Source organism: Aegilops tauschii, chromosome 4 (genome assembly GCF_002575655.3).
Source record: "Aegilops tauschii subsp. strangulata cultivar AL8/78 chromosome 4, Aet v6.0, whole genome shotgun sequence".
NCBI classification, from domain to species: Eukaryota; Viridiplantae; Streptophyta; class Magnoliopsida; order Poales; family Poaceae; genus Aegilops; species Aegilops tauschii.
The window spans coordinates 514,674,404-514,735,351 of record NC_053038.3 but is presented as its reverse complement, the minus strand read 5'-3'; the positions used below and the strand labels follow the sequence as shown (position 1 = coordinate 514,735,351).

General features: G+C 42.9%; 7 protein-coding genes across 8 annotated transcripts; 3 read left to right on the top strand and 4 right to left on the bottom strand.

The window, feature by feature from the left end:
- Positions 1 to 704: 704 nt before the first annotated feature.
- On the bottom strand, positions 705 to 1,939 carry LOC109776476 (BTB/POZ and MATH domain-containing protein 1-like). Its single transcript, XM_020335124.2, has one exon. It carries the CDS (start codon positions 1,937 to 1,939, stop codon positions 887 to 889), a length of 1,053 nt encoding a protein of 350 aa, XP_020190713.1. The 3' UTR covers positions 705 to 886.
- A 693-nt stretch (positions 1,940 to 2,632) lies between these two features.
- On the top strand, positions 2,633 to 7,007 carry LOC123493567 (uncharacterized). 2 transcript variants are annotated; one of them, XR_012182899.1, is made up of 7 exons: positions 2,633 to 2,828; positions 3,484 to 4,382; positions 4,610 to 4,673; positions 4,837 to 5,171; positions 5,432 to 5,560; positions 5,744 to 5,831; positions 6,655 to 7,007. XR_012182899.1 is itself a non-coding variant. In XM_073497407.1 (7 exons), the coding sequence occupies exons 4-7, from the start codon at positions 5,085 to 5,087 to the stop codon at positions 6,670 to 6,672; spliced, it is 327 nt and encodes a 108-aa protein (XP_073353508.1). In that variant the 5' UTR covers positions 2,633 to 2,828; positions 3,484 to 4,382; positions 4,610 to 4,673; positions 4,837 to 5,084; the 3' UTR covers positions 6,673 to 7,007. The 2 variants fall into 2 exon arrangements, 1 of the variants encoding a protein (XP_073353508.1); XM_073497407.1 differs by having other exon boundaries at positions 5,744 to 5,836.
- Positions 7,008 to 14,605: 7,598 nt separating this feature from the next.
- On the bottom strand, positions 14,606 to 15,658 carry LOC109761043 (BTB/POZ and MATH domain-containing protein 1-like). Its single transcript, XM_020319835.2, has one exon. The coding sequence runs from the start codon at positions 15,656 to 15,658 to the stop codon at positions 14,606 to 14,608; it is 1,053 nt and encodes a 350-aa protein (XP_020175424.2).
- Positions 15,659 to 27,989: 12,331 nt separating this feature from the next.
- On the top strand, positions 27,990 to 29,213 carry LOC120963579 (uncharacterized). The gene is made up of 2 exons (XM_040388259.1): positions 27,990 to 28,750; positions 29,081 to 29,213. Exons 1-2 carry the CDS (start codon positions 27,990 to 27,992, stop codon positions 29,211 to 29,213), a joined length of 894 nt encoding a protein of 297 aa, XP_040244193.1.
- On the top strand, positions 29,210 to 30,751 carry LOC141022056 (uncharacterized). The gene has a single exon (XM_073497938.1). The coding sequence runs from the start codon at positions 29,210 to 29,212 to the stop codon at positions 30,749 to 30,751; it is 1,542 nt and encodes a 513-aa protein (XP_073354039.1).
- A 9,411-nt stretch (positions 30,752 to 40,162) lies between these two features.
- On the bottom strand, positions 40,163 to 43,881 carry LOC120961915 (uncharacterized). The gene is made up of 10 exons (XM_073497937.1): positions 43,814 to 43,881; positions 43,523 to 43,603; positions 43,329 to 43,436; positions 42,984 to 43,237; positions 42,686 to 42,895; positions 42,472 to 42,555; positions 42,289 to 42,390; positions 41,733 to 42,179; positions 41,519 to 41,653; positions 40,163 to 40,504 (listed from the first exon to the last, which is right to left on the bottom strand). The coding sequence occupies exons 3-10, from the start codon at positions 43,426 to 43,428 to the stop codon at positions 40,490 to 40,492; spliced, it is 1,347 nt and encodes a 448-aa protein (XP_073354038.1). The 5' UTR covers positions 43,429 to 43,436; positions 43,523 to 43,603; positions 43,814 to 43,881; the 3' UTR covers positions 40,163 to 40,489.
- Positions 43,882 to 43,961: 80 nt separating this feature from the next.
- Positions 43,962 to 46,630, bottom strand: LOC109737606 (uncharacterized). The gene is made up of 2 exons (XM_045227274.2): positions 45,475 to 46,630; positions 43,962 to 45,394 (listed from the first exon to the last, which is right to left on the bottom strand). Exons 1-2 carry the CDS (start codon positions 46,380 to 46,382, stop codon positions 45,295 to 45,297), a joined length of 1,008 nt encoding a protein of 335 aa, XP_045083209.2. The 5' UTR covers positions 46,383 to 46,630; the 3' UTR covers positions 43,962 to 45,294.
- Positions 46,631 to 60,948: the final 14,318 nt, after the last annotated feature.

Sequence of the window (60,948 nt, the reverse complement as noted above, 5' to 3'; positions counted from 1 at the left end):
CCCTGAAGGCGAATATTGTGAGTTTGACCATTTCCTGGAAGAAAAAGCCACCTCCATCTGTAAGCCTCACTATGTTAATCCTGATATAACCATCGATTATGCAATTCCATGTGTTTCTTCATCCAGTATACCGGCCTGTTTCTCAATTGATCGGGAGGGTGATCATTATTTGTTCATATGGTTACTCAGATCACCCACCATTTACATGGGGATTTACATGATTACATGCAAAGTCCACTTTAACTGTTGATAAATGTAGTTCTTCATATTTTTTGTGAAGCGAGCTTGAAGAGGTTAAGCCAGTAGTACATTCACTATACTCTCCTACATTATTCTAATTCAATGTGTACAATATCAAGGGGTCAACTGCTTAATTATTTTCTATTTTCATCGCAAATCTTTAAACTTCTTATTGCTTTTGTAAGATCATCTCCAAGCCTGGTATGGATACATTTTACCATGTCGTGGCCTTAAGGATTACTATTTACTTAAAGAGCTGAAGGATCCAAGACAAGCGTCTGGTGGCAGCTTCATGGTTGAGCTGGTGCCTTCATTAACTCAAGCTAGTAGCATGACTACAAAGCATAACTGCGGCGATGCAGCTTCTAGGGGGCCGTATATAACTATAATTATATAGTTGTATATCATATAAAGAAATCATAAGCATTATTGTCATATAGCAAATGTATACAACTATAATTCCAATATAGACAGAAGTACATCAGTATATTAGAATGGTGCATAGTCAATTATCAGTAGTTGTGTAACAATAGTTTAACATCACTGAAGCACAAATAATTTCATTCTTACATCAACAAACACTGCATTTACAATAGAAGAACCATAGCACGATCACCCTTACGACTGTATCCTTTGCTTGCTTCTCTCAGGCCACTTTTGCCCTTCCTATGAGGTCCATGAGAACAGAGGGGCAACTCCTCTGTAAATGCTTAAAACCACCATTTTCCAAGATGACTTTCATATTGTTCGGAGAGATGAGGAAGTCGATGCACGCCGCCTTGAGCCTCTGGCGGTGCTGCTGCTCCGCTAACACCAGCGTGGTTATCACCGTGCCTGTGGAGACATGTTTGCATAGCATGTCCTCACAGATCAGCTTCAGCCTCTCCATCTTGTACCTATCCGCTGCTTCAAGCAATCCGTGCGCCATTGCTGTCGCCGCCTCATCTCCCTTATCCATCTCATCAGGCAATGCATCGGTGCATATGTAGTGGAGCAAAGCCTTGAACATTTTTGCCTCCATGCCGTCGATCCTTACAGTGGCCATGGGTGCCTTCTTCTCCCTTTCCGACATGCCAAGGAGCTCAGCTTCCGCTGCTGCCTTCAAGATTGGAGACCGGGCAGCCAACACCCATCGATGGGCGACGATTGTCTCGCCGCCCACATGGAAGGCCACATGTGCCCCCTCCTTCTTCCACAGGAGATCGGTGAAATCATGATCCTCTGTTTCCTCGGCGCACAGCTCTGTGACAGTGATATCGCACCTGAGAGTGAAGCAGTCGTCCTTGAGGCAACCTGAGTTCTCTAATTCCGATCTTGTGATGAATTTGTGCCAGCCCCACTCTCCTTGAGGGGTTGTGAAACTTCTATCGAAGGTGAAGGTATATGATGGCACAGGCTTCCCAGCCCGGTCCAGTAAACTGAGCACACATTGAGCTGAGATGCCCTTGTCAGGCTTGAACGACAAGTCCGTGCTAACACTGGCAAGCTGAATGAAGACAGATATGTAGTTGGCATTATCTGAACCTTGGCCGTTGGGGTAGTACTTGATGCGCCAGGCGTGGCCGCCAACATGGAAAGTGCAGGATTTGATGTCGCTACTATTGGTGACCACCTTGGTTTGCGAGTGCCCGTCGATCTTGAGCAAGTGGTGCCCGCTCACCGCCCTGGCGATGATGGCGGAGGTAGAGCGGGACGACATCTTAGATGCACTAACCCGTGCAGACCATGCGTCTGCACGGTTGCCGACGGTTTGATTGCTAGCTCAGAGAGGGGGAGCATCTGGGAATAACAATGGGATGGAAATTGCAGCTGTGGCTGCAGCAATGACAATCCATGGTGCGAATATATACAAGCAAAATTAGGTAATGAATGAATATATTTTATGGAGTAGCCCATAGATAATAGCCAGAAACCCATGCATGCACTAGCTCGTAATAGTACTGCTAAGACTACCCACAGTGGGAGTAACATAGATGGTAACATCACACTTATCTAGACAAAATAGATGATGTGGCATGTAATTAATGAAGAAAGAGAGGCATGTGGTAACATAGCTAGTTACTGTAACATCACACATTGAACCTATAAAGCCTGGAGAACCGCTAGGCAGGCGGAAGGTGGCCACGTCGCCTTTAAATCGCGAATGCCACCGTGTGTTAATTCGGTGCCACGCTGGGGGCATTTTCATCATTTCACACGTTGGAGTATAAATGGGAGCCGCTCTAGTGGAGAAGACCTAGCCGCTGCTCCTCCCGCACTCGCGCCGCCCCCTCTCCCCTTCCTCCGCCCCTCCTCCTCCTCCTCCTCCCATCGCCGCCCCTCCTCCTCCTCCCACGGTCGTCCCCTCCTCCTCCTCCGCCCCCCTCGCATGTCGTCCGCCCCGGGTGCGGAGGCGAGCTGCTGCACCCACGCCCCTCCTCCAACTCCCCCACCCCTCCTCCAATGGCGCTCCCTTCTCGGCTCGAGCCCTAGGGCCGCTGCCACCTGACACCACCTACGGCCGCGGTCGCTGTTGGCAGCACCTTCGCCCGTCTTCGCCTACGCTGCCGCCACCTCTGGTGGCCATCGGCCCCTCCGCCCCACCCACGGTCAGCACCGCCCCCCCTCTCTGTTCTTTTTTTGTTTCATGTATAGATTTGGGAATTGATGGATCTATGGATGGATGGTTAGATCGATGGATGTGTGCTTCAGAATCTGGCAAAGCACCTCTTGTAGTTTTAAGAGTAAAAAGAATGAGAGAGTAACTAAGAAATTAGAATAGAGAGAAGAATTGCAGAGTTAAAAGAGTATGAATCCTACACTTTCTAGCTGAGAATAGATAGAGAGAAAGCAAGACACAATCAGTTCTAGACACCATAAAACCATAAGTTGTAGCCTTTTACAGACAAGCAGAAGTACAAGAACATGAGATGATGTAGAGAAGAGAGTGATATAGTGAGAATACATAAGTAAATCTCGTCCGTACCTAATTTGGGGGAAAAGAGAGATGAATTTGGGAGTCTTCTTCAGTCCATGATTCTTAAGGGCTGTAGATTTTTTTGGTAGTGTACGTGTTGTGTCGTACCCACAAATATCTGTTCTGCACCATGATAGCATGAGCTTGCTGCAGCCATATGGTTCTTAAGAGTATGGTTCTTGTTAAAAAAGAGTTTGATAGTCTGATTTGGTTCTCATGGTGGTATGTTTCCTATCATCTCCTTTTTTAGTTTCTAACTTTATGCTTTCATTTTTTCTCTTGGCCAGCAAGAGCAGTAGGAGGCGGCGGGGAGGATGAGCAAGGAGATGGCGGGAGGAAGAGAGATTCTTGGCGGCACGCTTGCCTTATTGGACATGTTGTGCAACTCACTGTTTTTTCTCTTGCCATCATCTCCAATAGTGTCGAGTCCCCTTCCTGGCGCCAATTGCAACACATATCTCCTTTGACTAATTAGCCATTGTTTCCCGCAACCGGTTTAGTTTTGTCTCGAACATCCGTTTTCTTTGAGATTTGTTTTTGTCGTGTGCTGATTATTTAGACATCCTCTCTGCCACCACAACCTATCCAAGCAAGCAACAGATCGAGGAGGACGGAGGCACGGCGCGACGACGACCGTGGCATAGATCAAGAGCATGGTCATGGGCTCATGGCCTGGGAGCGAATCAGGCATCCTGGATCACGACGGAAGCTGGAAGCCGCGAGAGCTGCCCGAAGAAGAGGGCGATGACATGGGCTGGAGGCCGAGGAAGAGGGCGACGAAGCGGGGGTGGAAGAGGGTGTGTCTGTGGTTATCGCCTTCCGAGACGACGTGACTTGATGATTTAGATTCGCCTTCTGAGATGATGCGACGCGGCAATTCAGATTTCTCTCCTTTCTCGCCTCAACGACATGCTCTGCTTCTCTAGCTTGTAGGTTGTGGCCTTTCTCTTCTCCTCTTGTTTCCTTGCATTCTGATCAAGCCATGGTGCATATTGCCTCTGGTTTGCTTATGTGAGTGTGCTTCTATACAGAAAATTTGATTTGCTTGTTTTTCATTTCTTTACGGGTATGAGGAGAGAGCTCTATTGTTTGCAGCGGCTGCATCATTTCGACAAGTGATATGATTGATCTTTGCTATGTGGACCAATGGCATGATGTGTACCTAAGGTTGGAGGTGCTGAATTGGGTAAGAAAAAGATGACAACCATTTGCTTGTTTTTCACTTCTTTAGGGATATGAGGACAAAGATCTATTGTTAGTTAGCTACTTCCATTTTGGATGATTAATTATTTGCATGAAGGTTCAGAGAATGGCCTTTATTGCCTTACAGTCCAACTGGTAAACAGAACAGTGCCTTACATAAGCACTAATGGCGATCTTATATACTTATATGTATATGTTTTCTTTATGCAGAACACGTGAGAAATCACTGATGCGCATGGCTGGCAGCTTTCACACGATGAAGTAAAATTGGCAGGTGCTTTTCTCTACTTTCTAATATTATCCATATATCACAGGGCAAAGATAGGTAGTTTTAGCAGGGATTAGTGGTTCATCGCAATTTTTCTAGCTTCTTTTGTCCTCCAAATGATACAGAAGGCAGTCAAGTTCCATCCTCTAATTTCTTGTGATCTTTGTAGGACCAATTAGGATGCATACCTGAAGGAGTGAATCTACTGGTTCAGCTGAAAATTGATCTCTATTTGGTTTCTGTTTTTGCGTTTGGTTTTGCCGGCCGCTCGTCCTTGGTATGCTCATCCATCTTGGCTGCTCTGTTTGCCTGCTTCTCCTCTCTAACTCAGGTAAATGGACCGTTCTTTAATTTGTCTGGGGAACGAATCTTCTTTTACCTGTCTATTCCATAGCATGCCGGTGCACTGACCACTTCATGTCCATTTATTTATTAGGTTCTGCGATCTCTTGTGTTGCTGCGTCCCGATCTTCTGCTTTGTTGCATCGCTGTTCTGTCATCGAAGTTTGCTTGTTTTCTGTCTAGCTAAAATGCATATTTCCTTTCCTGTACGTGTTGTCATGGTGTTTAAATTGCTGATCATTTTAAGTTTCTGGATCTGGCACGCCATCGTGTATTGTTCGGCCTCGTCCCGCTTATATGTCATGCTTGTGTGTGAGCAGAATGTGTCCGCTTATTTCAGTCGTTATACATGTTTTGGAGGTTGTGGTGGCAGAGTAGTGTGGTGTGCTTTATGACGCTTTCGTATCTGTGTGAGGTTGTAGAGGACGTGTCTGTACTTGCTGGGGTGGAATTCAAATTGTGAGGGATGGTTGTGCTCAGATTTGGTCGCTGCTGGTCGGTTCTTGACTTTAGCGCATGAAAACCTGCAACTGCTATCAAGCGAACCACAGGTAACTAAACTTCTGATTTGGTGATGTAGACATAGATCTACCTGATCCCAATTACTGGAGTATTTTAGTTCTATTAATTTGTAGCATCTATATTATTAGATATACACTTACGGATGTGCTTCTTTAGTGTGCCTTCTCTCATCTCACAGTAAATTGTTTTGTTGTTCTAAATAATTGCTGCAGGAGGGAGCAGCAGGCATAGAAGAAATCCCAAGCCATTTTTGCTCAGCTGTAGCATCTTCCACTGACAATAAGTCTGCACAGCAGCTTGGTGAGGTTTGTTCTTGCATTTAAAAACATAAGTCTTTCAGTTGCTCTCTACTCGCTGGTAAAAACGCATAGTGTGAATTTCCTTTATAAATACCCAGCCGAAGCATACCTTAGTTAAATCAATCAATAGTGACTTGTATTACTAGAGAGTAGAGACGTAAGAAAACGCCCTTAGGTGTGACACTCTACGTGGTTACCTTCTTAGTCCCAGCTATTGACATCATACTGAGATCACACTCTGCCAAGCGGAATATTTGTTTCTATGTACTTCTGGATGCTAATTGACCGTTCTTGATTTTCATGGGGATATTCCTTCATTATTTGGTTACCGGTCAATGCTTGGTCCTATTTCCCACCTTGTGCTTTGACTTCTTGCATTTTTTCCGTCTAAGTTATTAGGCTACTGCCGCCTAGTTTGCCCATGATGAACCACTAATTGTGATGCACTTCTGGCTGGTCTGCCTTTTTTATGCTTTTTTAGTGACAACATTCAGACTTAATGTTTATTACTTCATTTCAGAGTTTTAAATTAAGACATCGCGGTCAATTTATATGGTCTTCTGAAGTTTCACCTTCCCTTTGTCATATTGGTTTGATCAAATCAATGGGAAGCCGGCATGACTTTGATGTACTGGCTTACAGTCTCATTAAGTACTCCCTCTTCAAACTAATACAAGACCTTTTAGATCACTACTTACCTTTTAGATCACTAAAATAGTGATCTGAAAGGTCTTACATCTTAGCGCACATTTAACTACTTTATTTGTTGTACTATTGTGGATGCACCACAGAATTAAGCAGTCCTCCATTTTTCTTCTCTGCAGGCTGATGTTCTTGCTTAGTATAAGCCAACAATGGAGAAACTGACCAAGCTATCTTTCATGATCAGTTACACACCAAGCCTATATTTTTGCTGCTTCTACATGTTGCTATGATGGTCATTCAGCCCATTTTCTTGAACCTGCACTACAACGAGAGATCTGGGCTGCTTCTTTGTGGCTTCCAAACTTGAAATGTTTGTTTCGAAGTTAGTTTAGTTTTTTGTTGTGGATTCACAGCTTCTCGCATGTACCATCCTCTTAGACCTTTAGATTTCCAAAGAAACTAAATGAAGACATGGTGGTATGGTCTCAATAGTACAACTTAAAGCCTTCCATGCTTTATATTTTCTCTGAAATTTGCTCTTGAAGAATAATGTATCTATGTTAGATCCGGTGAGAAAAGGCGGCTTCCAAGCAGAGGATGCGGGAGTGTTGCCACATTTGGTTTTCGAATTGGGTGTCCAAATATTCTCACAATACTTGGCTCCCTCTCGGCCTTTGCGCCATTGACGCAACGAGTCATCTAGTATCAAGAAAAGATGAGTCTACAACGTAATAAATGAAGTGATGCATGACACAACACATATGTTACTACCCACTGTGGAGGTAGTAACATAGACTAGTAACATACTAGTCTAAGTTACTACCCATTGTGACTAGTCTTAATCTACTAGCCCATCACATATTCCGAGAATCAGAGCTACGAACCAAAGCACCAGATAACGCAACCCCTACGCATATGCTTGATTGGCAACTAGTGCAGTGCCTAGGCGCTAGCCGTTACACTGTATAGTGTAGCGCCTAGCTCTCAGGCGTTGCACACTGACTTAGCAATTTTCAGACAGTTCGGTATGCGACGCTGGTCAGGCGTGTAGCACGTGTCAGTTAGGCGCTGCATAGTGTAGTGTAACGCCTTGCTGTCGGGCGCTACACAAAAGGGTCAGCTATGTGAAATTTTTTCATCAACAGTTCAGTTTGTGAATTCTTTTTGTCTACAGGTTAAATTTGTTGTTTTTGCCATGTGCCGCATAGCTCAACATCTCCACCCATACCCCAAGTACTACCCGCCGCACCTCCTGTGGGCCCCCCCGTATCTCCCCCTCTAGCAGCCTAAGAGCAAGGTCCGCTCCACGGGCCAAGGCAGGTGAAGGAAAAGGTTCCACACGCAGCTCATCGCTTCTTTTGTCCAGCTTCTCCACGCCTGTCATTATTCTCTTCAGCTCCTCCACGTTCTTCCTTGCCTTAGAACTTCTTTCTCCAGCTCCTCCCTTTTTTCGTCCAGCTCCTTGCATCTATTGGCTAGCCATCTATTGCCCACCTGCTCCTCCCTTGTTATGTCCATACCCTCCCTTATTATGTCCAACTTATCTCGTGATCCTTTGTACAGCTCGTCCCCGTCTCTTCTTGTGTGTAGATCCCACATTCTTCTTTTTCTGTCCAGCCCCCACCTTCCGCTGATGCGTTCCACGCCAGGAAGATCAAGCCCCACCACATATGCTGCTTCAGTATTGGCATACAATCCGGGCCGAACAGGGCTAGGAAGCATGTAGGGACGTTAAACAAGGAGGAATAGCATGTAGTTAGACACTGCCCTAATTGCCTCCCCAACATAAACATACTCTTCCCCTAGAGGCGACACTGAGAAGAACATTTTGGTGACAAAGTATCAGGAAAGGATTTTGTCATCGAAATCAATTCCAGCATGCGAGGTGGGATCCTCGAAGAATTCGCTCCATGGCTTCCGTGCACACTGACCACTGTAACTCCTCCTCATCTCCTCATTGCCTTTACATGCCACCACCATTCTATCTATTTCTTTCAACACCAACTTCTTAGTATCATCTGAAATGACAACTAAGGAGTGGTGCAACTTCTATTTCTTTCTACAGCCTCGACACACCGCCGGACACACCGCCGGATACATAGAACTATCTTGTGAACCCGATGCCATCTCCTAGCACACAACAATGCGCATGTCCATGTTGATCCCATTAGCTTCAGCAACGAGGTCGTCTCTATGAGGACAACCCAACTATTAAGATGCATCTGACGATGACATCAACTCTGTTGAAGTCATTTTTGCCAATTGTTGACTGAAACAGGAAGAAAGTGGTGATGCTGGCAACCAATGAAATGGCACGAATAAAGCATCCATACCATGTGAAGACCACTGCTACCTTGGTATATAGGAAATCATACATCAAGGAGAGCTGCATCTCAACCAACTCGAACATTTGACCCTTGTTAGTGAATAGCTCTATGGCTTGACTCTGCAATGTGGATGGCCAGAACTTATAGTCCACCAACTGAGCCGTGCAAATGGGGAGCAGGTCATGAGCTCCCTATAGAACCTCTTCAAGATCCAACTTCTCCCCTTGGCCCTCACTAGTAGAAAAAGGACCTAATGTGAGACACATTAGTCCCGGTTTGATTTTGGCCCGGTACTAATGGTACCATTAGTGCCGGTTCGAACGGCTATGCGTTAATGCCGGTTCGTGTTGAACCTTTAGTACCGGTTCGTGCCACGAACCGGTACTAAAGGGGTGGTGGCAGGCTGGCGTCAGGCCGGGGCCCCATGATCACCTTTAGTACCGGTTCGTGGCCCAAACCGGTACTAAAGGGCTAACCTTTAGTACCGGTTCGTGCCATTAACCGGGACTAAAGGGGTCTGACCTATAGTCCCGGTTGGAGACACAAACCGGGACTATATGGCAATTTTCAAACTCTACCCCCCGTGTATCGCCATTTCAGTTTTGAAAAAATCAAAAGAAAATGATAAAAACTTCAAAAAATAAAATCCTTCGAGAGGTAGTTATATTACTACATCTACTAGTTAGGAAAATTTGAAAACTTCAATTTGGACATGTTTTGCAAAAAGTGTAGGAAAATGTAAAACGGCTATAACTTTTGCATACGATGTCAGAAAAAACGTATAATATATCAAAAATTCAGCACAAAAATCCGCATACGATTTTGACTGGCTTGAGAGATTGGCCATACTGTAGAGATATGATAACAGTACGAAAATCCGCATACGATTGCAGTATGTTCTTAGCTCTCTCCCTATATTAACTGCTGCTTCATATGAACTGGGATCATGTGAGTTGACTAACTGTGACTTGACACATCGCAGATGGAGAATTGGTTTTTAAGCTTAATGCCATGTTTTGAAGCCAGTTTGCACATTGGCAAATAGCAGAATCTCGAAGTCTATTGGTTACCACTGTTTGTGAAAAACATTTCATTTTACTGGCTTGAGAGATTTTGCCCATACTGTAGATATATGATAACAGATTGTACAACTGCTAGCAATTTTTTTAAGGGAAAACTATAGGGGAGGCCACCACATCGTAATAAAACAATCTTTTATAGCTGATTTGTTAATTTTCAGTTGTCTATATTCAAAGGATCAGAAAATTCACATCTTTACAAGTTTCTTCCTTGTACAGTCCTGTTTCCGAGGAGCAATCTGCTGGTGGGGACAGGATTTTGCAACTGGAAGGAGATCTAAGAGACATGAAGGAGCGTTTACTCAACATGAGCTTAGAGTATGCAGAGGTAGAGGCCCAGCGGGAACGGTTAGTGATGGAGCTGAAATCTGTCAAGAAAGGGGGGCGATGGTTCTAGCGTGATGGAGACCTTTTGCCTGCCATAAACATAAGACTGACAACACAGGTATATGGATGCTATTTTCTTGCCAATAATTGCTATTTATGATAATTTGAATGGGTAGAGCAACATTTCTTGGTAAACTGTTAAGTTTGTTATCAGTGGGATCCCATCATGTACTTTTTGGGTACAAGATACTTTTGGTCGAGTTCTTATCGATAGAATAAAGCCTTCTGCTTTTGTAGATGACCCACCATCAATCAGCGTCATGTCTGCGCCATGACAATACAAGCCATGACAATAGGACTGATGTCAGGTTATCATGATATGAGAACAAGCGAACGCAGAACCACAGGTCACGTGCCACACTCACTAGTTGGCATGGTGGATTGTGAATCTGACTATTTCCCGAAAGAAAAGAAAAGGTCACCTCCAAGAGAGGTCTCCCTGAAGGCGAATATTGTGAGTTTGACCATTTCCTAGAAGAAAAAGCCACCTCCATCTGTAAGCCTCACTATGATAATCCTGATATAACCATCGATTATGCAATGCCATGTGTTTCTTCATCCAGTATACCGGCCTGTTTCTCAATTGATTGGGAGGGTGATCGTTATTTGTTCATATGGTTACTCAGATCACCCACCATTTACATGGGGATTTACATGATTACATGCAAAGTCCACTTTAACTGTTGATAAATGTAGTTCTTCGTCTTGTTTGTGAAGCCACTTTGAAGAGGTTAAGCCAGTAGTACATTCACTACACTCTCCTACATTATTGTAATTCGATGTGTACAATATCAAGGGGTCAACTGCTTAATTATTTTCTATTTTCATCGCAAATCTTTAAACTGCTTATTGCTTTTGTAAGATCATCTCCAAGCCTGGTATGGATACATTTTACCATGTCGTGGCCTTAAGGATTACTATTTACTTAAAGAGCTGAAGGATCCAAGACAAGCGTCTGGTGGCAGCTTCATGGTTGAGCTGGTGCCTTCATTAACTCAAGCTAGTAGCATGACTACAAAGCATAACTACGGCGACGCGGCTTCTAGGGGGGGCGTATACAACTATAATTATATAGTTGCATATCATATATGAAGGAAATATGCCCTAGAGGCAGTAATAAAGTTATTATTTATTTCCTTATATCATGATAAATGTTTATTATTCATGCTAGAATTGTATTAACCGGAAACATGATACATGTGTGAATACATAGACAAACAGAGTGTCGCTAGTATGCCTCTACTTGACTAGCTCGTTGATCAAAGATGGTTATGTTTCCTAGCCATAGACATGAGTTGTCATTTGATTAACGGGATCATATCATTAGGAGAATGATGTGATTGACTTGACCCATCCGTTAGCTTAGCACACGATCGTTTAGTATGTTGCTATTGCTTTCTTCATGACTTATACATGTTCCTATGACTATGAGATTATGCAAGTCCTGTTTACCGGAGGAACACTTTGTGTGCTACCAAACGTCACAACGTAACTGGGTGATTATAAAGGTGCTCTACAGGTGTCTTCGAAGGTACTTGTTGGGTTGGCGTATTTCAAGATTAGGATTTGTCACTCCGATTGTCGGAGAGGTATCTCTGGGCCCACTCGGTAATGCACATCACTATAAGCCTTGCAAGCATTGCAACTAATGAGCTAGTTGCGAGATGATGTATTACGGAACGAGTAAATAGACTTGCCGGTAACGAGATTGAACTAGGTATTGAGATACCGACGATCGAATCTCGGGCAAGTAACATACCGATGACAAAGGGAACAACGTATGTTGTTATGCGGTCTGACCGATAAAGATCTTCGTAGAATATGTGGGAGCCAATATGAGCATCCAGGTTCCGCTATTGGTTATTGACCGGAGACGTGTCTCGGTCATGTCTACATAGTTCTCGAACCCGTAGGGTCCGCACGCTTAAAGTTCGATGACGGTTATATTATGAGTTTAGGTGTTTTGATGTACCGAAGGTTGTTCGGAGTCCCGGATGTGATCACGGACATGACGAGGAGTCTAGAAATGGTCAAGACATAAAGATTGAAATATTGGAAGCCTATGTTTGGATATCGGAAGTGTTCCGGGTGAAATCGGGATTTTACCGGAGTACCGGGAGGTTACCGGATCCCCCCGGCAACATAATGGGCCTTAGTGGGCCTAGGTGGAAGAGAGGAGAGGCGGCTAGGGCTGGGCCACGCGCCCCTCCCCCTAGTCCGAATAGGACAAGGAGAAGGGGGCGGCGCCCCCCTTCCTTCTTCTCCCTCTCGTCTTTCCCCCCTCCCAAGTCCTAATCCAACCAGGAAAAGGGGGGGAGTCCTACTCCCGGTGGGAGTAGGACTCCTCCTGGCGCGCCCCAAGGCTGGCCGCACCTCTCCCTCTTTGCTCCTTTATATACGGGGGCAGGGGGGCACCCCATAGACACAACAATTGATCATTGATCTCTTAGCCGTGTGCGGTGCCCCCCTCCACCATATTACACCTCGATAATATCGTAGCGGTGCTTAGGCGAAGCCCTGCGTCGGTAGAACATCGTCATCGTCACCACGCCGTCGTGCTGACAAAACTCTCCCTCAACACTCGGCTGGATCGGAGTTCGAGGGACGTCATCGAGCTGAACGTGTGCTGAACTCGGAGGTGCCGTGCGTTCGGTACTTGATCGGTCGGATCGTGAAGACGTACGACTACATCAATCGCGTTGTGCTAACGCTTCCGCTTTCGGTCTACGAGGGTACGTGGACACACTCTCCCCTCTCATTGCTATGCATCACCATGATCTTGCGTGTGCGTAGATTTTTTTTGAAATTACTACGTTCCCCAACAATATAAAGAAATCATAAGCATTATTGTCATATAGCAAATGTATACTGCTATAATTTCAATATATACAGAAGTACATCAGTATATTAGAATGGTGCATAGTCAATTATCAGTAGTTGTTTAACAATAGTTTACAATCACTGAAGCACTAATAATTTCATACTTACATCGACAAACACTGCATTTACAATAGAAGAACCATAGTCAATTATCGCCATTTCAGTTTTGAAAAAATCAAAAGAAAATGATAAAAACTTCAAAACATAAAATCCTTCGAGAGGTAGTTATATTACTACATCTAGTTTTTAGGAAAATTTGAAAACTTCAATTTGGACATGTTTTGCAAAAAGTGTAGGGAAAATGTAAAACGGCTATAACTTTTGCATACGATGTCAGAAAAAACGTATAATATATCAAAAAATTCAGCACGAAAATCCGCATACGATTTTACCATGCCGTGGCCTTAAGGATTACTATTTACTTAAAGAGCTGAAGGATCCAAGACAAGCGTATGGTGGCAGCTTCATGGTTGAGCTGGTGCCTTCATTAACTCAAGTTAGTAGCATGACTACAAAGCATAACTGCGGCGACGCAGCTTCTAGGGGGGCGTATACAACTATAATTATATAGTTGTATATCATATAAAGAAATCATAAGCATTATTGTCATATAGCAAATGTATACAGCTATAATTCCAATATAGACAGAAGTACATCAGTATATTAGAATGGTGCATAGTCAATTATCAGTAGTTGTGTAACAATAGTTTAACATCACTGAAGCACAAATAATTTCATTCTTACATCGACAAACACTGCATTTACAATAGAAGAACCATAGTCAATTATCGCCATTTCAGTTTTGAAAAAATCAAAAGAAAATGATAAAAACTTCAAAAAATAAAATCCTTCGAGAGGTAGTTATATTACTACATGTACTAGTTAGGAAAATTTGAAAACTTCAATTTGGACATGTTTTGCAGAAAGTGTAGGGAAAATGTAAAACGGCTATAACTTTTGCATACGATGTGAGAAAAAAACGTATAATATATCAAAAAATTCAGCACGAAAATTCGCATACGATTTTACCATGTCGTGGCCTTAAGGATTACTATTTACTTAAAGAGCTGAAGGATCCAAGACAAGCGTCTGGTGGCAGCTTCATGGTTGAGCTGGTGCCTTCATTAACTCAAGCTAGTAGCATGACTACAAAGCATAACTGCGGCGACGCGGCTTCTAGGGGGGCTTATACAACTATAATTATATAGTTGTATATCATATAAAGAAATCATAAGCATTATTGTCATATAGCAAATGTATACAGCTATAATTCCAATATAGACAGAAGTACATCAGTATATTAGAATGGTGCATAGTCAATTATCAGTAGTTGTCTAACAATAGTTTAACATCACTGAAGCACAAATAATTTCATTCTTACATCGACAAACACTGCATTTACAATAGAAGAACCATAGCACTGTCACCCTTACGACTGTATCCTTTGCTTGCTTCTCTCAGGCCACTTTTGCCCTTCCTATGAGGTCCATGAGAACAGAGGGGCAACTCCTCTGTAAATGCTTAAAACCACCATTTTCCAAGATGACTTTCATATTGTTCGGAGAGATGAGGAAGTCGATGCATGCCGCCTTGAGCCTCTGGCGGTGCTGCTGCTCCGCTAACACCAGCGTGGTTATCGCCGTGCCTGTGGAGACACCCTTGCATAGCATGTCCTCACAGATCAGCTTCAGCCTCTCCATCTTGTACCTATCCGCCGCTTCAAGCAATCCGTGCGCCATTGTTGTCGCCGCCTCATCTCCCTTATCCATCTCATCAGGCAAAGCATCGGTGCATATGTAGTGGAGCAAAGCCTTGAACATTTTTGCCTCCATGTCGTCGATCCTTACAGTGGCCATGGGTGCCTTCTTCTCCCTTTCCGACATGCCAAGGAGCTCTGCTTCCGCTGCTGCCTTCAAGATTGGAGACCGGGCAGCCAGCACCCATCGATGGGCGACGATTGTCTCGCCGCCCACATGGAAGGCCACATCTGCCCCCTCCTTCTTCCACAGGAGATCGGTGAAATCACGATCCTCTGTTTCCTCGGCGCGCAGCTCTGTGACAGTGATGTCGCACCTGAGAGTGAAGCAGTCGTCCTTGAGGCAACCTGAGTTCTCTAATTCCGACCTTGTGATGAATTTATGCCAGCCCCACTCTCCTTGAGGGGTTGTGAAACTTCTATCGAAGGTGAAGGTATATGATGGCACAGGCTTCCCAGCCCGATCCAGTAAACTGAGCACACATTGAGCTGAGATGCCCTTGTCAGGCTTGAACGGCAAGTCCCTGCTAACACTGGCAAGCTGAATGAAGACAGATATGTAGTTGGCATTATCTGAACCTTGGCCGTTGGGGTAGTACTTGATGCGCCAGGCGTGGCCGCCAACATGGAAAGTGCAGGATTTGATGTCACTACTATTGATGACCACCTTGGTTTGCGAGTGCCCGTCGATCTTGAGCAAGTGGTGCCCGCTCACCGCCCTGGCGATGATGGCGGAGGTAGAGCGTGACGACATCTTAGAGGGGGAGCATCTGGGAATAACAATGGGATGGAAATTGCAGCTGTGGCTGCAGCAATGACAATCCATGGTGCGAATATATACAAGCAAAATTAGGTAATGATTGAATATATTTTATGGAGTAGCCCATAGATAATAGCCAGAAACCCATGCATGCACTAGCTCGTAATAGTACTGCTAAGACTACCCACAGTGGGAGTAACATAGATGGTAACATCACACTTATCTAGACAAAATAGATGATGTGGCATGTAATTAATGAAGAAAGAGAGGCATGTGGTAACATAGCTAGTTACTGTAACATCACACATATCAAGAAAAGATGAGTCTACAACGTAATAAATGAAGTGATGCATGACACAACACATATGTTACTACCCACTGTGGAGGTAGTAACATAAACTAGTAACATATGTATGTTACCAGTCTAAATTACTACCCATTGTGACTAGTCTTAATCTACTAGCCCATCACATATTCCGAGAATCAGAGCTACGAACCAACGCACCAGATAACGCAACCCCTACGCATATGCTTGATTGGCAACTAGTGCAGCGCCTAGGCGCTAGGCGTTACACTGTATAGTGTAGCACCTAGCTCTCAGGCGTTGCACACTGACTTAGCAATTTTCAGACAGTTCGGTATGCGACGCCGGTCAGGCGTGTAGCGCGTGTCAGTTAGGCGCTGCATAGTGTAGTGTAACGCCTTGCTGTCGGGCGCTACACAAAAGGGTCAGCTATGTGAAATTTTTTCATCAACAGTTCAGTTTGTGAATTCTTTTCGTCTACAGGTTAAATTTGTTGTTTTTGCCATGTGCCGCATAGCTCAACATCTCCACCCATACCCCAAGTACTACCCGCCGCACCTCCTGTGGGGCCTGCCGTATCTCCCCCTCTAGCAGCCTAAGAGCAAGGTCCGCTCCACGGGCCAAGGCAGGTGAAGGAAAAGGTTCCACACGCAGCTCATCGCTTCTTTTGTCCAGCTTCTCCACGTCTGTCATTATTCTGTTCAGCTCCTCCACGTTCTTCCTTGCCTCAGAAGTTCTTTCTCCAGCTCCTCCCTTTTTTCGTCCAGCTCCATGCATCTATTGGCCAGCCATCTATTGCCCACCTGCTCCTCCCTAGTTATGTCCATACCCTCCCTTATTATGTCCAACTTATCTCGTGCTCCTTTGTACAGCTCGTCCCCGTCTCTTCTTGTGTGTAGATCCCACAATCTTCTTTTTCTGTCCAGCTCCCACCTTCCGCTGATGCGTTCCACGCCAGGAAGATCAAGCTCCACCACATATGCTGCTTCAGTATTGGCATACAATCCGGGCTGAACAGGGCTAGGAAGCATGTAGGGACGTTAAACAAGGAGGAATAGCATGTAGTTAGACACTGCCCTAATTGTCTCCCCAACATAAACATACTCTTCCCCTAGAGGCGACACTGAGAAGAACATTTTGGTGACAAAGTATCAGGAAAGGATTTTGTCATCGAAATCAATTCCAGCATGCGAGGTGGGATCCTCGAAGAATTCGCTCCATGGCTTCCGTGCACACTGACCACTGTAACTCCTCCTCATCTCCTCATTGCCTTTACATGCCACCACCATTCTATCTATCTCTTCCAACACCAACTTCTTAGTATCATCTGAAATGACAACTAAGGAGTGGTGCAACTTCGTCCCATTCCCAGGCACTGCGCAGACATGCAATCTCCACTGTCATGGGGCGAGTTCACCAACTCGGGGTGTCCAATGGAACCTGACCACCTTCTATTTCTTTCTACAACCTTGACACACCGCCGGACACACCGTCGGATACATAGAACTATCTTGTGAACCCGATGCCATCTCCTAGCACACAACAATGCGCATGTCCATGTTGATCCCATTAGCTTCAGCAACGAGGTCGTCTCTATGAGGACAACCCAACTATTAAGATGCATGTGACGATGACATCAACTTTGTTGAAGTCATTTTTGCCAATTGTTGACTGAAACAGGAAGAAAGTGGTGATGCTGGCAACCAATGAAATGGCACGAATAAAGCATCCATACCATGTGAAGACCACTGCTACCTTGGTATATAGGAAATCATACATCAATGAGAGCTGCATCTCAACCAACTCGAACATTTGACCCTTGTTAGTGAATAGCTCTATGGCTTGACTCTGCAATGTGGATGGCCAGAACTTATAGTCCACCAACTGAGCCGTGCAAATGGGGAGCAGGTCATGAGCTCCCTGTAGAACCTCTTCAAGATCCAACTTCTCCCCTTGGCCCTCACTAGTGGAAAAAGGACCTAATGTGAGACACATTAGTCCCGGTTTGATTTTGGCCCGGTACTAATGGTACCATTAGTGCCGGTTTGAACGGCTATGCATTAATGCCGGTTCGTGTTGAACCTTTAGTACCGGTTCGTGCCACGAACCGGTACTAAAGGGGTGGTGGCAGGCTGGCGTCAGGCCGGGGCCCTACGATCACCTTTAGCACCGGTTCGTGGCACAAACCGGTACTAAAGGGCTAACCTTTAGTACCGGTTCGTGCCATGAACCGGGACTAAAGGGGTCTGACCTATAGTCCCGGTTGGAGACACAAACCGGGACTATATGGCAATTTTCAAACTCTACCCCCCCCCCCCCCCCCCCCCCGTGTATCGCCATTTCAGTTTTGAAAAAAATCAAAAGAAAATGATCAAAATTTCAAAAAATAAAATCCTTCGAGAGGTCGTTATATTACTACATCTACTAGTTAGAAAATATTGAAAACTTCAATTTGGACATGTTTTGCAAAAAGTGTAGGAAAATGTAAAACGGCTATAACTTTTGCATACGATGTCAGAAAAAACGTATAATATATCAAAAAATTCAGCATGAAAATCCGCATACGATTTTGACTGGCTTGAGAGATTGCCCATACTGTAGATATATGATAACAGTACGAAAATCCGCATACGATTGCAGTATGTTCTTAGCTCTCTCCCTATATTAACTGCTGCTTCATATGAACTGGGATCATGTGAGTTGACTAACTGTGACTTGACACATCGCAAGATGGAGAATTGGTTTTTAAGCTTAATGCCATGTTTTGAAGCCAGTTTGCACATTGGCAAATAGCAGAATCTCGAAGTCTATTGGTTACCACTGTTTGTGAAAAACATTTCATTTTACTGGCTTGAGAGATTTTGCCCATACTGTAGATATATGATAACAGATTGTACAACTGCTAGCAATTTTTTTAAGGGAAAACTATAGGGGAGGCCACCACATCGTAATAAAACAATCTTTTATTGCTGATATGTTAATTTTCAGCTGTCTATATTCAGAGGATCAGAATATTCACATCTTTACAAGTTTCTTCCTTGTACAGTCCTGTTTCCGAGGAGCAATCTGCTGGTGGGGACAGGATTTTGCAGCTGGAAGGAGATCTAAGAGACATGAAGGAGCGTTTACTCAACATGAGCTTAGAGTATGCAGAGGTAGAGGCCCAGCGGGAACGGTTAGTGATGGAGCTGAAATCTGTCAAGAAAGGGGGGCGATGGTTCTAGCATGATGGAGACCTTTTGCCTGCCATAAACATAAGACTGACAACACAGGTACATGGATGCTATTTTCTTGCCAATAATTGCTATTTATGATAATTTGAATGGGTAGAGCAACATTTCTTGGTAAACTGTTAAGTTTGTTATCAGTGGGATCCCATCATGTACTTTTTGGGTACAAGATACTTTTGGTCCAGTTCTTATCGATAGAATAAAGCCTTCTGCTTTTGTAGATGACCCATCATGGCATCATCAATCAGCGTCATGTCTGCGCCATGACAATACAAGCCATGACAATAGGACTGATGTCAGGTTATCATGATATGAGAACAAGCGAACGCAGAACCACAGGTCACGTGCCACACTCACTAGTTGGCATGGTGGATTGTGAATCTGACTATTTCCCGGAAGAAAAGAAAAGGTCACCTCCAAGAGAGGTCTCCCTGAAGGCGAATATTGTGAGTTTGACCATTTCCTGGAAGAAAAAGCCACCTCCATCTGTAAGCCTCACTATGATAATCCTGATATAACCATCGATTATGCAATGCCATGTGTTTCTTCATCCAGTATACCGGCCTGTTTCTCAATTGATCGGGAGGGTGATCGTTATTTGTTCATATGGTTACTCAGATCACCCACCATTTACATGGGGATTTACATGATTACATGCAAAGTCCACTTTAACTGTTGATAAATGTAGTTCTTCGTCTTGTTTGTGAAGCCAGCTTGAAGAGGTTAAGCCAGTAGTACATTCACTATACTCTCCTACATTATTGTAATTCGATGTGTACAATATCAAGGGGTCAACTGCTTAATTATTTTCTATTTTCATCGCAAATCTTTAAACTGCTTATTGCTTTTATAAGATCATCTCCAAGCCTGGTATGGATACATTTTACCATGTCGTGGCCTTAAGGATTACTATTTACTTAAAGAGCTGAAGGATCCAAGACAAGCTTCTGGTGGCAGCTTCATGGTTGAGCTGGTGCCTTCATTAACTCAAGCTAGTAGCATGACTACAAAGCCTAACTGCGGCGACGTAGCTTCTAGGGGGGCGTATACAACTATAATTATATTGTTGTATATCATATAAAGAAATCATAAGCATTATTGTCATATAGCAAATGTATACAACTATAATTTCAATATAGACATAAGTACATCAGTATATTAGAATGGTGCATAGTCAATTATCAGTAGTTGTTTAACAATAGTTTAACATCACTGAAGCACAAATAATTTCATTCTTACATCGACAAACACTGCATTTACAATAGAAGAACCATAGTCAATTATCGCCATTTCAGTTTTGAAAAAATCAAAAGAAATTAATAAAAACTTCAAAAAATAAAATCCTTCGAGGGGTAGTTATATTACTACATCTACTACTTAGGAAAATTTGAAAACTTCCATTTGGAGATGTTTTGCAAAAAGTGTAGGGAAAATGAAAACGGCTATAACTTTTGCATACGATGTCAGAAAAAAACGTATAATATATCAAAAAATTCAGCACGAAAATCCGCATACGATTTTGACAGCCTACGGCCTGTTTGTAATTTTTTTAAAATCCTCAAATTACAAAAGGAAAAAAAGATATGCTCAAATTTCAGTTTTTTTGGTTAAATCTGGTCAAACTATGGTCAAACTACTTATTCAAGAAGTATTAATGTTACTACATAATTATTCAAGAATATTAGTGTTACTAAATAATTATTTCAATTTTTTGAATTTTGGTCAAACTATGGTCAAACTGTGGTCAAACTAAGGTCAAACTTATTCAAAAAATATTAGTGTTACTAAGTAATTACTGTTTTTTAGAATAATAGTTTCAAACTCAAATGGTGAAACGTGTGACCTAATGCTCAAGCTAAACTGCTGAGGGTTAATAGGATTGTCAGCTTACATTTGGCAGGATAACAACAACTGCAGACTTGGAAAGTAGAGGGAATAGAACTCTGAAGTTAAGCATGCTCAGGTTGGGGGAGTGAGAGGATGGGTGACCGGCCGGGAAGTTAGACGATTTAGAATGAGTGATCCACACTTGAGTAGTTAAGAGGGGTGATTAGAGACTAAATCATCAAATAATTCAGAAAATTGAAAATAAAAAAAAATTCAAATTTTTTTTCCAAAATTTCCAGAAATTTTTTCAAAAAAAAACCCTTTAGTACCGGTTGGTAACACCAACCAGCACTAAAGGTCCCCCATACCACAGCGCGAGCTCACGCCACGTGGTGGGCCTTTAGTGGCGGTTCGTGCCGAACCGGTACTAAAGAGGGGGGGGGGGCTTTAGTCTCCACTCTTTAGTGCCGGTTGCAGAACCGGCACTAAAGGCCCTTACGAACCGGTGATAAAGCTTTGCACCATGAGCAGGAGATGTTACGTATACGCCGTTGCATCCTGGCGAACATGAGCAGGAACACTTTGCACCATGAAGCTCACAAGCACTAGAATTTGGAGCACCCATCCGTTCCATAGGCGCACCACTCCACCCATGACATGAAAGTATTATCACAAACAAATTAGTTGAATTAAACTAGTTACATATTTGCCAAAAGAAGTACAAGCACAACCATGGGGACAATATTACAGGCAACATGGCAGTCGAATTAAACTAGTAAATTGCCCATATACTAATACAATGCATATGCACATACGATTTGCTACCATGATGCTCGCTACGGAACCTATTTAGAAATATGTAGTGGAAAAATACGGTCCCAGTTAATTAATTGCAGGTGTACATACTTACAGTTTATAAGTTTTCCAGTATCTACACCATTCATATGCAGCCAATTTCTTAATAAAAATATTCTTTTCCTATAGAAAATTATAGAACTACAAGTTTCAAAATTAAAAAGAAATCAGGGCATTAAAATATTTTTAGAATATGCATGCTTTTTACAATTTTGTGTAAATATATATTTTAGCAAAAACAAGGATGACGCTCATCTTTGCACACAGGGACAGAGCTAGAAATCTTATATGAGGGGTGGGGGCAAACATATAAATTTACAACATTTTGAGCTAAATATCTCGGGGCGTTTTCAGAAAAAAAATTAACCGTGTGTGTGTGTGTGTGTGGGGGGGGGGGGGGGGGGGGGTGGAGCTATGCTTGGTCCTTGCTCGCCCACCCTGGCTCCGTCACTGTTTGCATGTTTATAAATGTACACTCTCCCTTTTTTTTCCTCCTTAAATGCACATACGGCTAGATTTTTGTGCAAACGTACATAATCTAATATGTCCTATCAGGCTATCACTGGTAGAAAAAGAGGCTTCCATACGCCCCCATTAGTCCCCAAAACAATCGAACCGCGACCAAAGGGGTCTTTAGTCGCGGTTCGGGAGAAGACCCGCGACCAACTATCTGGGCCCAGCGCGCTCGGTCGACAGCTGGCGGACGGGAGGGGCTTTAGTCCCGGTTGGCCTGGCCAACCGGGACTAAAGGTCCCCGAAGGCCTTTAGTCGCGGTTGGCCAGGCCAACCGGGACTAAAGGCCCATCCAGCTGGCGGACGGGAGGGGCTTTAGTCCCGGTTGGCCTGGCCAACCGCGACTAAAGGTCCCCGAAGGCCTTTAGTTGCGGTTGGCCAGGCCAACCGGGACTAAAGGCCCATCCCTATATATAGGACTCAGCTCACTTCACTTCACTCAGCTCACTTCAAAATTTTCAGAAGGGGGTGGTGGGTTTGCTTTTGGTTCCTCCTATGCACACAAGTTGTTTGATGAAATGCCCGAGAGCCTGAAACAAACATGATATGAAGTGTCCGAGCCACACTTGAGCTTTCTCATTTATTTTTCCTCCGCGATCGCGGTTAGCAACTTGAACCTTTCATGTGTCATTGATAAAATATGCATGTGTGTAGTTCATTGTTTAATTTGTATTATTTCTAGCTAGTTAGTTTAACAAATGCATGATGGTTAATTATATACTTTATATAATAATAATGCAGATGAATCGGCAATGGATGTACGGTCCCCGACTCTCCGGCGAGTTCACTACGGGTTTGAAAGATTTCCTCGTAGTGGCAAATGCGAACAAGCAGCAAGGTTTTATTATTTGTCCATGTGCTGTCTGTAAGAATCAGAAGGGTTACTCCTCCTCAAGAGACGTTCACATGCACCTGCTTCGGCACGGTTTCATGCCAAGCTATAATTGTTGGACCAAGCATGGAGAAAGAGGGGTTAGAATGGAAGAAGATGAAGAAGGAGATGATATCGATGACAACTATCATGATCATTTCGGTGATACTTTCATGGAGGATGATGCTGAAGGTGGGGAAGGGTTAGGTGAAGGTGAAGAAGAGGCACATGATGAGCCCGCTGATGATCTTGGTCGGACCATTGCTGATGCACGGAGACGCTGCGAAACCGACAAGGAGAGGGAGAATTTGGATCGCATGTTAGAGGATCACAAAAAGTCGTTGTATCCAGGATGCGATAATAGTCTGAAAAAGCTGGGCTGCACACTGGATTTGCTAAAATGGAAGGCACAGGAAGGTGTAGGTGACTCATCATTTGAAAATTTGCTGAAAATGTTGAAGAATATGTTTCCGAAGAATAACGAGTTGCCCGCCAGTACGTACGAAGCAAAGAAGGTTGTCTGCCCTCTAGGTTTAGAGGTTCTGAAGATACATGCATGCATTAACGACTGCATCCTCTACCGCGGTGAATACGAGAATTTGAATGAATGCCCTGTATGCACTGCACTGCATTGCGTTATATATATGGCTTTGAAGTATTGACAATTCTAGACAATGTAGGAGGTTCAAACACCAATTATACCGCTTAAATAGAAGTGTTACATTTATTTATCACATGCATTACACTTGACAGTAATTCTAAGATGGGAATCCTTTTTCCCTTATATCCTACTCCAAGCATATACACAAACCATTTACTGCAACAACTTTCATGTAGTTCTCCTCCGCGTATCGTATAGTACTAAATCACATAAGTGATAAAACGAGCTGGCATTTACATATAAGCAGTATATATGGAGTGGGGTATGTATTTTTAGGACTAATGATGAGTGTAGTTACGCCCTGTGTTGTATCTCATATTATAGGTAGCATAAAGTGCAATTGAGGGTATGCATATAATCCACAAGTATAAAAGACCACCTAGGCTGTATATGTAATAGGGGAAGTAGTGGCTGAACCCCAGCTCGGCGCACCCACGCTACACCCACACAAGAAAACATAGCAAAATATTTCGAAAAAGATCTAAAATTTTATGAGAATGATCCTGAACAAATGTTATAGATGGTTGCAAAATTTGATGGTCAAATGACATCCGAGAAGCTCTGCACAAAAAAAGTTAAAAAAATCACAAATTGTGCTCAAGTGCACGTACAATTTGAGTTCTTTTCAGTACTTTTGTTTTTTTACAGAACTCCTCGATGTCATTTGACCACCAAACTTTGCAACCATCTACTCCCTCCTTTCCTAAATATTTGTCTTTCTAGAGATTTCAACAAGTGACTACATACGGAGCAAAATGAGTGAATTTACACTTTAAAATATGTCTATATACATCCGTATGTGGTAGTTCATCTGAAATCTCTGAAAAGACAAATATTTAGAAACAGAGGCAGTATAACATTTGTTCATCATCATTCCTATAAAATTTCAGATTGTTTGAAATGTTCTGCTATGTTTTCTTGCATGGGTGTGGCGTGGGTGCACCGAGCTGGGGTGTAGAACAACCACTCTCTATGTAATGTCTTAAATGTGGTATATGCAGATGTTTAGATATACCTCTTTCCAAGTGGTGCAATCATTAGAACATGACCAGAACATGCTAAGAACTATTGGCTCGCTTGTATATTCAAAAGTCATAAAGGAGTTCATGGAATTCATTTCCAATATATATGGTACTACCTCTGTCTCATAATATAAGAGCGTTTTTTATACTAATATAGCGTCAAAAACGTTCTTATATTATGTGGCGGAGGGAATATTTCTTATATAATTGTACTATTGTGATCTATTTTGCCAGACTAACCTAGTGAAACATTCAACGTAAGTAATCTGCACTATTATTTCAATATCGACCTGCCAAGCAAACGACTCAGATAAAAAATTTATTGATATTTTATATCCCTATTAAAGGTAGGTGGAAATGACGGCACATGAGCGAGTGTCATATGAACACAAGAAGTCTAGAACATACTGCATATTTATATTTATTAGGAACAATATAACTAATCATGTGAGTCACTTGTGCTCGTCTGATGTGCTGAGCTAGCAATTCTCCTACACCGCGTCAACCAAATATTTCATATTGATAAGGGGTCCACTTGTAATACATTTTCCCAAGATGAGACAAAATGTGAGGAAGATGTGAGGCATTTCCCTTGTGTTGCGCAATTGTATATTATTTGCAAGATGCAGAAAATACCCTACCACGGCATATTTTTGATCCAAGACAAAGAGAGAACACACAGTTTGGTGTTTTGTAGAGCACCTAATTTGCGGTAAATGTAGATCTTCAACATGTAAGAGAGATGTATTACCTGAATGGCAGCAGAAGACACGAGGGAGGTTTATTATTGCAGGACTCCTGAGAGGATAAACCACGACTCGTCGTTAGCACAACTATATAGTAGTGGGCATTACGCTCTGGATGATTTCTTTCATCTTTTGCTTTTGATTTGATGCTGCAGAACCTTGGAAAGACAGAAAGAAACACACCCTGCTCGAAGCAAGGCATGATGTTTAATTTGGAACAAGAGAGGTATTATACTATTCCCCTGAAAAAGAAGCAGCAGGGTATAATTCGTCACTCGTACATGATAGCATCACAATCAGGTTAGCAGGGCTCAGCTTATACCTTCCTTCCTTGCGGGCTCATCTCCTCCGGTCGCCGGCAGAAACGTGGACGGGGTGAGGTGCATCGGCTGATGCTGGATCCAGGGTTTCGTCCCCTCCGACTCGCTGGCCAAGGAGGATCCGGCCGTGCGCTGCTTGGGGGCTGGCGCAATAAGGAGTTAGGGCGGGCGACGGGGAAGGGAAGAGAGTGGGGGACCGAGCGGGGGCGCTGGAGACCACATGGTCGGTGGCGGGCGAGGTGACGACGGCGCGCGGCATTGGTAGAGGCGGCGCTGCGGTGGTGCGGTGGGGAGGCTGCAGGTGCGGGGGCACGCACCCAAAGCTGCTCGTTGTTCTTTTACAGAGTTTTGTCTTTTTCACTGACTAAATAAAGAAGTGAAGAGTTGCCCGGTTAATTTTTTTTTTGGAAAACTTTCAATCTATTCATCTTCAATCATGACAGTACAATGAACACCAAAAATAAAAATTAGATCCAGATCCGTAGACCACATAGCGACGACTACAAGCACCGAAAACCTACTTCTTAGTAGTGACCTAAAACGTTTTATAAAAATTTACAGAGGGAGTAGATTACAAAGCCGCTCATTGTCTTTGTGCTAGATCCTGCAGATTGCAACGGTCTTGCCAGCATTGCTTGCACGACTTCGAAATAGCATCTTCCTAGTTTTTTATTTTTGCAAATAACTTCTTTCTAGTTCATGTGATGCAGAGGCTAGGGTAATTCCTTTTTTGAAAAAAGAAAAAATCTTTATAGTTTTTCTGGTTACGGGTTGATCGATTTTTATGTAATTTCCAATTGCGCATCGTTGTGTGTGGTTTTCTACAAAGACATGATGTTTGATGGCTTAACAAAACTTATTGGCGAGTAGACTTGTATTGGCAGTCTCTGAAGCTTACTAAATGCATGCAATAGGCTACAAAAGAAGATCCCAAGGGCATCTTCAGCGCTGACCTTCAAACCATCCATATTCATCCGGACCGGACAGTCTGGCCATGTTTTGCCATCTAACGTGGTATCCTACCCTTCCCTAAAAAAAACGTGGTATCCTACATGTCTGTCGTCTAGTTCGGACATCCCTTTTTCCGCAAACCTTGCAGAGGGAGCCTTTGTGGGCATCCAAACCGCTGCCATGTAACCGTCCGACACGCCGAACCCTCCCAAAAAACCCTCTCTCGCGCTATCTCTCCAACGAATGTGCTGCTTCCCGTGCCGCATTCATGTCGACCCAAAGCTGCAGCGACCGACATTGATGTCGCTCGATGTAACAGGACGGGAGGGCGACGCTGACCAACGCAACCAGACGGGCGACACCGCTTCAATGCGGACGCGTCATCGTGAGAAACCAACTTTGGCAGTTGCGCCGCATTGATGTGGCTGACCGTCTGTTCTCCTGGCCCGGCTATTTAAGCATGGCGCCGGCGCCATCGTGAAAAAGAGTGGAAAATGGTCAGGCATACCAGAGAATATTAATGCATTTTTCAAAAGAAATACGTGTAAAACAAGTTTTGTTTGTTCCAAGAAGAATTGTTGACGCACATGAAGATAAATACTTGCTTGCGTTTTCAAAAGAAAATCTTGTGTATATAGAGATAAATGTTCTTATTTCTGGAAGATAAGCTCGCTTTTTAATAAGAATGTCCACTTGTTTAATAGAGATTCCATGTATCTCATTAGAAATATTCATGTACTTCACCCAGAACAAATGGGTAAAAAGGAAGAAGGAAAACAAAAGAGGAAAAATAGACAGAAAGAAAGCCCTGAAACGTTTTCTTAGGGTTTCGAGTGGCAAGGCGGCGCACGAGGCGATCTCGGGGTGCAAGGTGTAGGGTTTGCTGTTCGCCGACTTCTCGCCATCCGCGATCCCTGATCCTTGCAGTTTGCTCGCTCGGGGTGATCAAGGGGGGATCCTTGCATCCCTACCCACCCTTGGCGACACCGTAGGAGAAGGGGCTCGGGGCAGGGGTTGAGGTGAAGATGGCGGAGTCAAGCGCCACGGGAGGAAGGAGAGGGAAGACGAAGGAGACAGAGACAATGGAAGAGATGATGGATCGGCTAGATCTGACAGAGAAGGAGAGGACAAAATTGGTCGTTGATGATGAGGAAGATCAGCGGGAGGATGAGCTCCATGCGCTGATCGGAAAGGTGCTGCATCGGAAAGTACTTCATGTGAACACCATTGGAGAAGCTCTTCGCCCAGCGTGGGGTAATCCAAGGGAGCTGAATTTTAGGCCGTTGGGCGAGAATGTCTTTGTGGCGAGTTTCATGAAAAAACGCGATAGCGATCTAATCTTCGATGGAGGTCCATGGATGGTGGGAAAACATTGTGTGGTTTTGGAAAGGTTCAACATCAGACCGCGTCCCTCGGAGCTCAAGTTTGAAAAGATCAAGATTTGGGTGCGAGTGATTAACCTTCCGTTTAACTTGCTGTGTCCGCCATGGCCAAAGCGCATAGCAGCTATGGTGGGAGAGGTGATAACCCTAAATGCTGATGACAAAGGGTTTGCTTTTGGTGACTGTTTGAGAATCAGAGCATGGATTCGTGTGGATGAACCATTGATGCGTTGGGTGCAACTGGAGAAAGCGAGAACAAAGGAGACAGAGTTCTTTGACATCCAATATGAGAACTTGCCCTATTTTTGCTTCTCATGCGGGCTGCTGGGACATGGGGAGTTGTTGTGTCCTACACTTGCGGGGAGGGATGAATATGGGAGACCCCCATACCGTGAGGCTCTGAGGTATTCTTCGAGTAAGAACAGGGGTTGGGGTGGAGCGCCAACCTATAAACAAGAGGGCACCAGTAATGGTGGGAGACAGAAGGAATCATAAGCTGCAGATGAGGAAGTTGAACCAGCGGTGGAAGTAAATTCGCCTCAGAAACAAGCCGAGGGCAGAGTGAGGAATACTATCTACCAATTCAATGCTCGAGGTAGAGGTATGAATGGACGAGGCAACCGTGGAGGGCGTGGACCCAATACGGTTTATCGCCGTGTTGATATGGAAAACACGAATGTGCATGGTCGGGGAAACAACACTTTACTGCTGCAAGACAATGAGACCGTGATCAGGAAGAGACAGAATGAGGAGAGCGAGTCGTCGGGTTCCATAGATGACAGTCGTGACTCCAAGAAGAAAAAGGAAGACGAGAAGGCTGCAAAAAGTGTCGCGGAGGCTGTGCAGCAGCCCCACGGGTCGCAATGAATTGCTTATCATGGAACTGTCGCGGGCTTGGGAACCCGGAGACAGTTCGAGAACTTCACGATCTAGTGAAGATGGAAGGTCCCGCCCTGGTCTTTCTGTGCGAGACAAAGATCGAGGGGAGACGAGTTGGTGATCTTACTACTAGGCTTGGTTTCGAGGGTTGTTATCCAGTTAATAGCGCCGGTCTTAGCGGCGGCTTGGCTTTGTTCTGGTCTAAAGATGTAGATGTGACTCTTAATAATTTCTCAGATCAACATATTGATGTAATGGTGAAAAACATAGGTGGGGACAATAAAGTGTGGCGGTTTACAGGCTTCTATGCGAAAGCTAGAAGAAGTGAACACACTGAACGTAGGAATTTGTTGCGTTGGCTCAAGGCTCAAAGCGATGCACCGTGGTTGTGCGGTGGCGACTTCAATGAAATCACAGATAATTCAGAGTACTTTGGAGCCCATGATCGGCCAGAGTGGCAAATGGATGGCTTCCGTCAGTGTCTTGATGATTGTGAACTACAAGACCTGGGGTATCAGGGAGTCCCTTTCACCTGGGATAACATGCAGCATGGTGATTCAAATGTGAAAGTACGACTCGATAGGTTCTTAATGAACCCAGCAATGATGTCGTGGAAATCGGCATCGGTTGTCAAGCATGTGCTTTCCCCAAAATCTGATCATTGTATGCTCACTGTAATTTTGAAGAGGGTGGCAGAGGGGACTGAAGGGCACAGACGCAGATTCATATATGAGGAAGCTTGGCAGAAGGATGAAACTTACGATAACACAGTGCTACAGGGCTGGCGTCGGGGTGCGGGTCTGCAGGGCTTACACGGCATAGAAGAGGCTCTTTCTACCATGGAAACTCATCTTACAGTTTGGAGAAAGAAGAAGTTTGGAAACATTAGAAGAAAGATAAAGAAAGTACGTAAGGAGTATGAAGAAGAAAGGTCGAACTCACTGTTTAGGGGACCGACCAAGAAGGAAAAAGATCTAGGCCACCAGCTCTCTGATCTCTTGCACAAGGAAGAGATAATTGCCCGTCAAAGATCGGGAGCGGACTGGCTCAAAGCGGGTGACCGCAACACGGGTTTTTTCCAAGCTCGTGCCACGACTCGCAAGAGTAGGAATCGTATACGAAGTCTGCAAGCTGCGGACGGTTCAGTGTGCGAGACCAAAGAGGACATACACGCCGAGGTACAGCAGTTTTATACTGGCTTGTACACGGCGCAGGAACATACAGATGTTGAAGCAGTTCTTCACCACGTACCACATCAAATCACAGAACCTATGAATGAACGACTGTTGCGGCCGTTCAAGGAGGAAGAAGTAAAGGCTGTTGTTTTTTCTATGGGGCCTTCAAAGGCGCCCGGGTGTGATGGCTTTCACGCTGGTTTCTACCAGAAACATTGGGAATTGGTAGGGCCTGATGTTACTGCAGCTGCCCTAGGTTTCTTGAACGGAGGACAAATGCCAGACACGGTGAACAACACAATTATTGTTCTTATACCAAAGGTGAGAAACCCGCAAAATATCACAGTATAGACCAATATCTTTGTGTAATGTTCTCTACAAAATCTGTTCCAAAGTACTTGCTAACCGTCTGAAAAAGATTCTTGATGAGATTATTGCAGAGGAGCAAAGTGTTGGGGAACGCAGTAATTTTAAAAATTTCCTACGCACACGCAAGATCATGGTGATGCATAGCAACGAGAGGGGAGAGTGTCGTCCACGTACCCTCGTAGACCGTAATCGGAAGCGTTATGACAACGCGGTTGATGTAGTCGTACATCTTCACGATCTGACCGATCCAAGTACCGAACATACGGCACCTCCGAGTTCAGCACACGTTTAGCTCGGCGACGTCCCACGAACTCACGATCCAACAGAGCTTCGAGGGAGAGTTCCGTCAGCACGACGGCGTGATGACGGTGATGATGATGCTACCGACGCAGGGCTTCGCCTAAGCACCGCTACGATATGACCGAGGTGGATTATGGTGAAGGGGGGAACCCCACACCACTAAGAGATCAATAATCAACTTGTGTGTCTATGAGGTGCCCCCTGGCCACGTATATAAAGTATGGAGGGAGGAGGAGGCCGGCCCTCATAGGGTGCGCCCAAAGTGTGGAGTCCTACTAGGACTCCCTAGTCCTAGTAGGATTCCACCTCCCACATGGAATAGGAAAAAGGGAAGGGAGAAGGAGAAGGAAGGAAGGGGGCGCCCCCTTTCCCTAGTCCAATTCGGACCAGTCCATGGGGAAGGGGCGCGGCCACCCTTGAGGCCTTTCTCTCCTTTCCCGTATGGCCCATTAAGGCCCAATACGATTTCCCGTAACTCTCCGGTACTCCGAAAAATACCCGAATCACTCGGAACCTTTCTGATGTCCGAATATAGCCTTCCAATATATCGATCTTTACGTCTCGACCATTTCGAGACTCCTCGTCATGTACCCGATCTCATCCGGTACGCCGAACAAACTTCGGTCATCAAATCACATAACTCATAATACAAATTGTCACAGAACGTTAAGCGTGCGGACCCTACAGGTTCGAGAACTATGTAGACATGACCGAGACACATCTCCGGTCAATAACCAATAGTGGAACCTGGATGCTCATATTGGCTCCTACATATTCTACGAAGATCTTTATCGGTCAAACCGCATAACAACATACGTTGTTCCCTTTGTCATCGGTATGTTACTTGCCTGAGATTCGATCGTCGGTATACTCATACCTAGTTCAATCTCGTTACCGGCAAGTCTCTTTACTCATTCTGTAATTCATCATCGTGCAACTAACTCATTAGTCACAATGCTTGCAAGGCTTATAGTGATGTGCATTACCGAGAGGGCCCAGAGATACCTCTCCGATACACGGAGTGAGAAATCCTAATCTCGATCTATGCCAACTCAACAAACACCATCAGAGACACCTGTAGAGCATCTTTATAATCACCCAGTTACGTTGTCACGTTTGATAGCACACAAGGTGTTCCTCCGGTATTCGGGAGTTGCATAATCTCATAGTCTGAGGAACATGTATAAGTCATTAAGAAAGCAGTACCAATGAAACTGCAATGATCATAATGCTAAGCTAACGAATGGGTCTTGTCCATCACATCATTCTCCTAATGATGTGATCCCATTCATCAAATGACAACACATGTCTATGGTTAGGAAACATAACCATCTTTGATAAACGAGCTAGTCAAGTAGAGGCATACTAGGGACACTTTGTTTTGTCTATGTATTGAGACATGTACTAAGTTTCCGGTTAATACAATTCTAGCATGAATAATAAACATTTATCATGAAATAAGGAAATAAATAATAACTTTATTATTGCCTCTAGGGCATATTTCCTTCAGTCTCCCACTTGCACTAGAGTCAATAATCTAGTTCACATCGCCATGTGATTTAACACCAATAGTTCACATCACCATGTGATTAACACCCATAGTTCACATCGCCATGTGACCAACACTCAAAGGGTTTACTAGAGTCAGTAATCTTAGTTCACATCGCCATGTGATTAACACCCAAAGAGTACTAAGGTGTGATCATGTTTTGCTTGTGAGAGAAGTTTAGTCAACGGGTCTGCCATATTCAGATCCGTATGTATTATGCAAATTTCTATGTCAACAATGCTCTGCACGGAGCTACTCTAGCTAATTGCTCTCACTTTCAATATGTATCCAGATTGAGACTTAGAGTCATCTGGATCAGTGTCAAAACTTGCATCGACGTAACCCTTTACGACGAACCTTTTGTCACCTCCATAATCGAGAAACATATCCTTATTCCACCAAGGATAATTTTGACCGCTGTCTAGTGATCTACTCCTAGATCACTATTGTACTCCCTTGCCAAACTCAGTGTAGGGTATACAATAGATCTGGTACACAGCATGGCATACTTTATAGAACCTATGGCTGAGGCATGGGGAATGACTTTCATTCTCTTTCTATCTTCTGCCTTGGTCGGGCTTTGAGTCTTACTCAATTTCACACCTTGTAACACAGGCAAGAACTCTTTCTTTGATTGTTCCATTTTGAACTACTTCAAAATCTTGTCAAGGTATGTACTCATTGAAAAAATTTATCAAGCGTCTTGATCTATCTCTATAGATCTTGATGATCAATATGTAAGCACCTTCACCGAGGTCTTTCTTTGAAAAACTCCTTTCAAATACACCTTTATGCTTTCCAGAAAATTTTACATTATTTCCGATCAACAATATGTCATTTACATATACTTATCAGAAATGTTGTAGTGCTCCCACTCACTTTCTTGTAAATACAGACTTCACCGCAAGTCTGTATAAAACTATATGCTTTGATCAACTCATCAAAACGTATATTCCAACTCCGAGATGCTTGCACCAGTCCATAGATGGATCGCTGGAGCTTGCACATTTTGTTAGGACCTTTAGGATCAACAAAACCTTCTGGTTGCATCATATACAACTCTTCTTTAAGAAATCCATTAAGGAATGTAGTTTTGACATCCATTTGCCAGATTTCATAAAATGTGGCAATTTGCTAACATGATTCGGACAGACTTAAGTATCGCTACGAGTGAGAAAATCTCATCGTAGTCAACACCTTGAACTTTGTCAAAAACCTTTTTCGACAAGTCTAGATTTGTAGATAGTAACAGTACTATCAGCGTCCGTCTTCCTCTTGAAGATCCATTTAATCTCAATGGCTTGCCGATCATCGGTCAAGTCAATCAAAGTCCATACTTTGTTTTCATACATGGATCCTATCTCAGATTTCATGGCCTTAAACCATTTTACGGAATCTGGGCTCATCATCGCTTCCTCATAGTTCGTAGGTTCGTCATGGTCAAGTAACATGACCTCCAGAATAGGATTACCGTACCACTCTGGTGTGGATCTCACTCTGGTTGACCTACGAGGTTTGGTAGTAACTTGATCTGAAGTTATATGATCATCATCATTAGCTTCCTCACTAATTGGTGTAGGAGTCACAGTAACAGATTTCTGTGATGAACTACTTTCTAATAAGGGAGCAGGTACAGTTACCTCATCAAGTTCTACTTTCCTCCCTCTCACTTCTTTTGAGAGAAACTCCTTCTCTAGAAATGATCCATTCTTAGCAACGAATGTCTTGCCTTCGGATTTGTGATAGAATGTGTACCCAACTATCTCCTTTGGGTATCCTATGAAGACACATTTCTCCGATTTGGGTTTGAGCTTCTCAGGATGAAACTTTTTCACATAAGCATCGCAAACCCCAAACTTTAAGAAATGACAACTTTGGTTTCTTGCCAAACCACAGTTCATATGGTGTCGTCTCAACGGATTTAGATGGTGCCCTATTTAACGTGAATGTATCTGTCTCTAATGCATAACCCCAAAAACGATAGTGGTAAATCGATAAGAGACATCATAGATTGCACCATATCTAATAAAGTGCGGTTACGATGTTCGGACACACCATTACGCTGTGGTGTTCCAGGTGGCGTGAGTTGTGAAACTATTCCACATTGTTTTGAATGAAGGCCAAACTTGTAACTCAAATATTCTCCTCCACGATCAGATCGTAGAAACTTTATTTTCTTGTTACGATGATTTTCCACTTTACACTGAAATTCTTTGAACTTTTCAAATGTTTCAGATTTATGTTTCATCAAGTAGATATACCCATATCTGCTCAAATCATCTGTGAAGGTCAGAAAATAACGATACCCGCTGCGAGCCTCAACACTCATCGGATCGCATACAGCAGTATGTATTATTTCTAGTAAGTCAGTTGCTCACTCCATTGTTCCAGAGAATGGAGTCTTAGTCATCTTGCCCATGAGGCATGGTTTGCAAGCATCAAGTGATTCATAATCAAGTGATTCCAAAAGTCCATCAGAATGGAGTTTCTTCATGCGCTTTACACCAATATGACCCAAACGGCAGTGCCACAAATAAGTTACACTATCATTATTAACTTTGCATCTTTTGGCTTCAATATTATGAATATGTGTATCACTACGATCGAGATCCAACAAACTATTTTCATTGGATGTATGACTATCGAAGGTTTTATTCATGTAAACAGAACAACAATTATTCTTTGACTTTAAATGAATAACCTTATTGCAATAAACATGATCAAATCATATTTATGCTCAACACAAACACCAATTAACATTTATTTAGGTTCAACACTAATCTCGAAAGTATAGGGAGTGTGCGATGATGATCATATCAATCTTGGAACCACTTCCAACACACATCGTCATGCTACCTCTTGAGCATGCATTGGTTTTCCCTTGAAGAGGAAAGGGTGATGCAGCAAAGTAGGGTAAGTATTTCCCTTAGTTATTGAGAACCAAGGTATCAATCCAGTAGGAGGCCACACGCAAGTCCCTCGTACCTACACAAACAAATAAGAACCTTGCAACCAACGCGATAAAGGGGTGGTCAATCCCTTCACGGCCACTTGCAAAAGTGAGATCTGATAAAGATGATAAGATAATATTTTTGGTATTTTTATGGTAAAGACTAAAAGTAAAGAAAGCAAAATAAACGGCGCCAGAAATAGCTTGTTGACGGGAGATTAATATGATGGAAAATAGACCCGGGGGCCATAGGTTTCACTAGTGGCTTCTCTCAAGATAGCATAAGTATTACGGTGGCTGAACAAATTACTATCAAGCAATTCATAGAAAAGTGCATAATTATGAGAATATCTAGGCATGATCATGTATATATGCATCACGTCCGTGACAAGTAGACCGACTCCTGCCTGCATCTACTACTATTACTCCACACATCGACCGCTATCCAGCATGCATCTAGAGTATTAAGTTCATAAGAACAGAGTAACGCATTAGGTAAGATGACATGATGTAGAGGGATAAACTCAAGCAATATGATATAAACCCCATCTTTTTATCCTCGATGGCAACAATACAATACGTGTCGTTTCCCCTACTGTCACTGGGATCGAGCACCGCATGATTGAACCCAAACCTAAGCATTTCTCCAATTGCAAGAAAGATCAATCTAGTAGGCCAAACCAAACTGATAGTTCGAAGAGACTTGCAAAGATAACCAATCATACATAAAAGAATTTAGAGATGATTCAAATATTGTTCATAGATAATCTTGATCATAAACGCACAATTCATCGGATCTCGACAAACACACCGCAAAAAGAGTTACATCAAATAGATCTCCAAGAAGATCGAGGAGAACTTGGTATTGAGATCCAAAGAGAGAGAAGAAGCCATCTAGCTAATAACTATTGACCCGAAGGTCTGTGGTAAACTACTCACACATCATCGGAGAGGCTATGGTGTTGATGTAGAAGCCCTCCTTGATCGATTCCCCCTCCGGCGGAGCGCCGGAAAAGGCCCCAAGATGGGATCTCACGGGTACAGAAGGTTGCGGCGGTGGAATTAGGTTTTCGTGGTGCCCCCCGATGGTTTGGGGGTACGTAGGTGTATATAGGAGGAAGAAGTAGGTCGGTGGAGCCACGAGGGGCCCACGAGGGTGGAGGGCGCGCCCAGGGGGCTGGCGCGCCCCCCTGCCTCATGGCCTCCCCGTTGATTGCTTGACGTCCAGTCCAAGTCCTCTGGATCATGTTTTTTTCCAAAAATCACGCTCCCGAAGGTTTCATTCCGTTTGGACTTCTTTTGATATTCTTTTTCTGCGAAACACTGAAATAGGGGGAAAAACAACAATTTGCACTGGGCCTTGGGTTAATAGATTAGTTCCAAAAATAATATAAAAGTGTATAATAAAGCCCATTAAACATCCAAAACAGAATATAAAATAGCACGGAGCAATCAAAAATTATAGATACGTTGGAGACGTATCAAGCATCCCCAAGCTTAATTCCTGCTCGTCCTCAAGTAGGTAAATGATAAAAACAGAATTTTTGATGTGGAATGCTACTTAGCATATTCTTCAATGTAATTTTCTTTATTGTGGCATGAATGTTCAGATCCAAAAGATTCAAGATAAAAGTTTAATACTGACATAAAAATAATAATACTTCAAGCATACTAACCAAGCAATTATGTCTTCTCAAAATAACATAGCCAAAGAAAGCTCATCCCTACAAAATCATATAGTTTGGCCATGCTTCATTTTCGTCACACAAGAATGCTCTCATCTTGCACAACCCCGATGACAAGCCAAGCAATTGTTTCATACTTTAGTAATCTCAAACTTTTTTCAACTTTCACGCAATACATGAGCATGAGCCATGGATATAGCACTATGGGTGGAACAGAGTATAATGATGGGGGTTGTGTGGAGAAGACAAAAAAGGATAAAGTCTCGCATTGACGCGGCTAATCAACGGGCTAGGGAGATGCCCATCAATTGATGTCAATGCAAGGAGTAGGGATTGCCATGCAACGGATGCACTAGAGCTATAAATGTATGAAAGCTCAACAAAATAAACTAAGTGGGTGTGCATCCAACTTGCTTGCTCACGAAGACCTAGGGCATTTGAGGAAGCCCATTGTTGGAATATACAAGCCAAGTTCTATAACGAGAAATTCCCACTAGTATATGAAAGTCACAAAACAAGAGACTCTCTGTCATAAAGATCATGGTGCTACTTTGAAGCACAAGTGTGGAAAAAGGATAGTAGCATTGTCCCTTTTTATTTTTATTTTTTTGGGCCTCCCTTTTTTTGGCCTTTCTCTTTTTTATTTTTTTATTTGGGACAATGCTCTATTAATGATGATCATCACACTTCTATTTATTTACAACTCCACAATTACAACTCGATACTAGAACAAAGTATGACTCTATATGAATGCCTCCGGCGGTGTACCGGGAAGGACAATGAATCAAGAGTGACATGTATAAATAATATGCATGGTGGCTTTGCCACAAATACGATGTCAACTACATGATCATGCAAGGCAATATGACAATGATAAAGTGTGTCATAATAAACGGAACGGTGGAAAGTTGCATGGCAATATATCTCGGAATGGCTATGGAAATGCCATAATAGGTAGGTATGGTGGCTGTTTTGAGGAAGATATAAGGAGGTTTATGTGTGATAGAGCGTATCGTATCACGGGGTTTGGATGCACCAGCAAAGTTTGCACCAACTCTCAAGGTGAGAAAGGGCAATGCACGGTACCGAAGAGGCTAGCAATGATGGAAGGTTGAGAGTGCGTATAATCCATGGACTCAACATTAGTCATAAAGAACTCACATACTTATTGCAAAAATCTACAAGTCATCAAAAACCAAGCACTACGCGCATGCTCCTAGGGGGATAGATTGGTAGGAAAAGACCATCGCTCGTCCCCGACCGCCACTCATAAGGATGATAATCAAAGAACACCTCCTGCTTCAAATTTGTTACACAACGTTTACCATACGTGCATGCTATGGGATTTGCAAACTTCAACACAAGTATTTCTCAAATTCACAACTACTCAACTAGCACAACTTTAATATCACTATCTCCAGATCTCAAAACAATCATCAAGTATCAAACTTCTCTTAGTATTCAATGCACTTGGAAGTTTTTATCTTGGATGCCTATCATATTAGGACTAAATATATAACCAAAGAAAATTACCATGATGTTCTAAAGGAATCTCAAAATAATATAAGTGAAGCATGAGAGATCAATTATTTCTATAAAATAAAACCACCGCCGTGCTCTAAAAGATATAAGTGAAGCACTAGAGCAAAATTGTCTAACTCAAAAGATATAAGTGAAGCACATAGAGTATTCTAATAAATTCCGAATAATGTGTGTCTCTCTCAAAAAGGTGTATACAGCAAGTATGATTGTGGTGAACTAAAAAGCAAAGACTCAAATCATACAAGACGCTCCAAGCAAAACACATATCATGTGGTGAATAAAAATATAGCTCCAAGTAAAGTTACCGATGGACGAAGACAAAAGAGGGGATGCCTTCCGGGGCAACCCCAAGCTTAGGCTTTTGGTTGTCCTTGGATTGTACCTTGGGGTGCCTTGGGCATCCCCAAGCTTAGGCTCTTGCCACTCCTTGTTCCATAATCCATCAAATCTTTACCCAAAACATGAAAACTTCACAACACAAAACTTAACAGAAAATCTCGTGAGCTCTGTTAGCGAAAGAAAACAAAACACCACTTCAAGGTACTGTAATGAACTCATTCTTTATTTATATTGGTGTTAAACCTACTGTATTCCAACTTTTCTATGGTTCATAAACTTCATTACTAGCCATAGATTCATCAAAATAAGCAAACAACACACGGAAAATAGAATCTGTCAAAAACAGAACAGTCTGTAGTAATCTATAACTAATGCAAACTTCTGGAACTCCAAAAATTCTAAAATAAATTTCTGGAAGTGAGGAATTTATCTAATAATCATCTGCAAAAATAATGAACTAAATATCACTCTCCAGTAAACAATTGTAGCTAATCTCGGGAGCGCTAAAGTTTCTGTTTTTTACAGCAAGATCAAAAAGACTTCACCCACTACAGGGAAAACGGTCTATTGCAATGAATTTTTCTGTTGCAATAAGTAACAAACTGTTGCAATATGTATCTATCGCAACAAAGTCGTAATTGTTGCCAAGCGTCGCAATAAACTCTGTGGCAATAGGATGATGCAACATTTTTTGGTATCGTGGCAACATGGAATGGTATCGCAACGATTTTTCTCGTGGCATTTGAATTATATTGCCACGAGCCCTGCCGTTGCGGCACACACATATGGCCACAAAATACTCTTTGTGGCAATAACCTAGCGCAACGAATGAGATTTCGTGGCAAGACCCTCTCGCAATGACATTATTTTGTGGCAACACACTTGTTGCAACGACCAAGGATTTGTAGCAAAAACTTATTGCAACATGAAAATTTTGTGGTGATACATTATCGCAACAGGCAGGTTTCGTGGCAATTTTTTTGTGACGGGTGTAATTCCATGGTGATAACCTATTGCATGTAGTATATATTACACTAATAATGCATTATCCAAGCACCATCTACAAGTACAGAACAATGCTCACATGTTGATAATGGTAGAAGAAAATCATGAGTACATGTCCAAAGCATTCATTCATTCATTAACAAGTTAAAGAATAAAACATCCAAGTCAGATACATGTTCTACAAAGTCTGAAAGGAAATCTAAATGTTCAAACAAACAAGATACATATGACTTCATCTAGTCAACAAGCATTCTTCAAGGAATCACTTTTCTTCACTTCATGTAGAAAAATCGTCCTACAAGGTGCCTCCTAAACTGGTAATAAATCTTGTTGGGATCTTTCTTCTTCATTTAGAGAAAACCATCCTACAAGGCAAAAACAAAATTTGAAGCTTATAGTTAGTTAAGACAGTAAAGACAATACACAATAAAAATGATTATAAATAAGGGTTGATGATTCTACATGGGTTGGATTCCATATTTATAATCCATATCAAGAATGTACTGTAATATTTAGTCATTAGCACTTCTGACATATCACTATGGCTACTTCTGTACAGTCATTTAGCAAGAAAAGATAGGTGTTGTTTACACAGATACAAGGTCTATAAATAGATGATTAGTGAGCAGTGAATACAAAAGTTTCTATTCTAACATGAATGACCGAATTTCAATGAATACATCAGGTTTCCTCGTTGAGGGCATTCAATAAAGAAGATATTTGCCTCTTTTTATTTGTGGCACATAAACATTAATATCTCAAAGTAGGCAGAGAACTAAAGGGTTGATCATGCTACTTGAGAAAGTAATCATGCCTTTTTTTCTATGTAAACATACTAATGAAAAGCAGAAAGGGTAATCCGTACACCAATGCATGGATAACATGAGTTCCACCAGTTTATACTTGGCATGTAATCTGCTGGCTGTTCCACGTATAGGCTATTGCACGTATAGAAGAAAAGATTGGCATGCTTATTATTGTTTCTCAACTTAGTATTTCACTTAATAATTAGCATTTGTGGTAGAAACACATGCAAACCAAGGCACAAGTTTTTCTTTGTTTTACTTGCATTTTCCTGAATCAACTATTTTCTTCTCCTCTTCATGACTGATCATGTAGTAAAAGTCTAAAAATTATCCTATCAGTGATGTATCACTTGATATGAGTTTACCCAGAAATGTAGCATGTTGCTGAAATCTATTTTCTCCAGCCTAGTATAAGTTTAGAAGTTGTTTACTGGGGCTGCACTAGTGTGGTGGTTGCCTTCGAGGTACAGATTCTTTTTTGCCTTGTCTTTTGTGTTGTGTTCAGTTTCAGATGGTATAGTTCGACATGTACATGCTTCAATGGAAACTAGATCTCATAATTTTGTCAAATACCTTTTCACTTGGAGGACGACGATGGTGTTTAGCTGCTTGCATAAGCTGGTGTTGAGTAATCATGGTCGAATTTTTAAACAGAGAACTTGACCGATTTCCAGTTCCGTTTCTTGGAGCGTCCCTTGCTTGGGAAAACTGCATTGAATGGATAACTCACAAGATTTACTTTTCTCCATAGAACATAACTGTACTAAATTGAAAGCATTTGTATTACCTGATGTGCGTCTTCCTGTCGAGTTCCCAATATCTGCTCAACATCCGACCTCATTGATTGCCTAACCTCATTCATAATATCATGCATCATTGCTTGCTTAGCCTCCTCACGTTCTCTCTGCCTTGCTACACGTTCCTCCTCAAGCTGTTTTTCCCTGGCAACTCGCTCTTCTTCTCGTTCTCTTTGCCTCTCTGCCTGTTGTTCAACAATTTGCCTCCTTAAGTCATGAACCTCGAGGGTTAGCTCAGCATTTTGCCTCTGGATTTGAGAATGTAGTCTTTCAGAACCGCTAGGCGGCTTAGCCATGTATCCTCGGCCATGAGGCTTCAATGATGTACTTTCCATAGTAGATCTGTAGCTATTCTGGAAAATATTGTTTTGCTCTTCACTTGAAATTGGACCACCAATCTCTCCTTCTTTCTCCCTAATCTGGATGCGTGCATTGTCCTACACCACATAAAGATAGCATACTTAAGTTGTTAAGAATGTTAATATAATATTGCACAACATAAGTAATGTAACAAGCTAGATTTCTTTGTTTGAAAATGTTTCTCACATAAACAGTCTGTGATTCTTCATTAGACCACGATCCATTTCGTGTATGAGTGATCTGCCAAAGTTGTAGAATAGTTGGTTCCTTCCCAGTCTCCTCGTCCCTCTACAAGTATAGAGATATGTCAAATAGAGAAACTTGAAATTTGACCATACAAAGGTGCATTACATCTACTCTTTTGAGTACCTTCTCATAGCTAATCTGCGAGTACGATTTTGAACCAGCTATATGCCTCGCCTTTTGCTTCTGGCGATTTTCCGTATTTTTCGGCTAAGCTCCTGCCACACACAATATAATGAGAGGCATGTTGTAACTAATACAATTTACTTACTACACCCAAGAGGCATGTTGTAACTAATACAATTTACTTACTACACCTAGTAATGTACACAGAAGTAACCTGGAATTTTAAATCGGTGCCAAAATAATTGATCATATAATCCCACTCCTCTGGAGTTACATCCTCGGGTTTATTGGCCCTTCTTTGAGCATCAGTACTGTATGCTTTGTATGTTGAATCCAAAGTTGACCGCCATCCTCTATAGCGCTCTCTAGCAATTGTTAGTATTTTTCCCTTCGTAGAATATGTGTCCTCCAAATCCCACTTAGCCTAAAAAGGAATGATGACAGGAGTCTGTTATTTATAAATAGATATTGGAGAGGCTATGAAAAATGCTGAAGTACAAACTTATACTTACCATGACATCAGCAACGATTGAATCCTTCACAGAAGAATCAATGGCAGACCACTTGTTCACACCAATGAGTGGTGCCTTCCTTTTCATGTAAACCACCACGTCATCCACAAACAAACGATAGTTCTCTCCGATAGAACCTCCCAATGTTTTGGAAAATTCAATGTGAAGCTTTGAGGAACCATTGGCGAATCGCTTCTTGGCGACCTTGATTCCTTTGAGGACACCTCGCCCCTTCTTCTTTTGACCACCACTTTCTGTCGATTAAAATCACAGAAAAGCAACTCTGTTTTTAAATTGCCATGCAGTCATAAGGAGCCAAGTCAACAGTAATGCTGGAAATTGTACCTATATCCGCTTCTGTACGATGTCGGCGTGCGTGCGACGGCCAATTGGACTGGTCTGTGGGGCTTTCCGTAGCGTTACTTTGTTGTACAGTATTTGTCATGTCATTTGCTGGATTCAAGCCATTGTACAATTAATTGATCCAGTAGTATATATTTGATGTTAGGCTGTGGATAAGAGCTATGTATAACATGTACCTGATGTTGGTTGTCTGCTCTGCTGATTCTTGTACGCAATGATGGTATCGTCCCTTGACGATGATACGGAGCCTCTTGTCACTGTATCAAAAATATATATACTTCTCAACAATACTGTACCCATGCTAGCTACAAATGTAGTGGCTGGGTATTTGTATTATTGTTAGTACGCTCCTATGAGAAGGTTTTGGTCACAAGAGCTAGAAAAGATATCTCAAAGTTACAATAATGGCATACTCAAACATGATTGTAGAACTATGAATTACGAGAATATTTCAAGCTAGTACATACCCCTTCGTGCTTGAGTGTTGTCTCGCCCTGAGGATAAAGTTGGAGCCCCATTCAGATAACTTGATCTATCAATTCCTGCATGCATTTTCACAAAGTGTGATGGCAAATTTATTATGTAGTTCTTAACTCGTACTTGTTTTTGTAGTTCTTACAAATTTATTATGTTTGCTCCTGGGAACCAAATGCAAGATGTAGTGGGGATGGACATTGTATTGGTGATCATGAGACAATAATCAAGAAATTGAGGGTTGAGAGGCCATCATTCAAGGAAAAGTACATATTGCCAGGGGTTTACAATATTAGTTGTTTGCAATTGCTAAAGTAAATGTACATAGTTCAGATTACCAGATTCTTGCTGAGTAGTTTGTCGATTCTGGTGTGCCAAGATGGTATCTTCTCTTGATGCCATTGCATATCCTAAACAAATGCATGACAAAAGGTAGGAAGGGGATAATCAATTAAGAAACAAATGGTAGTAAAAATAGCAACATGTCTAAACAGTGCAATGTGTAAAAACAGAGTTATGATATTGAAATTTCTCATCACATTAACATAATATAACACCAAGCAACAGGGACAGATCTGTTCCTCTCTATATTATAGAAAACTTAATCCTAATGTTCTACACAAAAAACTCATCATCATCTGATTCGTCGAGTACTAAATGAGGAACATGGCCATCATTTATATATGTCTCATCATCATCACAGCTATCACTATCAGATTGAAGCTCATCATCTCCGGGATCAACTTCGGGTATCTTCGGAATATCTGAAGCATCACCACTGGCACCTTCCATGCCAGATCTAGACCAACTTTCGACATCCCCGTCTATGTCTGGCACATTTGTATCTCCAACTACAATATCAAATAAGTCAGCATCAGCTCCGGTTCCATCGTCATCATTTCCTACTGATGGCATGGCATATAGGTCTCGCGGCTTCAATCTAACAATAGAAGCCCAATTTATCTTCTTGACATCTCTCACATAGAACACTTGTTCTGCTTGAATGCCTAGTATGTAGGGATCATCCCTATATCGAAGTCGGGTAGTATCTACATCGATATAGCCATAATCATCCTTCTTGTAGCCCGTGCTTTGATTTTTATTGGCAGAGGGCACGTCAAACCAGTCACATTGAAATAGCACTACCTCCTTTTCCGAGGGAAAATCTACACAAATAATTTTCTTGATCACACCAAACCAATCAAGGTTGCCAGATCGAGCATCACCCCTAACAACAACACCGCTGTTTTGGGTATTCAAATCTCTTTCTACACTATCATTTCGAAAGAAAAACCCATTAATGAAGGTGCGGTTATAAACACGAGCTCGACGGTCAGGTCCTCTAGATAGGGCATACAAAAGATCATTGACTTTCCCTTCTTTGTGAAGTGCCTGGATCTGTATTAACACGTGCAAATTATTAGAAAAATCCACAACTATTTTTATTAACACGAGCATAAGTAATTACTATGTATTATGTTCTTACACGCCTCTCGAACCAATCTACAAACTCGTCTCTGTGCCGTTTCTGGACACCGTGAGCACCAGCCCTTGTAAGCTCATCCAGATGCTCACTATAACAAAAGTGTTGAGTAGGTTCAGAACAGTGCATATGTACCATGAAGAAAAAAATAAAAAATAAAAACATCCTTACTCGGTCCATGAGTTGGATTCCTCGCAGTTTGTTATTATGTAGTGCCTAATTTGCTTCATCTCTGCCTTAGAAAGTGTTTCAAATGTGAAACCTTTCTTTGAGTGATCAATTGTGCCAAATACACTAAGTCCAGCTGGTCCTTCATCTCTAGCTGCAGCTTCCTGACGCTCTGGCCGGTTAAGCTTGGTATCAATGTTACCAAAAAAGCGGCTACAAAATGTTAGACACTCTTCAGCTATGTAACCCTCGGCAATTGAACCTTCTGGGTGAGCTTTGTTCCGCACATATCCTTTAAGTGTGCGCAAATATCTTTCCACAGGATACATGCATCGGTAAGCAACAGGTCCACCTAATCGAGCTTCTTCAGCAAGGTGAATAGGAAGGTGCATCATGATATCAAAAAACTGGGGTGGAAGGATCATCTCAAGTCGACAGAGAGTTTCTGGAATTGTACGACTCAACTTTGCTAGCTCTTCAGGATTTAATTCCTTGGAATAAATCGCAGCAAAGAATAGGCTTAGCTCGAGGAATGGGACAACAAATTTCTTGGGCAGTATATTGCGTACCCAAATGGGAAGAAGTTTCTGAAAGAGGACATGGCAGTCATGAGTTTTGAGCCCAGACACCTTACAACCTTCGAGGTCCACACATCTTTTTAGATTTGATGCATAACCATCGGGCATCCTTACACCATGCAAAAACTTGCATAGCATTTTCTTCTCATCCTTGGTCAAATTATAGCAAGCTAGATTTAAAGTATACTTTCCATTACTGACATTTGGATGCAGATCCTTCCTTATCTTTAAGTGCTGCAAATCAAGACGGGCCTTCAGAGTATCCTTTGATTTACCATCCATATCAAGCAGTGTCCCTAAAAAGCTGTCACAGATGTTCTTCTCAATGTGCATTACATCCAAATTATGCCTAATAAGCAAGTTCTTCCAATAAGGGAGATCAAAAAATATACTCTTCTTCCTCCAATTATGCCACTTATTATCATCGTCACGCTTCCTCTTTCTAGTTTTCCCAAAGGTTTCCTGCTCAAAACTTGCATGTTGTTGTACCACGTCATTGCCCGAGAGTGGCACTGGAGCATCTCTATTTTCTGTCTCATTATTGAAGCAACTCTTGTTTCTACGCCACTTGTGGTCACGACATAGAAAACGGCGATGACCCATGTAACAATACTTGCGCCCATATTTCAACCATAAATGGTCTGTGTGCATGTGGCAATATGGGCATGCTAGTTTTCCTTTTGTGCTCCAACCAAATAGCATTGCATAAGCTGGGAAATCATTAATTGTCCACATGAGGGCTGCATGCATCTGAAAGTTCTTCTTCGTTGTGGCATCATATGTGTCGGCACCAACATACCATAGATCTTTGAGTTCATCTATCAAAGGCTGTAGATATACATCGATGTTATTTCCTGGTGACTTTTTTCCAGGAATTATCATCGACATTAACCAATATGGTTGTTTCAAACACAACCAAGGAGGCAAGTTATATGGAATTAGAATCACTGGCCAACAAGAGTATGACACATTCATTATCCCATATGGGTTGAACCCATCAGATGCAAGCCCAAGCCTTACATTCCGTGCATCCGAAGAGAATCCTTTAGAATAAATGTTATCAAAATGCTTCCATGCCAAAGAATCTGCAGGGTGCCGCATTATACCATCATCCACACGGTCGTCCTTATGCCATCTCATATATGATGATGTAGCCTCGGTCATAAATAGACGTTGTAGCCGTGGAGTGAGTGGGAAATATCTTAGAACTTTACGGGCCACTTGCTTCTTCCCTTTATGGTTTGTCCTCTCGACATCTAATTCATCAGCGGCAGCAGCTTTCCATCTACATTCCTTACAGGTCGGACAGTAATCCATGTCAGCATACTCTTTCCGGAATAGCACACAATCATTAATGCAAGCATGTATCTTTTGGTAGTCAAGCCCAAGATCCCGGATTATCTTCTGAACTTTCTCGAGAGAATTTGGAATACAATGACCTTTTGGAAGCGCTTCTGTGAACAATTGAAGTACTGCCTCACATGCCCTGTTGCTCAACCCAAACAAGCACTTTATCTGGTAGAGTCTCACAATGAAAGAAAGCTTTGTGAGCTCCTTGCAACCAGGGTACAACTCCTTTTCAGCATCCTTCAACAAAGCAAAGAAAGCCTTGGCACATCCACCTGCCTCTTCGTCACTTCTACCTTCTGCAGACCCTTCTGGGATATTACCATCATCATGCAACATCTCTTCACTAGTACCTTCACCTGTGGTTTTGCTACTTTGTGGCTCGGTGCTACGTATGAGAGTGTTGAGCAAATCACGAACTGCAAAGTCATCACCTCTCACCCCTTCACCTTCAGATCCTTCAGCCGTACTTTCGTCATCTGAATCCTCTCCATGGTATTTCCAGCAAGTATAACTGGGATCCATCCCATTCATGAGCAGGTCAAGGTGTACTTCGTCCCTTTCCTTGTAAATAGCATTGAGACATCTTCTACATGGGCATAAAGCGGATGATCTTCCAGGACTACCATCAAAAGCCAAATCTAAAAATTCCTTAATGCCACTCCGCCACTCCGCAGAATCCCTATTCATATCCATCCAAATCCTATCTCGAGCCATCTAGCTGATTTTAAACTATAAAATTAGTAAAGGATTTACACACTTGTCAGGAAAGTGAATCTGAAATATGGAAATAGTATGTATAATAGAACAGAATAGTATGTATAAAAAAATACGCGCCCGCGCCGACTGGGCCGAGCCCAGCCGACGGCCCGCCCGCGGCCTCTCCTCCTCCCGCACGCCGAGCCGCCGCCGGAGTCCGCCACCCGCACGCCATCGCCGGTCGCCCCCTTCCCCAAGTCGCCGCCCCCCTCTTTATATACCCCCCCCTCTCTTTTCTCCTCACCCCGAGCGCCGCCGCCGCCGACATCGCCGCCGCCCGCCCTCGCACCCGCCGCCGCCGCCGGTTGCCTCACCCGCCGCCCCCGCCGCCGGAGCCCGGAGCCACCGCCCCGCCGCCCCTCGTCGCCCTCCCCGAGCCCCGCCGCACCCCCGAGCCCGCCGCCCCGCCGCCGGAGCCCCGACGAGGTACTGCCGCCGGACGTCTCGTGTTGACCGGTTTTCTGAAGAAAAAAAAACCTTTTGTTTTAAAAAAAACACTAGATCGGTTTTTTTTCGGTTTTCTTATTTCGCGAGCGTTCACCGAACCGTTCGTTTTAACGAATGCGTTCGTCGGTTTTCTCTGTTGACGAACGTCCGTTATTTAACCGTTCGTCCGTTTTTCTTTTCGTCGGATTTTCTCGTTATTTTCTCAGATTCGATTTCCGATCGAATTTTCGAATCTGTTTAACTTCTCGCTCGTTTATCGGAATCAGGCGATTCAAGCGCCTAGAGTTTCGTCTCGAAATTCTCTTTCTGATTAACCTACCCAAACAAGTTGCTACAGTAAAATTTGACCTAGATCCAGATTAGTAAATAAAGTTTCTTTCTTTCGCCGTTTGACTTTCGTTGCTTCTTTCGAGTTGATTCTTTTTGCAAACCGGAGTTCTTAAGTTGAACTTTCTGGTTGGATCTTTCATTCGAGTTTTACCTGTGCATTAGATGAGTACTGATTGAATGCTTGTTTGTTTGCGATAGAGTACCCGGAGTGTGCCGCTTGTTACTTCGACTCGCTAGGTTTTGCGGATCATCAGCAAGGCAAGTAACACTTTGATCATACCCCGTTCATACCCAGTTTTATTGCATTAGATCTGTTTTCCTCAAACACATTGCATGATTAGGATCTAATTAAACTGTGGGTATTGTGAAGTAGTTGAGGTAGTACCTATTACCTGTTTTATTTATCAAACCCTTGGGAGTTACTTCTACGTTGCTTTTATATTGCCATGCTATGCTCGTAGACGTGGATTGGGTTTGAGAGACATTCATGACAGATGTGAGATTGATAATAATGGTTCAAACTTAAGGTGGCAACTAAAACTCACATCTGGGTGGATTGAGGTACCTGGAGAACCCAGTGTTGTCTGTTTGTATAAGGTCCGCCACCCAGGCTCAAAGGGATCACAAGATTATTCATGCTAGAAACTTCCGTGTGCAGCCGCAAGCTATTATGGGCTCTAGCATAGCTGAGTAGGTTACAGGATCTCTTGAAGAGGTGGACTAGCAGATGTAGGGGAAAGTAGGTGTACCGGTCCATCCAGAGTAGAGAGTGATTGTTTCTGAAAGACTGTGTCTCGGTCATCCGTTTCTCAAACAACATGCAGTGCGAGAATCAAGCGGAGGCGATCGAGTCTTGTGGGGAAAAGTGCACAAACCTCTGCAGAGTGTACAAACTGATCATGATTAGCCGTGTCCCCGGTTATGGACAACTTGAGTATCTAGTACCTGGATTATCATTTGAATCTCATCACCGTGATACTTTTAATTAATTTTGTTGGGTTAATGATGATACTTAATTGGGATTGAGTTGGAGGTACCTTCTCAATGTTTCAACCACCATGATAGTTAAATAAAATTTATTCCTTTGCAGTAGGGAAAAATTGGCTTTTCGCAAAACTGTAACCATAGAGCCTTTCCACCAGCCATATATGCATATAGTATAGCCCTATCATTGTTCATTGTTCTCTTTGTGTTGCTTTGCCAGCATATTCTATGTGCTGACCCGTTTCGGGCTGCAACGTTTCATGTTGCAGACTTTTCAGACGACGAGTAAGGTGCCTTAGGTCGTGGTCTTATACTCAGTGATGCCGCTGGAGTTGATGGACTCACTTATCTTCCAAGTCTTCCGCTGTTATCGTTATTAGATGGCCTTAAGCCATGTTTATTCTTAATCTCTTCGGAGATATTCGATGTAATAAGTGTGTGATTGCTACTCTGTTATAAATCCTCCATTTGTACTGTGCGTGTCAGCATTACTGATCCAGGGATGACACTGGTGCACAGCAGCACAGGCCATTTGAGGTCTGGTCGCTACAAAGTTGGTATCAGAGCACACGTTGACTATAGGACACGACCACTAAGCTTAAGCCCTAGAAAACTTCTCTCTTCTCATTTCTGACCCCTCTCCACTTTCTACTCTTTTAGGAATGGCGAATGCAAGGAGCAAGTTCATGCAACCAGATGAAGACACGCCGTTTGGACGACACTTGAAGGAAGTCACCAAGTACTTGAACATAGGAATACCAAGCGTCACCGGAACCTACAACGCCACCTTACCTGAAGAGGAGAGTTGGAAGATTCAAGTTATCATTCCAGGAAGGACGTTTGCGCCAATTACGGAACCCATGAGATTGGTTTTTGAAGCACCAACTTGGAGTTTAGGGAAGAGCATGGCCGCACACATCGCCATGGGACGCATTGGAGAAGTCTATCACCAGGAGCTTAAGGATACCATTTATCAAATTTGTGGACGTCGAGACGCGCAATGGGAGATGATCAAGACCAAGAAGGATGGATCAATTGCAGCTTTCATCCAGGAGCAGAACCAACATATTCGACACCAGGAGAACCAGATATGCACGGACAAGGAAGAACTGAAGAAGGCATTCACGAAGATCAAGGAACTCCAAGAAGAACTCAAGACTACACGCGAAGATTATTTGGAGGAAATCAACACTAGTCGGGAAGATTGACGACCTGGAGAATAAGATTGGATCATCCGTGGGAAATCCAGTGCCAAAAGCAGAAGTCGACGAATGCACTTGTCCGGATAACTACATCATCATCGACGACACCGACTCGGAACCAAGTGAAGAGGAATGGATTGATGAAGCTGGAGCAGAAATCATGGAGTCTTCAACGGATCAGAATTTTTAGTAGACTACCATATCAGTAGTAGTTTTTCCCCCATTTAGTAGTATAGTTCAAGCACTTTGTAACGCTAGATAGATCGATTGCTTTGCCTTGTTTGGATTGATTGAGTGATATTGATTGTTTTTGTCTCAAGAGCATATGGGTAGTGTTTTCCCTCTAGACCTCATTCTATTCTTAATTCTCATCTTTTCTAAACCTATCAGATGCCTCCGAGACGCGACACCGGATTTGTGTTCCCGCCAGAGATCACCCAGTTGATTCAGCAACAGAATGCCCTGATGCAAGTGTTAGTTCAGAACCAAGGCAACAACAACAACAACCCACCGCCACCACCACCTGTTGACCACTTAGCCCGTTTCTTAAGGCTAAACCCGCCGGTGTTTTCCAGTAGCACCGAGCCGATTGTAGCAGATGATTGGCTCCACAAAGTTGGAAGGGAGTTGACCACTGCAGGATGCATAGATGCGGAAAGAGTGCGTTTTGCCGCACATCAGCTTGATGGACCCGCAGCATCATGGTGGGAGAATTATACAGCCACGCACCCTATTGACACTGTCACATGGGACCAGTTTCAGCAAGCTTTCCGTACAGCACATGTTTTAGCAGGAGCTATGGCTATGAAGAAGCGTGAGTTTCGCAACCTACGCCAAGGAGGACGCACCGTAGGCCAGTATGTGGAGGATTTCAGTAAGTTAGCACGTTATGCACCAGATGACGTTGCTACGGATGCTGCCAAGCAGGAGAAATTCCTGGAAGGATTGAATGATGAGCTGAGTATGCAGTTGATGGTAGCAACTTTCAACAACTACCAGGAGCTGGTAGATAGAGCTCTCATGATTGAAGGGAAGCAACAGCAGATTGAAAACCGCAAGAGGAAGTATGGACAAGGGAAGTATAATTCTGGAGCCCAGCAGAAGCCACGATTTACCCCGAAGCCGGGAGGACAGTTTCAGCATACTCATGGAGGAGGTAGTTCGCACAACCATAATGGCTCCAAGAATGGTAATGGGAATGGAGGAGGAAACGGACAGAACCGCACCAACCCATCTACCCCAACCAAGAGAGATCTAAGTCACATTACCTGTTTCAAGTGCCAGAAGACGGGACATTATGCAACCGATTGTCCCGAAGCCCAAAATGGAAATGGCAATGGAAGCTCTGGGAAGAGCCGAACCCGTTCAACAAAGGACATGTGAACCACGTGAGCGTGCAGGAGATTGAAGCTCAGCCTGATGCAGTAATAGGTAAGTTTTTGGTTAAGTCATTTACTGCAACTGTTCTTTTTGATACTGGTGCATCGCATTCATACATATCAAGGGGATTCGTAAACAAGTTTAAGATGTCCAACCAAGTTCTCAAAAGCCCCATGTTAGTAACCTCGCCAGGAGCAGAGTATATGGCCACCCAAGGATGTTTTAAGATACCGTTGGCCATTGGAAGGCATGTTTTCCCCTCAGACCTCATTGTTTTGGAATCACAAGGTTTGGATGTGATTTTGGGAATGGATTGGCTATCGTTGTATGGAGGAAACATCGATTGTGCCAGCAAGACAATTTTGCTTACCACCCCGGAAGGAAAAAGGATCAAGTATGTATCCAGGCATATGCCGAAGAGGACTCAAGTGAATTCCTTATCAGGAGTTGTACAGGAGGAAGTACCAGTGGTGAAGGATTATCCGGATGTATTTCCAGAAGAGTTGCCAGGCATGCCACCAGATAGAGACATTGAGTTCTTGATTGAACTTTTGCCAGGCACAGGGCCCATATCTAAGAGACCGTACAGGATGCCCGCAAAGGATTTGGAGGAAATTAAGAAGCAAATCAAGGATTTACTGGATAAAGGCTATATTCGCCCAAGTTCGTCACCTTGGGGATCACCAGTACTTCTAGTAGAGAAGAAAGATGGATCACTAAGGATGGTTGTTGATTACCGAGGATTGAATGAAGTGACCATCAAAAACAAGTACCCACTGCCGATGATCAATGATTTGTTTGACCGCCTGCAAGGAGCTAAAGTATTTTCCAAGATCGATCTACGATCAGGATACCATCAGTTAAAGATTCGAGAGCAGGATATACCCAAGACGGCATTTACCACCAGATATGGATTGTATGAGTATACCGTTATGTCATTTGGACTGACTAACGCACCGACCTATTTCATGAACCTGATGAACAAAGTGTTTATGGAGTTTTTGGATAAGTTCGTCGTGGTGTTCATTGATGATATTTTAATCTTTTCCAAGGATGAAGAAGAGCATGAGGAGCATTTACGATTGGTACTTGAGAAGCTCAGAGAACATCAGTTATATGCCAAGTTCAGCAAATGTGAGTTTTGGTTGAAGGAAGTTGGATTCCTTGGACATGTTATTTCTGGAGAAGGAATAGCAGAAGACCCTGCCAAGGTTGACACAGTGACAAGTTGGGAATCACCCACGACAGTTGGAGAAATCCGGAGTTTTCTTGGACTTGCAGGATACTACCGGAGATTCATCGAGAATTTCTCAAGGATTGCTAAACCCATGACTGAGCTATTAAAGAAGGACACCAAATTCAATTGGACTGAGGAATGTGAAGCTAGTTTCCAAGAGTTGAAGAAATGATTGGTTACATCACCAGTGTTGATTCTGCCAGATCAACGCAAGGACTATGAAGTTTATTGCGACGCTTCTCGTCGAGGACTTGGAGCAGTGCTTATGCAGGAAGGAAGAGTTGTTTCGTATGCTTCACGACAACTTAAACCCCATGAGAAGAATTATGCTACGCATGATTTGGAGTTAGCAGCCGTGGTGCATGCATTGAAGACATGGAGACATTTTCTCATCGGAAACCATTGTGAGGTGTACACGGATCACAAGAGTTTGAAGTACATTTTCACGCAGAAGGAGTTAAACCTCAGACAGAGGAGATGGTTGGAGCTCATCAAAGACTACGACATGAGATTACATTATCACTCTGGAAAGGCTAACGTAGTAGCAGACGCGTTGAGCCGCAAGAGTCATGTCAACACCCTCATGACAGGAGAGTTACCTCAGAAGTTAGCCGAGGACCTACGCGAGCTATGTTTGGAGATAGTCCCAAGAGGCTATTTAGCGACATTGGAGATTCAATCTACCTTGATGGAAAAGATCAGAGAAGCTCAAAAGACAGACAAGGAGATTGAAGAGATAAAGGAGAAGATGAGCAAAGGAAAAGCCAGGGGATTTCGTGAGGATGAGCACGATACCTTATGGTTCGAGGACCGTGTATATGTGCCAAATGATCCGGAGATCAGGAAGCTGATTTTGCAGGAAGCCCATGATTCACCGTACTCGATACACCCAGGGAATACCAAGATGTATTTGGATTTGAAGAATACTTTCTGGTGGACCGGAATGAAGAAGGATATTGCGGAGTTTGTAGCAGTTTGTGATGTATGTCAGAGAGTGAAGGCAGAGCATCAGAAGCCAGCAGGATTGCTACAACCATTGCCGATACCCGAATGGAAGTGGGATAAAATAGGCATGGATTTTATCACAGGATTACCCAGGACTCGTTCAGGCTATGACTCGATATGGGTTGTAGTCGACCGTTTGACGAAAGTGGCTCATTTCATTCCAGTGAAGACCACTTACACCAGTGCTAAGTTGGCAAAGATATACATGACCAGGATAGTATGTTTGCATGGAGTGCCGAGGACCATTCTATCAGACAGAGGAACCCAATTTACCTCGAAGTTTTGGAAGCAGTTACATGAAACATTGGGAACCAGGCTGGAATTTAGTACAGCATTTCACCCGCAGACAGATGGACAGACCGAGAGAGTCAACCAGATTTTGGAGGACATGTTGAGAGCATGTGCACTAGATTATGGATCTAGTTGGGACGACAATTTGCCATATGCGAAGTTTTTGTATAACAACAATTATCAAACCAGTTTGAAGATGGCCCCTTTCGAAGCTTTGTACGGAAGGAGGTGTAGAACACCGTTGTTATGGGACGAAGTTGGAGATCGTCAGTTGTTTGGACCAGATTTGATTAAGGAGTCTGAACAGAAAGTAAAGTTGATTCGCGATAGGCTCAAGGTAGCCCAGTCCAGGCAGAAGAGTTATGCTGATTCTAAACGCAAGGAGACAGTTCACGAAGTAGGAGACAGTTCACGAAGTAGGAGACAGAGTGTATCTTCGAGTATCGCCACTTCGAGGAGTAAAGCGCTTTGGAGTTAAGGGAAAGTTAGCGCCTCGTTTTATCGGACCATACAGAGTGTTGGAACGTATGGGAGAAGTTGCCTATAAGCTGGAATTGCCCGAAGGATTGTCTGAAGTACATGATGTATTTCACGTTTCGCAGTTGAAGAAGTGCCACGCAGAAATGGCTGAGATACCGCTGAGAGATACCGTGCCATTGGAAGCGATTCAGTTGGAAAGTGATTTGACTTATGAGGAGAAGCCTGTTAAGATTCTCGAGTATGCCAGCCGAGTTACCCGCAGCAAGGTTATCAAGTTTTGCAAAGTCCAGTGGAGTCACCACACAGAAGATGAGGCCACCTGGGAGCGAGAGGAAGATCTACGGAAAAACCACTCCCACCTGTTTTCTAGCCAACCCGAATCTCGAGGGCGAGATTCATCTTAAGGGGGGTAGGTTTGTAACATCCCAAATTTTCAATTTGGAATGTTATACATAGATCATCATTTGCATATCATGTTTTGTTGCATTTTGACAAAATCCTCGATAAATCCTAAGCAACTCAAGGACCCTCGGAGAGAGTTAGGGATTTTCTAGAATTTTTCTTATTTGATTTTTCAAACGAGGATTGGGATTTTTAATTATTTTTCTCTCCGGAAAAATATTTCAATATTAAATAAACGAGAGGAGATAATATGACTTCTCCAAAACATTGAAATACTGGAGAAAAAAATGTTAAAAACATTAATTGGGATTTATTTGGATTTTATTTGCAATTTTTATTGCATTTAAAAATATGCAGGTTTTCAAAATATTTATTTTTGATTTTAAAAATGTTCACCCTATTCTAGATTTTCTAACTAGACGGGGAAAATTTATTTCATATTTTTCTGATTTTTATTTATTTTTCTACGCAATTTTTCCCGTGGAACTTATTTAAAAAAAATACGCGCCCGCGCCGACTGGGCCGAGCCCAGCCGACGGCCCGCCCGCGGCCTCTCCTCCTCCCGCACGCCGAGCCGCCGCCGGAGTCCGCCGCCCGCACGCCATCGCCGGTCGCCCCTTCCCCAAGTCGCCGCCGCCCCCCCCCCCCTCTTTATATACCCCCCCTCTCTTTTCTCCTCACCCCGAGCGCCGCCGCCGCCGACATCGCCGCCGCCCGCCCTCGCACCCGCCGCCGCCGCCGGTTGCCTCACCCGCCGCCGCCGCCAGAGCCCGGAGCCGCCGCCCCTCGTCGCCCTCCCCGAGCCACGCCGCACCCCCGAGCCCGCCGCCCCGCCGCCGGAGCCCCGTCGCCGGAGCCCGGACGAGGTACTGCCGCCGGACGTCTCGTGTTGACCGGTTTTCTGAAGAAAAAAACCTTTTGTTTAAAAAAAACCCTAGATCAGTTTTTTTCGGTTTTCTTATTTCGCGAGCGTTCACCGAACCGTTCGTTTTAACGAACGCGTTCGTCGGTTTTTCTCTGTTAACGAACGTCCGTTATTTAATCGTTCGTCCGTTTTTCTTTTCGTCGGATTTTCTCGTTATTTTCTCAGATTCGATTTCCGATCGAATTTTCGAATCTGTTTAACTTCTCGCTCGTTTATCGGAATCAGGCGATTCAAGCGCCTAGAGTTTCTTCTCGAAATTCTCTTTCCGATTAACCTACCCAAACAAGTTTGCTACAGTAAAATTTGACCTAGATCCAGATTAGTAAATGAAGTTTCTTTCTTTCGTCGTTTGACTTTCGTTGCTTCTTTCGAGTTGATTCTTTTTGCAAACCGGAGTTCTTAAGTTGAACTTTCTGGTTGGATCTTTCATTCGAGTTTTACCTGTGCATTAGATGGGTACTGATTGAATGCTTGTTTGTTTGCGATAGAGTACCCGGAGTGTGCCGCTTGTTACTTCGACTCGCTAGGTTTTGCGGATCATCAGCAAGGCAAGTAACACTTTGATCATACCCCGTTCATACCCAGTTTTATTGCATTAGATCTGTTTTCCTCAAACACATTGCATGATTAGGATCTAATTAAACTGTGGGTATTGTGAAGTAGTTGAGGTAGTACCTATTACCTGTTTTATTTATCAAACCCTTGGGAGTTACTTCTACGTTGCTTTTATATTGCCATGCTATGCTCGTAGATGTGGATTGGGTTTGAGAGACATTCATGACAGATGTGAGATTGATAATAATGGTTCAAACTTAAGGTGGCAACTAAAACTCACATCTGGGTGGATTGAGGTACCTGGAGAACCCAGTGTTGTCTGTTTGTATAAGGTCCGCCACCCAGGCTCAAAGGGATCACAAGATTATTCATGCTAGAAACTTCCGTGTGCAGCCGCAAGCTATTATGGGCTCTAGCATAGCTGAGTAGGTTACAGGATCTCTTGAAGAGGTGGACTAGCAGATGTAGGGGAAAGTAGGTGTACCGGTCCATCCAGAGTAGAGAGTGATTGTTTCTGAAAGACTGTGTCTCGGTCATCCGTTTCTCAAACAACATGCAGTGCGAGAATCAAGCGGAGGCGATCGAGTCTTGTGGGGAAAAGTGCACAAACCTCTGCAGAGTGTACAAACTGATCATGATTAGCCGTGTCCCCGGTTATGGACAACTTGAGTATCTAGTACCTGGATTATCATTTGAATCTCATCACCGTGATACTTTTAATTAATTTTGTTGGGTTAATGATGATACTTAATTGGGATTGAGTTGGAGGTACCTTCTCAATGTTTCAACCACCATGATAGTTAAATAAAATTTATTCCTTTGCAGTAGGGAAAAATTGGCTTTTCGCAAAACTGTAACCATAGAGCCTTTCCACCAGCCATATATGCATATAGTATAGCCCTATCATTGTTCATTGTTCTCTTTGTGTTGCTTTGCCAGCATATTCTATGTGCTGACCCGTTTCGGGCTGCAACGTTTCATGTTGCAGACTTTTCAGACGACGAGTAAGGTGCCTTAGGTCGTGGTCTTATACTCAGTGATGCCGCTGGAGTTGATGGACTCACTTATCTTCCAAGTCTTCCGCTGTTATCGTTATTAGATGGCCTTAAGCCATGTTTATTCTTAATCTCTTCGGAGATATTCGATGTAATAAGTGTGTGATTGCTACTCTGTTATAAATCCTCCATTTGTACTGTGTGTGTCAGCATTACTGATCCAGGGATGACACTGGTGCACAGCAGCACAGGCCATTTGAGGTCTGGTCGCTACAACATATCACTCAAAGTTTTTGGGATTGTGGAAACACTAGCACCCAAATCACACAGAGCATAGCATTCATGATCTTTAATTTTAATTTTAATAGTAGGTTCCCACTCATCATAAAGTTTTCTAGGGATAGAAACTTCCAATTCAAGTTTTTCTTCATAAGATTGCATTAAAGCATCAACGATATGTTTAGTAAAAGCCTTATTTTGACTATAAACATGCAGAGAATTTAGAACGGATTGCAACAAAGAAATACAATCTATTAAAGAACAATTATCATAATTATATTCCTTTAAATCCAAGATAGTGGGTTCATTGCTATCTAAAGTTTTGACCTCTTCAATCCCACTTTTACCAAATTTTGCATCAAGATCTAAAAACTCCGAATCATTGGGATGCCTTTTAACTAAAGTTGACTCATCTCCAGTCCCATCATTATCAAGATTCATATTGCAAAACAAATATTTAATAGGGGACACATCAATTACTTTTAGATCTTCATCCTTTTTTAGCACGCGGTTCTTTCTTTGCACTCATCAATGGAAATTCTCATGGCTTTGAGAGACTCATTGATATCATGCTTAGGTGGAATAGATCTAAGTTTCAAAGAATCAACATCAAGAGAAATTCTATCCACGTTCCTAGCCAATTCATCAATCTTAGGCAATTTTTCTTCAACCAAAGCATTGAAATTCTTTTGAGAAATCATAAATTCTTTAACACTAGTCTCAAAATCAGAGGGCATATTATTAAAATTTCCATAAGAGTTGTTGTAGGAATTACCATAATTATTAGAGGAATTACTAGGATACGGCCTAGGATTAAAGTTTCCTCTATAAGTGTTGTTACCAAAATTGTTCCTACCAACAAAATTCACATCCATACTTGGGCTTAGGTCTCAGGCTTAGGTCTAGACTTGGGCTTCTTCACTTGAGCAGCAACTTGCTTGCCGTTCTTCTTGAAGTTCCCCTTCTTCCCTTTGCCCTTTTCTTGAAACTAGTGGTCTTGTCAACCATCAACACTTGATGCTTTTCTTGATTTCTACCTTCGTTGATTTCAGCATCACGAAGAGCTTGGGAATTACTTTCGTCATCCCTTGCATATTATAGTTCATCACTAAGTTCTAGTAACTTGGTGATAGTGACTAGAGAACTTTGTCAATTACTATCTTATCTGGAAGATTAATTTCCACTTGATTCAAGTGATTGTAGTACTCAGACATTCTGAGCACATGCTCACTAGCTGAGCTATTCTCCTCCATCTTGTAGGCAAAGTACTTGTCAAAGGTCTCATACCTTTCGACATGGGCATGAGTCTGAAATACTAATTTCAACTCTTGGAACATCTCACATGCTCCATGGCATTCAAAACGTCTTTGAAGCCCCGATTCTAAGCCGTAAAGTATGGTGCACTAAACTATCAAGTAGTCATCATATCGATCTTGCTAAACGTTCATAACGTCTGCATCTGCTCCTGCAATAGGTCCGTCACCTAGCGGTGCATCAAGGACATAATTCTTCTGTGCAGCAATGAGGATAATCCTCAGATCATGGATCCAACCCGCATCATTGCTACTAACATATTTCAACTTAGTTTTCGCTAGGAACATATGAAAAATAAAACAGGGGAGCTAAACGTGAGCTATTGATCTACAACATAGATATGCAAAAACTATCAGGACTAAGTTCATGATAAATTAAAGTTTAGTTAATCATATTACTTAAGAACTCCCACTTAGATAGACATCCCTCTAGTCATCTAAATGATCACGTGATCCAAATCAACTAAACCATGTCCGATCATCACGTGAGATGGAGTAGTTTTCAATGGTGAACATCACTATGTTGATCATATCTACTATATGATTCACGCTCGACCTTTCGGTCTCCAGTGTTCCGAGGCCATATCTGCATATGCTAGGCTCGTCAAGTTTAACCCGAGTATTCTGCATGTGCAAAACTGGCTTGCACCCGTTGTATGTGAACGCAGAGCTTATCACACCCGATCATCACGTGGTGTCTCAGCACAAAGAACTGTAGCAACGGTGCATACTCAGGGAGAACACTTATACCTTAAACTTTAGTGAGAGATCATCTTATAATGCTACCGTCGAACTAAGCAAAATAAGATGCATAAAGGATAAACATCACATGCAATCAATATAAGTGATATGATATGGCCATCATCATCTTGTGCCTTTGATCTCCATCTCCAAAGCACCGTCATGATCACCATCGTCATCGGTGCGACACCTTGATCTCCATCGTAGCATCATTGTCGTCTCGCCAA

Coding starts and splice junctions, on each gene's coding strand:
- LOC123493567 (XM_073497407.1), top strand. CDS start 5,085: ATGTCCATTTATTTATTAGGTTCTGCGATCTCTTGTGTTGCTGCGTCC. Junction 5,172..5,431: donor ATCGCTGTTCTGTCATCGAA/GTTTGCTTGTTT, acceptor GTGAGGTTGTAG/AGGACGTGTCTGTACTTGCT. Junction 5,561..5,743: donor TGCTATCAAGCGAACCACAG/GTAACTAAACTT, acceptor TAATTGCTGCAG/GAGGGAGCAGCAGGCATAGA.
- LOC120961915 (XM_073497937.1), bottom strand. CDS start 43,428: ATGACAAATACTGTACAACAAAGTAACGCTACGGAAAGCCCCACAGAC. Junction 43,238..43,328: donor TCGTACAGAAGCGGATATAG/GTACAATTTCCA, acceptor TTTAATCGACAG/AAAGTGGTGGTCAAAAGAAG. Junction 42,556..42,685: donor GCACCGATTTAAAATTCCAG/GTTACTTCTGTG, acceptor GCAGGAGCTTAG/CCGAAAAATACGGAAAATCG.
- LOC109737606 (XM_045227274.2), bottom strand. CDS start 46,382: ATGCACATTGAGAAGAACATCTGTGACAGCTTTTTAGGGACACTGCTT. Junction 45,395..45,474: donor GAATCCAACTCATGGACCGA/GTAAGGATGTTT, acceptor CTTTTGTTATAG/TGAGCATCTGGATGAGCTTA.
- LOC109761043 (XM_020319835.2), bottom strand. CDS start 15,658: ATGTCGTCACGCTCTACCTCCGCCATCATCGCCAGGGCGGTGAGCGGG.
- LOC120963579 (XM_040388259.1), top strand. CDS start 27,990: ATGGCGGAGTCAAGCGCCACGGGAGGAAGGAGAGGGAAGACGAAGGAG. Junction 28,751..29,080: donor CCATACCGTGAGGCTCTGAG/GTATTCTTCGAG, acceptor GACCGTGATCAG/GAAGAGACAGAATGAGGAGA.
- LOC141022056 (XM_073497938.1), top strand. CDS start 29,210: ATGAATTGCTTATCATGGAACTGTCGCGGGCTTGGGAACCCGGAGACA.
- LOC109776476 (XM_020335124.2), bottom strand. CDS start 1,939: ATGTCGTCCCGCTCTACCTCCGCCATCATCGCCAGGGCGGTGAGCGGG.